The sequence below is a fragment of the Arachis duranensis genome, chromosome 5, assembly GCF_000817695.3.
Source record: "Arachis duranensis cultivar V14167 chromosome 5, aradu.V14167.gnm2.J7QH, whole genome shotgun sequence".
NCBI classification, from domain to species: Eukaryota; Viridiplantae; Streptophyta; class Magnoliopsida; order Fabales; family Fabaceae; genus Arachis; species Arachis duranensis.
Genome location: NC_029776.3, coordinates 47,583,697 through 47,637,008, shown reverse-complemented (window position 1 = coordinate 47,637,008; position 53,312 = coordinate 47,583,697). Strand labels below are relative to the sequence as shown.

Below are 53,312 nucleotides of genomic sequence, written 5' to 3'. Positions count from 1 at the left end.
TTCATCATTCATAACCATTTGAGTTTGCCTGACTAAGATTTACAAGGTGACCATAGCTTGCTTCATACCAACAATCTCTGTGGGATCGACCCTTACTCGCGTAAGGTTTATTACTTAGACGACCCAGTACACTTGCTGGTTTGTTGTGTGAAGTTGTGATAAATAGTTGAGATTACAATTGTGCGTACCATGTTGATGGCGCCATTGATGATCACAATTTCGTGCACCAAATGTCTTTCTTCAATTCCTTTTCATATGTTATGAATTTTACATTCACAATGAGCGAGTAGTTCTCTAACTTGATGGGGAGTTGATTGAAAGGAACCAATTGAGTTGAAAGGCTTAAAAGAAAGATCAAAGATTGTAATTGGGTTTATTGTTGGATTGCCCTCTAGTCACTAACACCAACCCCTTTTAATTAAGTGGGTTGCAACTTGTGAACGGACATAACATTCCAACCTGTTTGACTTTCCTTTACCTAGTAAGAGATAATTAAACAGGATAACCGTTTATTATCAATTAATCTAGAGAGTAATTCAACAACAGCGGGACTTCCAACTAATCAACTCCCAGTCAAGGCTTTTATTTACATTATTCAAATTCTCCAATTTTATTTCCTTTTTACTCAACTCAAACCTTTTTGAAAACATCTGATTAATAAAATTGCACACTTTTCTGCAACTCGTTGGGAGACGACCTGGGATTCATACTCCCAGTATTTTAGTTTTAAATTTCTGTGACACCTTTCTAAATTGATAAGTGGAATTCTGGTGAGTTACGAACTATACTTGCAACGCATATATTTTAATAATTTTTAATTCACCAATTTCCGCCCCATCAAGCCATTACTGGGACAATCAATTTTGAACAACAATTTAAGTATGAATCACAATTTCGTCCACCAGCTTCCATAGCACAATTGTCAGCACAACTGACAGGAACTATTTCCACTATTCTGGAGAGACAGCTACAGGCTGAAAGAAAGATAGATGCAAACCAAGAAGAGTTCAGATCCAACATAAAGAATCAAGGGACAGCAATTTCAAAATTGGAAGCACAAGTGTGCAACTTATCTAAACAAATACCAATGCCTACACATATATTTCCCAGCGATACCATGGCCAACCCAAGAAGGGAATGTAAGGCCATCACACTAAGAAGTGGAAGAGTTGTAGAAGAAGCATCCCCAAGCCAAAGCAACCAAGAAGAAGAAGCTACCAAGAAACCTAAAACCAAGAAAGAAGAAGATACCCCTGCATCTACCTCACCAAAGCAAATCCTAAAGCCTTATGTACCAAAAGTACCTTATCCACAAAGGTTGAGGAAGGATGAGAAGGATGGCCAGTTTTTTAGATTCTTGGAGATTTTTAAAAAGCTTCAAATTAACATACCCTTGGCTGAGGCATTAGAGAAAATGCCACTCTATGCCAAGTTCTTAAAAGAGCTCATGACAAGGAAAAGAAACTGGGGTAAAAAGGAAACTGTGGTGCTCACTAAAGAATGTAGTGCTATCATATAAAAGAAGCTACCCCAAAAGATGAAAGATCCTGGGAGCTTTCAAATTCCTTGCATCAAAGGGGATATCAACATTAAGAATGCACTATATGATTTGGGAGCCAGCATCAACCTCATGTCTTTGGCCATGATGAAAAAAATGAGAATTGAAGAGGCCAAACCAACAAAAATGGCCTTGCAATTAGCTGATAGAACATTCAAATTTCCTCATGGGGTGGTGGAAGACTTGTTGGTAAATGTAGGGGAGTTTATCTTTCCAGCTGATTTTGTTGTGCTTGATATGGAAGAGGAGGCTAACACATCAATTATCTTAGGAAGACCATTTTTAGCCACTGCTGGAGCTATAATTAATGTGCAAAAGGGAGAGTTGGTCTTAAGATTACATGAAGAAAAGATGGTGTTCAATATTTTCAAAGCAATGAACTACCCCAAGGAGTCTATTGGAGAGTGCATGATGGTAGATATAATAGAGACACTAGTCCAAGGAATTTTGGAGGAAGACAAATTTGAAGAAGCAACAGAGGAAACCAACAAGCCTTAGGTGGTGAACCACCATGAGAATTCCTAGAAGACTCAATCATGTTGAATAAAGCAAGCAAGAAAGAAGTGGAAGCACCAAAAGTAGAGTTGAAGACCCTGCCTCCAAGCTTAAAGTATGCTTACTTGGGTGATAATAAGACATACACAGTCATCATTAGTTCAAGCTTGAGTGAGGAGCAAGAAGATGAGCTTATCAAGGTGCTGAGACAACACAAGGATGCCATAGGATGGACACTTGCAGATTTAAAAGGGATTAGCCCTTCTATGTGCATGCATAAAATTCTCCTTGAGAAAGACGCCAAGCCCTCAAGACAGTCACAAATAAGATTAAATCCAACAATGAAGGAAGTGGTACAAAAAGAGGTGCTGAAATTATGGCAAGCAGGGGTAATTTACCCAATTTCAGATGGCCCTTGGGTGAGCCCAGTGCATGTAGTCCCCAAGAAAGGAGGAGTCATTGTTGCGCCCAATGAAAGAAATGAATTGATACCAACAAGAACAGTGACTTGATGGCGTATGTGCATAGATTATAGGAAACTTAACGAAGCAACCAGGAAGGATCACTTCCCCCTACCTTTCATGGACCAGTGCTAGAAAGACTTGCGAGACATGAATATTATTTCTTCTTGGATGGTTATTCTGGCTACAACCAAATAGTTGTAGACCCAAAAGATCAAGAGAAGACCTCATTTACCTGTCCTTATGGTGTTTTTGCTTATAGGAGAATGCCCTTTGGATTGTGCAATGCACCTATAACATTCCAAAGGTGCATGCTATCCATATTTTCTGACATGATTGAGAAATTTATTGAAGTGTTTATGGATGACTTCTCTATATTTGGTGACTCATATTTTAAGTGCTTGCACCACTTAGCCTTGGTGCTAAGGAGATGCCAAGAAACCAACCTTGTTTTGAACTGGGAGAAGTGTCACTTTATGGTCACAGAGGGGGTGGTTCTTGGTCACAAGATCTCTAAAAAAGGCATAGAAGTGGACAAAGCTAAGGTGGAAGTGATTGAAAAATTGCCCCCACCTTGCAATGTCAAAGCAATTAGAAGTTTCTTAGGACACGTTGGGTTCTATAGAAGGTTCATTAGAGACTTTTCAAAAATTGCTAAACCTTTAAGTAACTTACTTGTCTCTAATGTTCCTTTTATCTTTGATAAAGAATGCATGCAAGCCTTTGATGAGCTTAAAAGCAAACTTTCCTCTGCACCTATTCTAGCACCACCTAGTTGGGACTTACCTTTTGAATTGATGTGTGATGCATCAGACTTTACTATTGGTGCTATTTTAGGACAAAGGAAAGATAAGTTAGTGCATGTCATTTATTATGCTAGCAAAGTTCTTAATGAAGCTCAAAAGAACTATACCACAACAGAGAAGGAACTTCTTGCTATAGTCTTTACATTTGATAAGTTTAGATCATATCTTATTAGTTGTAAAGTCATTGTGTTTACCGACCATGCAGCTCTTAAATATTTGATGACCAAACAAGAATCCAAGCCTAGATTGATAAGATGGATCTTGTTGCTCCAAGAATTTAACATTGAAATAAAGGATAGAAGCGGGTCAGAGAACAAAGTGGCTGACCACTTGTCAAGGATCCCACATGAGGAGAATGAAGCACATAGCCCTGCAGTGAATAAGAGCTTTCCAGATGAACATTTGATGATGATCTAAGAAGCCCTCTGGTTTACAGATATAGCCAATTTCAAGGCTATTGGAGAGCTACCTTCCAATATCAACAAACACTTGAAAAGGAAGCTCATCAATGATGCCAAGCACTACATATGGGATGAGCCATACCTTTTCAAGAAGTGTGCTGATGCAATCCTAAGAAGATGCATATCCCATGAGGAAGGACAGTAGGTTCTCTGGCAGTGCCATGGATCCCCATATGGAGGCCATTTCAGTGGGGAAAGAACTGCAGCCAAGGTGCAGCAATGTGGATTCTTTTGGCCCACTATCTTTAAAGATGCAAAAGAATTAGTGAAGGATTGTAATGAATTCCAAAAAGCTGGAAATTTGCCTAAGAAAAATGAGATGCCACAGTAATTCATCCTAGAACTTGAGCTTTTTGATGTATGGGGAATTGACTTCATGGGCCCCCTTCCTACCTCATACTCAAACAAGTACATTCTAGTGGCAGTGTACTATGTATCTAAGTGGGTGGAGGCCATTGCAACCCCAACAAATGATAATAAGGTAGTCATGAACTTCCTTAGAAGGAACACTTTCAGCCGGTTTGGAGTCTCCAGAGCCCTTATCAGTGATGGAGGAAGCCATTTCTGCAACAGATCATTAGAAGCCCTCCTTCTGAGATATGGAGTAAAACATAAGATTGCCACACCTTATCACCCTCAAACAAATGGGCAGACACGCTCTTTGGGCATATAGGACAGCCTTCAAAACACCAATTGGGATATCCCCATATCAGCTGGTGTATGGGAAGGCATGTCACCTGCCATTAGAGCTGGAGCACAAAGCCTTCTGGGCCCTCAAGCTATTAAATTTTGATAGTAATGCTGCTGGGGAGAAAAGGATCTTGCAACTGCAAGAATTAGAAGAATTTAGAGTTCAAGCATATGAAAATGCCAAAATTTACAAGGAGAAGGCTAAGAAATGGCATGACCAAAAGATAGCAAGGAGAGAGTTTATAGAAGGTCAAAAGGTGCTACTATACAACTCAAGGCTCAAGTTCTTCCCAGGGAAGCTTAAGTCAAGATGATCTGGACCCTTCACCATAGTCAAAGCATCCCCTTATGGTCATGAGCTTATGGATGAGAAGACGCAGAGAACTTTCACTGTCAATGGCCACAGACTTAAGCACTATTTGGGAGACTCATTAGAGGAGCAGAGGGTGAACTACAATCTCAGCTGAAGAAGGAAGAATCGTCAAGCTAGTGACATTAAAGAAGCGCTAGTTGGGAGACACCCCAACATTCATATTCTTTCAATTTCAAGCTTTCTAGATAGTTTAAGTTTAAGTCACTTTGGTTGATTATTTTTCAATTTCAGTTGTTAAATTGTTTGCTGATAGTTCCTTTAATTTGAACTCCAAAAGTTTTCTAGTTGCTAGAAGTACAATTTTGCATGTTACATTATGTGATGATGTTAATAGAGTTGAGAAGCTGGCTGAGGAATTAAGTTTGGTGTGGCCACCAAACACTTAAATTTTGGACTTACAATAATTGGATTAAAATTTAAGAATAAGCCAAAAATTTAAGTTTGGTATGGCCACCATCATGAGCCAGAAGCAAATAACTTAAGTTCGGTGTCCCAGAGACACACAAAATGAATGCCATCTAGGAGGATAAGCTTTTGGAAGCTAAAGTACACCTCAGCACAAGAAGGAGCCTCGAGGATGTGTCATCTAGGAAGAGGATAAAGGAGCAGGAACATATGCATTAAAGCTGCACTATAATGAGCAAAGGTTATTGAGTTTCATGTTAAAAACTTACTCTCTTAATTTACTGCCTAGTGCTCCTTTTGTTTTGATATGCCTGCTGACAATTTTAGAATCATTCTATGAGTCCTTTGATTTCCAAGTTTTATTGTGAGAAAGAAAATGTCTCTGCTAAGTTTTCACTGCATTGATTGAATAGTTTGTTCCCATAAAGATTCAATGATGAGTTGTTGCAAAATAAGGACAAGGAAACTAGACCAAAGTGAGCTGGATTCAAAATAAGAAGATGAGAAATAAGTATAAAACCATGAATTGGAGTTTGGAAGTGAGTAATCCATAATGGAACAAGTAGACTCAGGGGACATTACAAATAGATGCTAAGGATGACCCTCGAAAATCAATAGAACCTAGAAGTAGTAAGCAAGACCCAAGGCTCTGAGCATCAACTACTGAGATAAAAGAAAGAAACAAATAGCTTAAAGAGCCAAGAACTTAGTAGATGCTTGTGGTGAAGATATGTCAAGAAGAGAGACTTGAGCAAGTAGATTCTTAGGGGTGTTTCAACTCCTAGTACCCTAAAACCAACTGGTTTGGGAGTGCTAATTGAAAGCTTAACCTAAAGGGTCGTCTTGAGACAAAACACTTAGAGTCGTGGTCTGGAAATAAAAGAAGAATGAAGGAAAGAAAACATTCAAAAGAAAAATAACAAAATCTTACTATTTCAAGGTGACAATCAATAGAAGGGGCTCTAAGAGCAGACACTTGAAATAATCCTCAAAGGTTGAAAGTTCATTATGAGATGGAAGATATCACAAAGTTCATACATGATTTGATGCTTAGCCTTTATCTTTAATTATGAACACAGTTTCTTAAGGGTCAAGTTTCAATGATTTAGAACAATTCATATTAATTTGCTTGGGGACAAGCAAAATTTAAGTTTGGTGTTGTGATGACTTACGTCATTTACCTCTTTCTCTTATTTAAAAGGACCATAGAATTGGTGAAATCTCATTTAAAGATGCAATTATATGAGCTATATGATTAATTTATGAACATTGCTTTGAAATGAGTTTTGGCTGAATTTCAAGTGAAAAAGAACAAAAAAGGAGAGGTGCAGGAGAACGCTACGTTCACAAGTGACGCGCACGCGTACAAGGCGCTTACGCGCAGGATGACATTCTTGGAGATCCACACGTACGCATGCATGGCGTGTACGCGTGGAAGGAGGATCAGCATTCACCAGCAATGAACGCTACGTTCACTTTGAATGAACGCCTGCGATATTTTCAGAATTAGAGTTTGAATTTGGTCGCCGACGCGTACGCGTGCATGACGCGCACGCGTTGATGTGATGATAGTGGTGATTGGCGCAAACGTGTACATGAATTTGTAAAGCAGAAATGACATTTTACTATCCACGCGCACGCGCAAAGGACGCGCACGCGTGAGGAGCGTTCATGGCGCGAACGGAGCGTTCAGTTAATGAACGCTGCCAAGGGACGCGTACGGATGGGAGACGCATACGCGTCGATGGACCAAAATGCAAGGGACGCGCAGGCGTATAGCAGGTGTACGCGTGGGTATCCGAACGCTCCGTTCTCAAAACAAACGCTACGTTCACCTGGAAGCACACTGTTCAGCCAAAATGGGTCGTACTGATTACAAATGAGAAATGCCCACATTTAGATCATGCAAGTACACCTGAAGACTCACAGAACACTTGTATAAATAGGTGGTGACTCGAATTGAGAAAGGAACTTTTGAAGACTTTGGAACTTTTACACACTTTTAGCTTCTGGAGACTTTAGAGTTTTTATTTTGTACTTAGCTTTATTTTCCAGTTTTGAACTTCCATTCTGTACTGAGCTATGAGTAGCTAACTTCCCTCTCATTTGGGGAGGGAGCTTTATTGTACTTGATAGATTAATTGATAGTGAATTTCTTCTTCTCTTCATCTTCTCTTTGATTTGCTAGAAGGAATTTCGTTTTTCATTCTTAGTGTTTAGTCATCTTGGAAAAGAGGCTGAATTCAAATTGGGTTTTATGTGAACCTTGGAAGAGGGATCATAAAACCATGCTTGAAATTCCCTCTCACATTGAGTACATCTGGGTTTTTGGGATTGGGTACAGTGACATGAAATCTGCCCAATTAAATGGATCTATGATGATGTGTGGTAAAATCAGGGACCAAGCCTATCTCTCTTCATGAGCAATTAGACCAAGGAATTGGTTGATTATCAAGATTTGAGAGATTGAATCACCAAGGAATTGGGATTCAATCAATCATGATTGCCAAGAGGTCAATGAGTTGCATCATTGAAGATGAGATGATCTGATTTTAATCCAGAGAGAACAATATCTCCCAACTCCAATGAACTTTCCCTATTCTTATCTTATCCATTCTTTACTGCTTAGTTTAATTTCTGTTATCATCCCACACCCCATTTACAATTCAGTCATTTATGTTTCTGTGTTTTAGTTTCTTGCTCTTTACGTTTCTGCACTTTATAGCTTTCTTTTAATTTTAATTTTAAGTCATTTATCATTCTGCTGTTTAGAATTCTTTACTCACAATCACTCTTGATTAGCTTGACTAATTGATCCATTAATTAAAGTTGCTCAAATCTATCAATCTCTGTGGATTTGGCCCCACTCCTAGTGGGTTATTACTTGACGATATTTTGGTGCGCTTGCCAAAGAACGAATTCATTTATTAGTGAGTGAATTTCGGTCATCATAAATCAAATGTGGTGCGGCACTATGACCTCTAAAATTAAAATTGTGTATATAATATAATTGAAAGAAATTGTAATTGGGAGCCTTGGAAGAAAGGATGAACAAAATAAGACCAAAAACGCGTTATACACGAAAAGCGATTAGGTAGAAGGCTTATACAGAAAATTAAGGAGACAAGTATATAAACAGAGTTTCAAAAGATAGATACATAATCAAGCTCTAAACTCAACCTGTGAAGCAAGGGTTGGCTAGAATATATATAATCCCAAAAGTGTTTACCAAAATATAGAATTTAAATAATATTTCTCCAAGTCAACCTATAAGAAAGACAAAATACAAATATAACAAGTGGAGAGTCTAAAAACCTGTACATATACAAAACATAAAGTATAAAATCGCAGAGGTAGATCTTCACGTTTCAAGAGTCTCCAACAAGCTCAATGTAGTGTATCACGTCCTGCATCTGAAAACAACAATATATGTATGAAATAAGAACCGACGATTCTTAACATGGTAGAAGTACCCACATAATTAATATAAAAGTAAATACTTTACTCTTTTCTTTTAAATAAAAAAGTAAATACTTAAAGACATTTGTTATATCAAAAATAATATTTTTGATAAGTTGTTATTAATATCAATAGACGTCGAAGGATAAATATATTCGGTCGAAGTAACATCTTCAACAAGTTAGTTTTCGACTTTCATCAATCAAGTTTCAAATACAAAAAAATACTGTCTTGTATTTTACATGATCAACATACCAATTGAAAGAAACCAATTCAATTTAGAAGAATTATTCTTTACATACAAGCGTTTTTTCCATACAAGTCTTTACAAGTCATTTATATTCACGCGCTTCGTGACGTTATTGCATATTCTTCTTCTTCTTCTTCTTCTTCTTCTTCTTCTTCTTCTTCTTCTTCTTCTTCTTCGTTATCGTCGTCATCAACACCACCTCTTCCTTCTCCTCCTCTTCCTCCTTCTTTTTTCATTGGAATTTCTTTTCCTCCTTGTATTGTTTTAAATCCAATCAAGTAGATGAGGTGTGGTTCAATTCAGAAGAAAAAAATGTAGCATTAAAGGAAATATTTTTCTGTATTTGTAGCAAATTCGGATGTAACACAGAAATATTTGGGTGTATTTTAAGAATTTTGGGTGTATTTTTATTCTGATAAGTTATTCATAATTTAAAACTCTTCTTCTTCCTTCTCCTCATCTTTTACTGCTTCTTTTTATTATCATCATCACCATCTCCTTCTTCTTCTTCTTTTCTTATTCATCTTTTTCTTTTTCTTTTACCTTCTCAAGTTTCTTCTTGTTTTACTCTCTTAACAAGAATAAAAACAAAAAATCAAACAAAGAAGAAGAAAAAACACATAATGTTGCAAAATTACTTGGAAGAGGATGAACTTACATTCATTTAACCAAAAGAAAGAAAGAAATAAAAAAAGAAGAAGAAGGAGAAGAAATGCAATATTAGAGGAAACATTTTTCTGTATTTGCAGCAAATTTGGGTGAAACACGAAGATATTTGGGTGTAACACGAAGATATTTGGGTGTATTTTTATTTTGATAAGTTCTGCATAATTCAAAACTATTCCTCTTCCTCCTCCTCATCTTCTACTGCTTCTTCTTTTTTTATCATCATCGCCATCTTCTTTTTCTTTTTTTCTTATTCATCTTTTTCTTTTTATTTTACCTTTTCAAGTTTTTTCTTGTTTTACTCTCTTAATAAGAATAAAAACAAAAAAATCAGACAAAGAAGAAGAAGAAACACATAATGCTGCAAAATTACTTGGAAGAGGATGAACTTACATTCATTAACTAAAAGAAAAAAAAATAAGAAAAAAAGGAAGAAAAATATAGCATTAGAGGAAACATTATTTTTCTGTATTTGCAGCAAATTTAGGTGTAACACAAAGATATTTGGGTGTATTTTTATTCTAATAAGTTCTGCATAATTCAAAACTCTTCCTCTTCTTCCTCCTCATCTTCTACTGCTTCTTTTTTTTATCATCATCACTATCTTCTTTTTCTTTTTTTTCTTATTCATCTTTTTCTCTTTCTTTTACTTTCTCAAATTTCTTCTTGTTTTACTCTATTAACAATAATAAAAACAAAAAAATCAAACAAAAAAGAAAAAGAAATATATAATGCTACACAAAGAAAGAAATAAGAAGAAAAAAGAAGAAAAAAATGCAGCATTAGAGGAAATATTTTTCTGTATTTGCAGCAAATTTGGGTGTAACACAAAAATATTTGGATGTAATATAAAGATATTTGGGTGTATTTTTATTCTGATAGATTTCACATAATTTAAAAATCTTCCTTTTTCTCCTTCTCATCTTCTACTGCTTTTTCTTCCTCATCTTGTTATTTCGTTTTCTTAGAATTCTTCTTGGGAGAAAAAAATCAAACAAAGAAGAAAAAAAGTACATAATATTGCAAAATCAATAGAAAGATGAGGAGGAGAAAAATGCAACAACAATAACAACAATAAAAAGAACCATGATGAGGATGAAAACGCAAAGAAGGAATGCGAAAAAAATGAGGAGGAACGCAAAGAAGAAGGAGAAGAAGAAGAAGGAGAAGGAGCAGGAGGAAGAACGTGGAATACAAACGTTGAAGAAAAACCGTTTCTTATTTTATGCTATTCAAACTTGAGGAAGCGCATGTTTACTGTAACATGATAGGGATGCTAGCCGAAACCCCCTACACTCACTCGTCAAAACGCGTCATGCTAGGGAGAGGTATCCACACCCTTATAAGGCATGCTTCGTATTCCTCCCCAACCGATGTAGGCCTTACAATCCACCCCCCTAAGGGAGTCCAGCGTCCTCGCTGGCACATCGATCCGGGTTCTGGCTAGCACGATATTGTCTGTTTTGGCACACAAGGCCTCACGGTTTTGTCTTTGACGATAGGGATGCTAGCCGAAGCCCCCTACACTCACTCGTCAAAATGCGTCATGCTAGGGAGAGGTATCCACATCCTTATAAGGCATGCTTCATTCACCTCCCCAACCGATGTGGGCCTTACATTTACACGCTTTTTAAATTGAGAGTTGTTTTTGTTGGATTTGAGCTGACTTGTATAGACTTATATGCCAAAAAGACTTGTATGTGTAACAAGTCTCAATTTAGAAATGGTTACTTAAGGTTTGTTTGGGTGAATTTATAAAAAAAAAAATCTTTTTTTGAGTTATTTTTTAGGTAATCTTATAAAAAAATAAAAGTAATTTTATGTTTAAATGTCTTTCACAAAAAAGATCTTTTTATTTATCAATTATGTTTAGGTATAATAATATAAAAGTATTTATTTATTTATTTATTATATAATTTGTTTATTAAAATAATTCTTTTTATATTATCAACTTAATATACAACACCTAAACAAAACTTACTCATACTAGTTATTGAAGTTACAACTTGCTCGCATATTCTGATGTTACTTTCCGTACTTATTTCATGCATGATTTACAACTGTCCAAAGCCTCAACAGGTAATTAAGTAATTATATTTAGTTATTAGAAAAAATAACCTATATTAAGACTTAATTGATATTTTTATTGGTTAAAATTATTTATATAACTCTTGGGATCAGAAAAAGGAGTTGGAATCATTTGGATGAAGTACTCAAACATGCTAATATTACACAAATACATTCGTATACATTGAGAAAAAAATCAAATATTCCTTCCATTTTTTTCTATTTTTATTTCCGTCTTTTCTTTCTTCTACTTATATTATAAATTTAACTTCAAAAATCTGAAGTTAATATATATCTATCTATATTTTAATACTGTTTATTCTTTTTTTTCTTTTATAATTTTTTTATTAATATGGACTTTAGCTTGGCAAAACATTTATAAAGTCAATTACTATCATCAACAAATTGCAAAAAAATCAATAAAACATGTTAACAAGGTGTTGATACTAAGAAAAAAAGGATAAAAATAAATTAGAAACTCTTAAATAGAACTCAAATCCATAACAAATTAGTCATTATCCGTTAAACTAAAAAAATATTGTGGATAGTAAAAAAAATTTACAAACAATAAAATTAGTAAAATAAAAAATATCAGGGACAGATATGCACGCACAAACGAAGTTATTTTATTGTGTTCACTTTTACTCATTCATGAGTCTTACCATCTTGATTTTATTGTTACCGTTATCAGTTGCTTATCTATTTGCCCGTTGTAAGAAAATTATCTCGTAACACATGAATTGTTTTGATAAAAGTACTTTATTATTAAAATAAAAAGGGGGTAAAAGAAGCTAATCCAAACAAATACGTACTCCCTTCTCATTATTCTCAATTACTCTGATGATAATTACCATCAGCACATATCTTTCGTGTTGTTCCGAATGCAAATAAAGATACTTTACATAAGAATAAAGCATAAAAAGAATGCGCTCCAGAATGCCATGTCTCCAACAAGCCATCAACATAATTGCTCAAGCGATATGTAAAGTGATAAATGAGAAGGACAGTACCTACTCAAACATTTGTGGTCTCTTTTTATGCAGTAAGCAATGCACAGAAACCAGTCTTCTCAATTGGCCATATCAAATGTAATCTTTGTTTAGAGTAATTGGCCCTCCAAAGGTGGAGAAATCAAAATTTTACGTAAAAACAACAATTTCGCTAGAGACAATGAGAAATTTGAATAAGGTAAATAATAGACTGTAAATTAGGTCGATACAAGTAAAAAATAAAAAATATTCTTTAAATTACTTCAATAAAAAAACTCACTTGGTTATTCAAAAAATTAACCATTTCAAACACTAAACTTTAACGCCCTGAAAAAAGGAAGAAGAAGAAGAGGAGGAAGAGGAGAAAGAGAACCACGGTGACGGAAGAAAGATGGCGACGGGACAAAACGAGACAGCTACAGTAGCGTATGGGAAAACCATTAACGGGCATGTGAGGGTGATGCACATATGAAAATGTGGCCATATATGCCCTGGATGTCGACGGAACTGCCACGCACGGTCTGGATGTCGACGGAACTGCCACGCACGGTGAGACTGCGACGGTGAAGGCAGGGTTGCGGTGGGGTCTGCATGGCTGGAGGCAGGGGGCAGCAGGAAGAAATATGCACGGGCTGCTGTGGAGCGATCTGACGTTGTTACAGAGCGCAAGCGGGATGAAGAGATGCTTCAGCAGCATCGGCGGGAGGTTGGGTGGCGTCGGAAATAAAAAAGTAAATTAAATACCTAAAATATAAAATCGTAATAAAATTTAAATTATAAAATCGTTAAACTGAGTACAAATTTTATAAAATTTATTAATTCATTTATAATCATAATATCAAAAGATTTTAAGAGTTAAATCGATATTTTAACAAAAGAAAAGTATAGGTAAACAATGAAAATATTAAATAATGTTAACAATAGACATATCGAATGTTCATTTCATTAGGTGTGCGGATAGTTATTCTAATATTAAGATTTATTTGGGTAATTTAGAGGTATAGTGTATTTTTTATTTGATTGGTGGTGGTTGTTCATATTGTTCAAAAAAAGTATTGATTATCTAACATATTGTAAATTCTTCGCTCTCTTTTGTAGTGAACACACTACTAAGACTCAGCGAACCAAACCAACATAGCAGGCAGCCACTTGGAATTATTAAACTCCTTCTTTTGTCTTTTTTGTTTTTTCACGATGTCCCCTTATCCGTCAGATCAAAGATTAATTTGTCACGGATCTGAGCTTTATTTAAGGGTCTGTCATTCGCTAATGGATTATTAGTCTGTATGTATAAGGTGGAATTCAAACTTCCAACACTTGTTTAAACGAATGAATTTGCTGACAACTTGACCAATCTAAGTTAGTTTATTAAACTCCTTTATTTCCATATGAAGCTTGAACGGATCACCTTCAGGATCAAAGATCTCTCCAAACGGAGAAACAACCAAGATTATGCACATGCATTACTTCTCTTTCAAGGATTCTAATATAACCTAGTTTGTCTATTATCCTACACCCCCCTCCCCCCACACACATCAGACATCAATTTAAGTGTCTAATTTTAAATATGTACATAGTACACTATGAAAACAATTTAAAAATCATCAAGTTATACAAAACGAAATAAATAAATAAAGGATAATTTACAAAAGTCTCTTTAACATTAATAATGGGAAAACATCTAAAGAAGAATTTCTAATAAGTTTGAAACAATGAATTACTTTAAATAGGGATATAATTAATACAAAGAAAAATTAATAATGCATAAACTTTTTAAAGGGTTTTACTAGGTTCACTTTTTTAATCAACAATCAACCAAGTGAACGAATAACTATTAAGAGAACAAAAGAAAATTTTATGTAGAATAAAAATCTGATAAAAGGAACTGTTGGCAACCTTTTTTAAAATGGACAATTATACTTGTAAAAGTAAAATTATAAAATTGAACACTTAATGAATTATCTTTAGTATATAATTACCATATTTTCATGTCGTACCGTATATTGTATATTGTATATCTAATACATGTACTTTGCATGAGTTCAATATAGGATCAAACAAAGAACACAGGCGTGGCCATTGAAACTCCTTCTGGAGAAGCCTCAGCGTAGTAAAAACATGTAAAGAATGTTCTAAGTCATGACTTGATTATCCGTACCCAGGTGATGAAGGTGGTGAAAGAGGTAAAAGATGGGATTTCACATAAAACATTGTATCAAGTTTGAAGTTGATTGGTAGGAGAGAAAATTTGTGGTTGGAGGAGGTGAAGAGTGTGTGTAATGCCATAGAATGCATTGTTAGACACTTTTATGATAAAAGAGTTGGAAGGGTCGAGCTTATCCTTTTTCATCCCACAGAAAGGAAACTCAAGAAGCATGTCTCTCTACTCAAATTGGACATGCTCTTCACATAAGATCAACCTACATAGACTGTGTGACATGGATTTGGAATGCATTTGCTTAAAAGCACGGGACATTGAGACACAAAATTATGTTTAGCGGACGAGACATGAATATCGACATCGTGTCGTGAGACGCTAAATTAGTATATTCTTTGACCTTGATAGGAAAGACACAGAAACACTAATAAGAGACACGACTTATTTTTTCATATTTAGTTTCCAACTAGAAAATTCAAGCGCAAAGAAAACGAAAGAAAAGCATTAAACAATGCTCAGGGGCTTCTTGATTGACTTTTTGCATAGGTCTATAGATAGGAACTTGGAGTTGTTAGAAATGAACGTGGACTAATGCGTACCTTGTTTAGTGAGTGCACAAGCCATGAATAGAAGCAAAAGGTGTGGGTGGAGAAATTGAAATTTACAGTTTAAGATTCTGAGTTCCTTAGTGTACAGAACTGACGCTATCTCAGATAGGAAGAAAAGATGTGATTGCAAATTTGGAAGGACGTGAGAAGGGAATGCCTATGGTCTCAACCAGTGTTACTGAGGGTGAAACCAACTCTGACATTGAGCAACAAGCTCAAGTAAAGAGACAGAGGTAACAAAGGCGCCATCCTCGTATCAGCATATCACGAGTCTCAAACAGCAAATCGAATAGCAACTGATGGATGGACTACAAGTACAAGAGATGGGAGAACTCGATAAAAGATCGAAGGTTTGGGTAGTGAACTGAGAGCCATTGCTTGAAAAATTCAGTTTGTTATTGATGAATATACAAGAGAACTGCACAAACCGTGGAAACCCATGTTTTCATGTGCCAGAGTCGCTTTGTTATTGAATGGAAGTTGGATAGCATTGGGAGAAAGATTCAAGATTCCTCAAGAAGGATAAAGACATGGTTTAGTGAAGTTTCAGACCGGAGCTGACTCGTTCTCCGCTGTTCAAAGTTGCAGCAAATGAAACAACTATCTCTTAACGTTAAAGACCGAAAGATCATTGGATTTGATGAGGATGTAGAAGTTCAGATGGTTCATTTACATTCAGAGAAACAAATTGTTGCATCATTTCGATAGTGGAATTCGAGATACGGGCAAAACAACACTAGCTAAATTTGTGTTTGACAATGATGCCATTAAAGATGCTTTATAGCAAGAAGAAGAAGATAGGTGGACAACACAACATATTAACCAAGCACGCAAGACTTTGTTGGGGAACAAAAGGTGTCTGTTAGGGACTTGGGTATATTATGGGATGCTCAAAGTCTCACATGGGGTAATATAGGATGCTTGATATAGAACCACTCATCAGCTAGCTTTTAAGGTGTGGTTTCCTACTTTCTTAGATACTTAACAACGGTATCGGAGCCCGTTGTTAGTGCCATGGATGTCGCCTCAAACTTCCAAGTCTTGGAATGAAATGAAAACAATAAGTGTTGAAACCTATATTATGCTGTAAATGATGCAAAATAGCAGTGTCTCCTCCACCGCACTATTTTGAAACCAAAAGAACATGATACGAAACATACTTTACGGTATAACTTCAGAAATTTGTGCTTGGTATAGATGTTGAGGAAGAGGAAGATTTAGTCCTTGATCGAAGCAATGTAGCCGGGGCAGCTCGTGCCTTTCGGTGCTACTTGTATGCTATTCCATATATATGGGGGTTTATAAATGAAGCGTTAGACACAAATGCTGTCTTGAACTCAACACTTGAAAATCCAGCTTTGGATATGCTGTTTCCTGTATCTCTTGAAAGGTGGCACCCATCTGCAAGTATCTGCTGCAGAGGATCAGTAAGTCGTTGGAAAAATTTGAGAGTTGTGCCATCTGTAAATCAAAGTTAACTAAAGTTGTTACTAAGCTATTTCGGTTTCCAAATTGAATTTGGAAGTTGTGTACACACCTTTTGCAGCCACATGTTCGACAAACACATACTTTCCACCGGGTCGCAACACCCTCTTAACTTCTGCACAGAAAGCGAAATGGCGTTGGGGGATAACCCTTAAGTAACAAGTGTGTCAAGAATCAAGAACCAAAAATTATACAAAAGCTCAACTAGTTGAGTGAAGGACCCTCAATGATCTTTATATCTAATAATCCAGTTTTTGCGCTAAAGTTCCCTCAAGCATACAACTTGGGACAAGTTCAATTGAATCAGTGACCAATTTCAATTAGTACACAATATCAGTCAGCAGAATTGACCTTTTTCTTTCTATTATGGTCTAAAGGATGATGAATTTGTGTCTTCAAATACAAGGGAATGCAAACACTAACATCTCAATCACTTTTTACATTCAAAATTTGTGTCTTCAAATGCAAGGGAATGCAAACACTAACATCTCAATCACTTTTCATATTCAAAACCTTCTAAGAGTTTCCTCTACCTTTCTTGTTTCTTTTTCTTTTCTTAACACAAAAAAAAAAAAATATCATGCAAAGCAGATAATAAATACTTTCCAAATTTTAGGTCAAACATTCAAAGTTCAAACAATCAATTGTTTTAATGAGAAAATCCAAAATGCAGCTAACGAAGTATAATAATCACACAGGTAAACTAATAAGTACAGTGATGATTGAGTAAATACTCCAAACAATAAAATCAATATATTTATTTGAGAAAAACACAGAAAGCTCTACAAGTTCCATTACCTTTTAATGCCAAATCAACATCTTTAACAGAACACAATACAAGCGTTCCAACGACTGCATCCACTGAAGCATCACTTAGTGGTATAGCCTCCCCAACCTAAGTAGACTCAACATTAAAGATAAAGTTCAATTAACAAAAGCAGAACATAAACTAACATAACTAAACAGAACAAAGCATCAACATTAAGGGTGATGATTAGTTGATTCTTGTAGAAAAATGTGGAAAATTTTCTAAATGAATGGATGAAGTAAATTTACACCTTTGATCAAATGATGAGCATATAGCATTAACATTCAGCTTTGTAACTATATAGGCCATAATTGACACAAACCTAGAAAGCATTTCCATAAATATACTGTTTTGTGCTACTTTACCACAAACCAGTGCCGTTATCTTTTAGTGTATTCCACATTTAATATTCACTGTTATGAGAACATTCCTCTTAAAGCAGTGCCTATAAGCCGATGAGAGAATGGTACATACAGCTTGAAAAAACTCGAAGTTTGAGAGCAGTAAGCCAGCCAATCTAGCTGCAGACCGAGCATATTTCTCCATCTTCGGGTTAGGATCAATGCCAACAACATGAACATCGGAATCGTTAGCATAATAACTGAGGTTAGGACCTGTTCCAATCCCAACCTCCAAGATTTTAAGAGCCTTCTTCCCCTTCAAGTTACTTAAGACTTGTGACTTGTACTTTGCAACCTTACCACAAAAAAAAAAAAAAAGAGAGAAATTCCCAAAACTTCAATCCAATTCAACAACAACAGCTTCATAATTCAATTCAATAGTAATTATTAAATGCAACATGAAGAAATATAAACCTCAGCTTCATAAGACTTAGTAGCTGAATTCATAACCCAAGCATAGAACTCTTCATACCAATCTGGCTTTGGTGGATGAAACTGGTTAAGCACATCCTACAAAAAAGTAAGTTTTTTTGGCAATCAAAACAAAAACCTCATCTTTTGACTTCTCTGTTAATTGTTGGGTCAACTGCACAAGTTAAATTGTTAATGGTTACCGCGTAATCGTAATCAGAATCTGAATTATTGGTGGCTCTGGAGGGTTTAATAGGGAAGAGTGTAGTTGCCAATGTTGCAGCTTCAACGAAGTGCCTTCTTCCACAGAAGAGGCACCGCCTTTTTGTGGTGAGTTGGGATGGCGCGGGCGAGTTGACCCGGCTGGACTCATTATTGATGTTGGAGCAGAGATAAGTTTTTGGAGTGCAGGGTACCAAAGAAGAAGAAACCGAGAGAGTATGAAAATTCATTTCTTTTGGGAATATAGAGATTAGAGAAGGCACTGGCTCAACAGTCAACAGTGACTCAGTGAGACTGTTAATAAGACTAGTTGGACTAAACAGACAACAGTTTTTTGAAATTTGATATAGGAGAGGAGATACAGGATATTCTTGCTTAAAATTTGTTGTTATGGTTTTTCTTTAATCTTTCTAGAATCGTTTTGGTTAAAGTTGTTATGTTGGTTCTACCATGGGAAAAGCGTAATGTGGTCTTTTTAACCAAATATTTTTAAAAACAAACTGACCATGAATAATACTTTCATAAAATAAAATTATTTAACTACAAAAATTTCACTAAAAATAAAATTCTACATTTACAATAACTAATTATTATTATTATTATTATTATTATTATTATTATTATTATACGTTTTTAACTATTTCAAAAAATAATTTAATTTAAATGGATTACATTCATTTATTTTTGCAACAAAAAATTTGGTTTATCAAATAAAAAAGATTTTAATATTTTTTTGCTACATAACAAGTATATAAATTATTAATTTTCTTAAAAGTTATAAAACATAGCTTATGAAAAATATAATAAAAAATGTTCTCGTACAAAATTTTTTAGTAGCATAGTTATTTTTAAATAATATATTTCAGCATCTTGGATAAAAACATATATATTGATTATTTATTATTCTTGCATTAACTCATACACTACAAGAAAAAAGAGCTATTTTAACATCTTTTTTTTGACAATTATAATTAAATGTAAAAATTAATATATATATTTAACAAATATTACAAATGTCAAATTATCATATTTATTTTGATACATAATTATTTTTTTTCTTCTTTCTCCGTAATTTTTCTCTCTCGTTATCGTAATCATTAACACTACCTCTTCCTCCTTCTTTTTTATTGAAATTTTTTCTCCTCTATTTGTTTTTTCTTTCTCCTTCATCAAAATCACCAGAAAAAATGAAGAAACATTATTCAAGGTACTATTTTACTATTTTTCTAGATTTTTTTTAGATTGTCTCTGCCATATGCCTCATCCTTAACCATCAAAACATTAAAAGATTTCAAGAAGAAATATACTGTCTCCCTCCTATATTGGGTGTATTTCTTAAATCATTTGAGTGTATTTTTTAAATCCTTTGGGTGTATTTCTGTAATCCTTTGGGTGTATTTCTGTAATTGTTTGGGTGTATTTCTGTAATTCTTTGGATGTATTTCTGTAATCGTTTGGGTGTATTTTTGTAATCGTTTGGGTGTATTTCTCAAGTTTCATCATTTTTAAAAAGATTTGAAAGCTTGATTTCAAAAACCATCAAAATCGAAAAAAACAGAAGGAGATCGAATGCAAAGAGAGAACGCACGAAGGAGATCGAACAAATTTGACAAAAAACTCGAAAAAAGAAACGAAGATGAAACACGCGAAAATGGTTCAGTGACGCGCATGTTAGATTTGGTCCAACTTATAAGACTTGTAAGCCAAAATCACTTATATGTGTAGCACTCCTCAATCCTTTACAATGCTGATGCGGTACTGAGATTGGTTTGAGGGAACCTGTGACGGGTGGTAAACTCCAATTTTTGGGGAGGTGCTGTTGAATTTTTTTTCCAAGAATTTGAAGGAGTGTTGGTTATATTTTTGAAAATGATTTTTTATCTGAGTAACTTCAACAAAAGAGATGTGTCTCGAAAGCTTTTATAGATTAGTAAAGGAAAGCGGATTCTTAAGAGTTTGTCAGCTTGTTAGTCCAAACTCATTGAATTCTAAAAACGAAAAAAGCTTTGATTGATTATAGTGATGTGGGATGATGGCTATGATTAACGAAGATGGCAATATTATTGATGACATGATTTGAGATTTAATAGGGTGTGGGTTGATAAGACGGTAAAAGTAAGGAACGAGGCTGTTGGTCAGCGTTGAACGAACGACCGAGACCCTCAGGAATAGAGAAATCAGAGCGCGGCAACGGAAGCGCGCAGAGTAAAAGGACCTTGTAACTGTTATGCGTTTGATATAAAGGCATACTATGCTCGTGTACTCGTAGGGATGAATGGAATTTTCGAGGTCGAAAATTTCTGTTAGGGGGGTAGAATGTAATACCCAATCAAACCAAAATTAATTAAATGATAAATTAAAATAGGAGTGAATATGGTTAGAAATTTTGGCAATCAGAATTTGATAATTTAAATATGATAGTTGGATTCAGTGAATTTTTCTGAGTCGGAAAACATAGTTTTTTGCGTAAAAACGCACACTGAAATTTTGACCGGTAGTACCGGCTGAGATCTGTCTGGTACTGCAGTTGAAAAAATTAATTTTAAATGAATAAGCCTAAGAAATTAGGATTTATGATTAGGATAAGTAGAAATATTTAAAATGCGATTTAAAGCTCTAATCTTGAAGGTTTTGGTCCAAAATTGGGCCAACTGACAAAAATAAGTGAACCGGGACTATGTAGGCCCAAGACCCAACATATATAAGGCCTAATTAAGGCCATTCAGCAGCCATAACTCCCCCATTTACGAGAGAGGTCCGAAAATAGAGAAGAGAGATGAGAAGAGAGAAACCCTAACTCTCTTTGATCTTCAAATCACCATAACTTGAGCTACGGAACTCCGATTGACAAGCCGTTTGTGGCCACGCGTCACTCTTCTCGCCCTCTTCGATTCTATCTAAGTATTGTACTGATTATTTCGTTCTTCTCTGTCCAGTATTAATTTTTACCTCTCAAAACGTGATTGGTTTGGATTTTGAAGAAACCTTGTGATTTTGGTTGTTTAGGAGTACTCTAGTATGAGTCATGGGTGATATTCATCATAAACTTTAGTGGGTTCAGGTAAAAAACTCTCCAACCCTTGTGATTTATCATTCTCATGAACCCTAGGTTAATGTATGTATGTGAAATTGGTTATGTAAGTGTATTTGGTGATGTATGACTCTGTATTAAGTGACATATTCATGCTTACTTTGGAGGAGTCAATGTTAATTCTCACTTCTCTCTTTGCCTGTTAAGTAATTTTTTTCATTCTAAGTTCAATTAGTTTCTCTATTAAGTAAAGATTTTAGCTGAACTATGCAATTGGATATGTATATATGGATGAAATAGGAATGGTATGTATGTGTATTATTGTTTTAAATATTGGTGGTAGTAGTTGTAGTTGTATTGTACTTGTAGTTAAAGATGAAGAATAGCTGCTAATGTTGTTCATTAAATAAAATATGTTGTTATAGTATGCATTCACTTTCGAGTGTGATTGGTTTAGGTGGAAATAGGATTATAGGACAGTAATAGTTCATGGTTGATTACGAATGAAAATTACTTGATGCTTGCTTGATAGTTGATACAGCTAAAATTGATTCTGATTTTCACTTCGCATAGCATTTCTCTGTAACTCTCCTTGATTAGGAAATATACCTCTTGCACTAAAGCTGGATTGGTTTCGTATAGCTGCAGCAGATCCTTTATATACACTCCTTTTTATTAACAAACACACGTTACTCTTTCCAGTAATAACTAGATCATACATTAGTTACCAAATTTTAATGCTAACAATTTCTTATGTACATTTGGGATATTAATTACTTGTCTATTTATTTATGGTCATATATTTTGGTCCTTTAGAAAAAATAAAAAACAAAAGAAATTAAAGACAGTGACTATAATGTTGTTCAATTAAGCCTTAGAAATTAACCGACTATATCCCCCTAAAACCAGCAAAAACCAAGGACTAAATTCATGTTACATCCGACCACTCACCATTTGATCATTTTTTTTTCTGAATTAAGAGTTGTGGCTTAATTTCATTGAAATGTTTAGAAACTCACTAGTAATTTTTAATTTTGCCAAATTTTTTTCACCATTAAGCCGTTCACTTGTATAATAGAATAGCTTTTATTTTAATATTATTTAATCCTTCATTTAATTTATAGGAGAGATCTTGATCTATTAATTTTTCTCACTGTCAAATTAATCTCTCTTTCTTTCCCTGTTAACTAGTAATATTCTATTAGCATTTTCTTTTAAAAAAAATTAGATGACTAATATATTCTCTTTTTCTCTGTTAACTAACCCTTTACTTTCTCTTTATCTATTTTCTTTTTTATATTTTTGTTCATTATATGTGCTCCTTAATTTTTTGTTTTGTATATAGTGAGCAGTGGTTGCGTTATATGTTTGCTATGGACTATGTGCCATGCATTCTTTGGATTTTATTATAGCTATATTTGTGTTTTAACTTTTTTTTTTCTATTGAGGCTTGTGATTTCTGGTGCTTATTTTTAATATTTTTTTAGGTATGTTAAGCTTGTCATATATTCAATGGACAAGGATTGGATGCAAATTAAGAATAGAGCCCTTTTACAATATAGGAGAGGTGTCAACGAGTTCTTAGATTTTGCCTTTAGTCATACAAACGATGATAAGATATATTGTCCGTGTTTTAAATGCAATAATTGCCTTAGAAAATCTCGTGAGCAAGTAGAATTTGATCTTCTAAGTCATGGCATAGTGAGAAATTATACAATTTGGTACCACCATGGAGAATCGCTACAAGATGAGTCACCCCATTCAAGTTCATTTGATAGTCACGATGATTATATGGATAAAGATGACATGGAAAACATGTTAAGGGATCATTTTGGAGTTTGGGATATAGAAGAGGATATTGAAGAACCTAATGAAGAGCATATAAAAGAGGATATAGGAGAACCTTATGAAGAGCATGTAGAAGAACCTAATGAAGATGCAGCAAAGTTTTACAAACTTTTGGATGATTCTGAGAAAGAACTATATCCAGGATGTACGTACTTTTCAAAGCTCTCGTTTTTGATGAGATTATTCCATATTAAATGTCTTGGTGGATGGAGTAATAAATCATTTTCTATGTTACTTGAGTTATTGAATGATTCTTTTCCAAAAGGGGTACAACTACCGGCGTCTTACTATGAAGCTAGGAAGATTATTCGAGATCTTGGCTTGGATTATGAGAAAATAGATGCTTGTATTAATGATTGTATGCTATTCTGGAAAGATCATGATAAGAAAGAAACTTGTGATCATTGTGGTGCTTCAAGGTGGAAGTTTGAGGAGAAAGATGGAAAGAGAAAAAAAATTCCTATAAAAGTTCTCCGTTACTTTCGAATAACTCCAAGGCTTAAAAGATTATATATGTCAACAAAGACAGCATTTGATATGAGATGGCATGATGCAAAGCGAATTGATGATGGGTATTTACGTCATCCAGCTGACTCAGAAGCATGGAAATCATTTGATGAGTTACATAAGTCCTTTTCTGATGAACCTAGAAATGTAAGGCTTGGATTAGCAAGTGATGGGTTTAACCCCTTTGGAAATATGAGTACAAAATACAGTGTTTGGCCTGTGGTACTTATACCATATAACTTGCCACCTTGGAAATGCATGAAGGATCCTTATCTAATGTTATCATTGCTTATACCGGGTTCAAAATCTCCAGGAAAGGCAATAGATACATATCTAAGGCCTTTAATTGAAGAATTAAAAGAATTATGGAATGTAGGAGTTGATACCTTTGATGCATATGAAAAAAAAAATTTTAAAATGCGTGCAGCTATATTATGGACAGTAAATGACTTTCCAGCATATGGAGATTTATCTGGATGGAATACGAGAGGGGCACTTCGTTGTCCCACTTGTAATGTTGAGACTCAATCTAAGTTTCTTACTAATGGAAAGAAATTTTGCTTCCTAGGTCATCGGCGCTTCTTGCCTATTAGACATAGATGGCGACGTGAAAAAGAATTGTTTGATGGCACAAAAGAACTTAGGCGTCTTCCCAAGCAACTCTCTGGTGATGATATTCTTCAACAAGTTTTTAACTTAGAAGGCTTAGTAGTTAGTAATCATAAAGATATTAAAAAAAGGAAGAGAAGTGCAGCAGGAAAAGAAATGGGAAGTTCCAATCCATGGTTGAAAAAAAGCATCTTCTTTGAATTGCCATATTGGAGGACTTTATTGTTGCGTCATAATTTAGATGTCATGCACATAGAGAAGAATATATGTGACAATGTTCTTGGGACATTGATGGATATTCCAGGAAAAACAAAAGACAATTTAAATTCTCGTTTGGATATGGAAGAGTTAGGCATAAAGAAAGATTTACATCCTATTAGAGAGGGAGAAAAGGTGTTGTCAGTACCTGATGCTATTTATAAATTGAATAATAAAGAAAGGAGGAGTTTGTGTGAATTTTTGCAAAATGTCAAAGTACCAGATGGATATTCTTCAAATCTTAGGAGATGTATTAACCTAAAAGAGAAAAAGATTTATGGCTTAAAGACTCATGATTGTCATGTTCTTCTAGAGTGCTTCCTTCCGCTTGTTTTACGAGGTCTTTTCTCATCACATGATGTGCGTAGTGCATTAATAGGACTTTGCAGTTTTTTCAAGGAGTTGTGCTCAAAAGTTCTAACAGTGAAAAATCTTGAGAAGATTGAAGAACAAATCATTATCACACTTTGCAAGTTGGAAATGATATTTCCGCCTTCATTTTTTGATGTCATGATCCATTTACCTATCCATTTGGCAAGTGAGGCTAAGATTGCAGGACCGGTCCATTATCGATGGATGTACCCTATTGAGAGGTAAATATTATTTTATCATGTAATTTTTTAGATAAAATATTCAATAAATTTCTTTACTTATATATTGTCCCTTTTTGAACAAAGGTATTTACGTGGCTTAAAAGCTTATGTACGTAATCGAGCTCATCCAGAAGGTTCAATTGCTGAAGGATATCTTGCAAATGAATGCTTATTATTTTGCTCAAGATACTTTAATGGTATTGAAACAAAGTATAATCGAGTTGGAAGAAATTGGGATGGTGCAATAACTCATGGTTATAAAGTTGAAACAAAGGATAAAGTATTACCGATTTTCAAGCAAAATGGAAGACCCTCAAGAAATTGTAAAGTGACAAGAAGATTGAGTCTAGAAGAAATAAAGCAAGCTCATCTTTATATTTTGAAGAACTGTGATCAAGTTACTCCTTTCATATAGTAAGCATAGTTGTATTTAGATAATATTTAGCTTTTTTTTTAGAAGTATTGCTTGAAACTTATTGGCCTTTATAAATGCAGCAAACATAAAGAAATATTAGAAGAAGAGAACCCAAGAAATGTTCAAAAACGACATGATCAAGAATTTTCAGATTGGTTTGAAAGTCATGTAAGTCCTAAATATGGATGAAATATTACATACTACTTTTTAATCAGGTTACATACTATTTAAAGTCATGTAAGAATTTTTTTAACTATATCTTTTTCTTTTTCAAATCAGGTTACATGTTTGTACAAAGAAAAAGATAAACAAGTAACCCATCAACTTTTATGTTTAGCAAGAGGTCCAGCAAGAGAAGCCACATGCTATAAAGGATACAAAGCAAACGGTTTTATCTTCCACACAAAAGATTGTGAGAATCATAGAAAAACTCAAAGTAGTGGAGTTATGGTAAAGCTAAATTGTGGAAAGGAGTATTATGGAGTCATTGAGGATATTGTGGAGTTATCATATATGAATGATAACAAAGTTGTAATGTTCAAATGCTTATGGTGGGATGTGGACAATTATGGTAGAGGAGTGAAAGTAGATGAATATGGTGTCACCCTGGTAAATAAAGGTCGCACTTTGAAGACAAGAGAAGTATTTGTTATGGCATGTCAATCTGAGCAAGTATTCTATGTTGAAGATATTTGTAACTCCAATTGGCAATGTGTTGTAAAAGTCACACCACGTGACTATTTTAGTATGCCTTTAGAAGAGGAGGAGGAGGAGGAAGTGGCTGATGATATGTTTGATGAATAAATAGAGTAATAGAAAGATTTTTTTTTTCTTGAAACCTTTTCTAATAGAAATTAATTGCAATTATGTTTTTAGGATTTTAATGTCTTTATTTAATATTTTTTAATGAAATCCTTTTGATGTGCTGTTGTTGGTTTTAATAATGAATATGATTTGTTGATTTAGCCAAAGATCTCAAAGATTGCTAATAGTGTTGCTGCTAGAAGAAAGAAAGGGATTCAGAGTCTTGTATCTAAAAGAAATTTAGCTCCATCAAGTCACTTACAACAAGCTGATTTTCTTTCTAATAATGATGGAGAGCATGGAAAAAAAGCAAGTTCATCAAGTCACCCACAAGTTAGAAGGACATTTGACTCTCTTTCTAATGATGATGGAGTGCATGGAAAAAAAGTAAGTTCATCAAGCCACTCACAAGTTAGAAGGACATTTGACTCCCTTTCTAATAATGATGGAGTGCATGGAAAAAAAGCAAGTTCATCAAGCCACTCACAAGTTAGAAGGACATTTGACTCCCTTTCTAATAATGATGGAGTGCATGGAAAATTTTTTTTAGAAGTATTGCTTGAAACTTATTGGCCTTTATAAATGCAGCAAACATAAAGAAATATTAGAAGAAGAGAACCCAAGAAATGTTCAAAAACGACATGATCAAGAATTTTCAGATTGGTTTGAAAGTCATGTAAGTCCTAAATATGGATGAAATATTACATACTACTTTTTAATCAGGTTACATACTATTTAAAGTCATGTAAGAATTTTTTTAACTATATCTTTTTCTTTTTCAAATCAGGTTACATGTTTGTACAAAGAAAAAGATAAACAAGTAACCCATCAACTTTTATGTTTAGCAAGAGGTCCAGCAAGAGAAGCCACATGCTATAAAGGATACAAAGCAAACGGTTTTATCTTCCACACAAAAGATTGTGAGAATCATAGAAAAACTCAAAGTAGTGGAGTTATGGTAAAGCTAAATTGTGGAAAGGAGTATTATGGAGTCATTGAGGATATTGTGGAGTTATCATATATGAATGATAACAAAGTTGTAATGTTCAAATGCTTATGGTGGGATGTGGACAATTATGGTAGAGGAGTGAAAGTAGATGAATATGGTGTCACCCTGGTAAATAAAGGTCGCACTTTGAAGACAAGAGAAGTATTTGTTATGGCATGTCAATCTGAGCAAGTATTCTATGTTGAAGATATTTGTAACTCCAATTGGCAATGTGTTGTAAAAGTCACACCACGTGACTATTTTAGTATGCCTTTAGAAGAGGAGGAGGAGGAGGAAGTGGCTGATGATATGTTTGATGAATAAATAGAGTAATAGAAAGATTTTTTTTTTCTTGAAACCTTTTCTAATAGAAATTAATTGCAATTATGTTTTTAGGATTTTAATGTCTTTATTTAATATTTTTTAATGAAATCCTTTTGATGTGCTGTTGTTGGTTTTAATAATGAATATGATTTGTTGATTTAGCCAAAGATCTCAAAGATTGCTAATAGTGTTGCTGCTAGAAGAAAGAAAGGGATTCAGAGTCTTGTATCTAAAAGAAATTTAGCTCCATCAAGTCACTTACAACAAGCTGATTTTCTTTCTAATAATGATGGAGAGCATGGAAAAAAAGCAAGTTCATCAAGTCACCCACAAGTTAGAAGGACATTTGACTCTCTTTCTAATGATGATGGAGTGCATGGAAAAAAAGTAAGTTCATCAAGCCACTCACAAGTTAGAAGGACATTTGACTCCCTTTCTAATAATGATGGAGTGCATGGAAAAAAAGCAAGTTCATCAAGCCACTCACAAGTTAGAAGGACATTTGACTCCCTTTCTAATAATGATGGAGTGCATGGAAAAAAAGCAAGTTCATCAAGCCACTCACAAGTTAGAAGGACATTTGACTCCCTTTCTAATAATGATGGAGTGCATGGAAAAAAAGTAAGTTCATCAAGTCACTCACAACTTAGAAGGCAATTTGACTCCCTTTCTAATGATGATGAAGTGGATGAAGAAGAATTCGAATCCGGTATATTCTTTAGCATTCTTTAATTTCATTAATCTCTTTTGGATATTTATTATGAGGTGGATTTAGTTTTCTGACACAAAAATATTAATAGCATGACTAATTTTATTTGTATATCTTCCTTTTGACATTAATACTATACCATAAACTTTGAAGCTAGTGACTGCAATCCAAAAAATATTAGTGTTATACCATATAGATTTAAAGGGTGATGGGGTGTGAGAAAAAAAGAGAAGAGAAGAGAAGAGAAGGGCAGTGATTAAAAATTGAAGGAGGGGCCAGGGGCATGGGTCAGGGGTGGGTGCGTGCAGTGCAGTGCAAGGTGTGACAAAGACAAGCTCTTTCTTATTCTCCCCCCCCCCCACTAAATTAAAATTTACTGTTTTCTTTGTATTTTCTCCACTTGTTGTCTAAATAAATTCCTTGTATTGAACAATGCATAGAATAGAATTTAACATGTGCCAACTTGAACTTAATGTCTGATTTATCAAAGGCTAATATATGTCTGAAAAAATAACATCTTGCTCCTATTATTTCACTGATTTAAACAGATTTTGTTGCACCGAAAAAAAAAGTGAGAGGACCTACGCGCAATCTTGAGTTAGCAAAGTTACCAGCTGGAAAAAGACTTGACATAAACTGGAGAATGAATAGGCCAGTTGGTCCAAATGCAAAGCTGTTCAAATCAAGATGCACTGTTCTAGTTCGTGATGTGAAGAATGCACCACTAAAGGTTAAAGAATGGGCTGATATCAAAATAGAGAACAAAATAAAGATGTTTGACCTAGTTTTGGTAATATTCATGTTCTCCTTGTTATGTTTTCACTTGCTTTTTTTATTTTTATGTCTATAAAACTCACACTAATAGTATATGTTATGTTCTTTTAAGACATACTTTAAAGTTGAAGGTCGAAAGCATTTAGTATGGGCTCAAATGAATTCTTCTTATCGGAGTTATCGACATCTATTAAAGAAAAGGTATTTTGAACCTTATGATAACCCTGAAATTGCTCGAGCCAATATACCATTGGAAATGGAAAAAGAGGATTGGGATTACCTTGTGAATCTTTGGATTGATGAAGGCTGGCAGGTTTGTACTTCATATGACATAATAATTGTTAATTGACTTAGATTTAACTAGCCTCTTTTATCACATGTTATGACCTATTTTGTTAATTATTAGAAAATAAGTCAACAAAATAAGATGAGTCGAGCTGCAAATAGCATTATTCATACCACTGGTAATATTTATAAGATATGTTATTTGTACATACAGTTTGAGCAAACAGGACAAGAAATTGACCGTCTTCGCCTTTGGGAGCTTACGCATACCCGTGTTAATGGACAAGCTTGCAATGAAGAAACTCAAGAAAAACTTGTAAGATATGTTATCACATATTGTGAGTTTTGTTTATTACTTTGATAACTTCTCAAAATTATTTCTTCCTTCTTTGATAACTTGTGTAATTCTTTAAATAAGTTCTACAAAAGATAGAATCATTAAAAAATTAGTTGTGCTTTGTCGGAAGTATTAGTATATTAGAAGTTGTTTCTGCTTCAGATTTTATTGTGAAAGTCCTGAAATTTTGTGTTTGTTGAATTATGATTAGACAAGAAGAAAAATAGAGCAGAAAGCTTTGCATTGTAACTAAATGACCTCACTTTATATATCATTTAGTAAATCTGTTCTATCTGTAAGCATACATTCTACTTTTATTTATATTACATGCTGTGGTGCAAACTCAGCAAAACTGGCTGCTGACTCTAACATCCTAACACTCAATATAAGAAAAGAGTCCTAACTAACCTTATTATCTTTATAAATTTTTTTCTTATTCTGCAAGATACCCTTAACATGTTGATTGTGCAATGTAGCTACTTTATAAATTTAAGAGGATTGTGCAATGTTGATATTTATGAGATCCAACGTTTAGGAAAAAAGTGTTTAAATGGACTATGAAAGTCTTGAAAAATTCTGTTATGCAATGAAAAAATTGGATTAATTAGGCATTAATTTTTACAGTAAGCATTTATATTCATGTTTACATATATTTTTATTGATTTTATTAGGTTGATTTGATCCATTTTAGGATTTACTTAAGGAATTATCATCTCAAGTAAATGAGGGAATATTAGAGATGAATGAACATGAGGTGATGGTAGAAGTATTTGGACCTGAACGACATGGACGAGTTCGTGGTTATGGAGCTGGCGTGACACCTACACAGTTATGGGGTCCTAGATCATTCATATTTTCTGATCTCCAAATAAAGCTTCAATGTGCAGAAAAAAAATATGAAGACTCTAAAATAGAGGTGGAAGATTTGAAGAAAAAAGTAGATCATATGGCAGGAATACTTGAGCAACTATTGGATGGAAGGTTGCCTATAGTTCAAAGTGATAACAATCCTACTTGATTAATGCTCAAGACTTTGATGAGTTTATGTATAATTCATATAGCACTATACAAAAAAAGAACATTAATATGATATTATGATATTGAGTATTGATTTTGGTACTTGGTGTTAATTGTTCTTGATATACTTATCAAATGCTAAATAAAGAATGCTATTTGTACTAGTTTTGAATCATGATCAATGATCAAAATTGCAAAGCTTTTGTTTGATTTTATACAATGATTATGTATGATAAAGTAAAAGCATATTCATGTCACAGTGGTAGAATTTTATTTTGTCTATTATTATAGTCATTTTTATTTAAAAAATAAATAATAGGTGAAACCTTAACTTTTATAATAATGAATGTCAAAAAAAATATGATTGAGTTTTTTTTATGGTAAAAAATTGTCAAAAAATATCCATGATATAGTATATTTCACGGTTAATAATTGTAAAAAATTATTGTTGAGAATTTTTTATGGTCAATAAGTGTCAAAATAAATAGTATTTTTGACGGTTAATAAGTATCACAAAAAATACATTCTCAAATTTTTTAACATTATTTTTGACGGCCAATAATTATCAAAATAAGATTAAACTTTTTTCACAATTACTTATATGTTAAAAATACTATTTTTGACACAACTTTTATTAACATATTTTCATAGTTAAAATAGTGTCAAAAATTGTTTTTTTGACGAATTTTAATTCTTTTTTGACACATATAACCCTCAAAAATAATCTATATTGTTGTAGTGTCAATCTTACAAAAATATAAAAAGGAATTTTTTTAAACTTTAAATCCTAAATTCTAAATTCTAAAATTTAAACGCTAAATCCTAGAATCTAAAATCTAGACCCCTAAACTTTAAATTATAAACATAAACTATTATTTTTAATACTCTAAATTCTAAATCTTAAATCCTAAACTCCAAACTCTAAACCCTAAACAATCATTTCTAATTTTTTAACTCTTGCACCATAAATCCTAAACTCTAAATCCCAAACTCTAAAACTATAAGACATAAAATCTCAAACTCTAATCCCTAAACGTGATACTTAACCATAAATCCTAAACTATTAGCTATAAACCTTAAATCTTAAATATTAATTATAATATAAATGTATTTACTCTATGTTACAAAAATATAAAAGAAAAAAATTGTTCGAATTGATCAACATAAAATGTATATTCGTATAAATCTTTTTTAAATACATAAATCATAAACGTTTAAATTTTGAATTATAAATCCTAAAATCTTAAACTATCATTTCTAATACTCTAAATCCTAGACTCTAAATTTTAAATCATGAATTCAAAATTCTACACCATAAATTTTATATTCTTAATCCTAAATTATAACTCCTCAACCATAATCTCTAATCCCTTACCTCTAAATCTTTTAAAATGATAGATACATATTAAATCATGGATTTGTCTATGTCAAAAAAAGTAATATAATATAATAGGAGGTAAAAATAAATTACAACAAATAATTTTAAGGTGTACAAAAATGTGGGATCTATTTTTAACATGGTAATAGAGTAGATGGATTTAAATTTTAAAATCTTGAATTTAATAAATAAAATAAAATATGGAATTGTTTGTGATAAACATGAATTTAGTAAAATCAATTTATAAAAAATATTATACATATCAAATTTAAGTAAACAATAATTTTTTATGCCTTTATCTTTTTATAGATTTTATTTTTGATGTATTAATAGTATAAAATATTTTATACATTAGTCTAATTATATTCGTTGTTTGTTTCAAAAGATCATTCACGTAGTCAAAGTAAAATTAAGTTATTTTTGTTGATATGACGTTATATATCTAAATGTATGTATAAAACCGCTTTTGTACTGACAGTAAATAAAAATTAAATTATTTTTATGTTGACAAAATAAAGTAAATTAGTAATTATTTACTTTGCTTTATTTTATTAGGAAAAAAATATATAATTAATTTAAATCTTTTGACAAAATTATTAACAAAAGTAAATATCAAATTTAAAATCTTTATTTATAAACAGTGTAGTTTATATATATTGATAAGTCACAAGTAGATGAACACATAAATTTTAGTAACTACATATGTCATGAGTAATATAAACAATAAAAATATAGTTCATACAATTCTAATAATTAAGTAAATATAGTCTAGCATTTAAATGTTTAATATATTCAAAAATAAAAAATTAAACCTTTTTTTATTTTATAAAAAATATCACGTGAATAAATTATTTTTGTAATAAAGTTTAATTAAGTTTCTTTTTCTTCTTATGCTTTTTGTTTTTCACTTTTTTCTTCTTCAACTAATTTTTTTTATCAATTTTTAAGATTGCGTTTTTCTACAGGCACATCACACTGAGACAGGGACACAAAGACACAAAATTGTATTTGGCAGATAAGATATGGATAGAAACATTGTGTCTAGAGATACTAAATTAGTATATTTTGTGTCTATTCTAACAGGAAGACACAAAGACACTAACAAGAGAAACAACTTATTTTTTATTTTTTTATTATTTTTGTTAATTTTTTATAATTATATTTTTTATTATATTTTTCTTCCCAAATTTTTTACATAAAAAAATGAGAATAATTTAGACTTTTATAAATTGTCCTAGTTTATCATTAAATAAAATATAATAATATTAATTTTTTTGTCTCTATCTTTTGTGTCTTCTTCTCAATATCTTATCTTTTCCTATTTTTAAAATTAAACGTAGCTAACCTATTAAACCAATTTAATTAAACTTAATTACCGAAATGCCTTTGCTATATAATATCACCATTAGATTAATATAGTAATTAAAGACAAATGAACATATAGTAATTGAAAAAAAATGAACTTATATATTATTCACAATCTAATTTTAGTCATTTTAAAATTTTAAAAAAGTAATATATTAATCTTTTTAAAATTACATTCAAATTTGTCTATAATATAAATAAATATAATGAATCCTAAAATATTTGGGGAGTTTTTTTTATACTTTATTTTGTGAGTTTTAATTTATGAACTATTAACGTAATAATTTTTTTTACTAGTGTCCAATATTAGGGCAAAAAACAGAAATAAGCCAAGGGAGCAAAAAAATTACATGAATCAGCTATACTGAAAATGGCTTCACGAATCAGTCAAAGCACATTACTATGTAATTCGAACTAGTTTGGTTCGAACTACAAAAACATATAATTCGATCCTATTTGGTTTGAACTACAACTAGTATAATTCGAACTAGGTTGGTTTAAATTACACATGTGATCCACTCCCCTAGTAATTCGAACCGAGTTGGTTCGAATTACTCTCAAATTGCATCAAATAGTAATTCGAACCATGCTGCTTCGAATTACTAAGTTTTCGGCTATATAAGGAGTTTGAATCACCCTCATTCGAACAACTTCTCCATTTCCATACCCCAACCAAATCTCAGAGAAAACGACACAGATTCCATCCGACAAAGACTCGAACAGAAAACTCTGCCGCTGGGGGACGATCCGGCAAGGCTGTATCGGTTGGACGGAGTCGCTCATATAGCCGGGGAGATCAACGACGAGGTTAGTGGATAGAACACTTCTTTGCGATCAGTTTATCTGAGTTAGTGGTTTTGCATGTGGTTTTAGTGACGGTTTATGTTAGTGGTTTATCGTAGTGGTATTGCAAGTGGTTTATTTTAGAGGTTTTGTATGTGGTTTTAGTTAGTGGTTTATATTAGTGATTTTTTTATAGTTGTTTTATTGATGTTTATGTTGGCGGATTACTTTAGGTGGTATTGGAAGAGGTTTATCATGTGGTTTTATGTGCAGTTTATGATAGTGGATTTGCTTGTGGTTTTCGTAAGTGGATTAGCTTTCGGTTTATGTTAGCGGTTTAAGCATGTAGTTTTGTTGACGGTTCAGTTTAGTAGTTTTTATTAGTGGTTTACTATGTGCCTTTGTAAGTGGTTTGTTATATTGGTTTCATATGTATATTGTGTTATTGGTTTCGATAAGTGGTTTCTGTTATTACTTATTTTTGTTACCGGTTTTCTATGTCGATCTACTAATGCGGTCCATGTAATGCCCAGCCACAGAGATGCATCAGGAGCATGTGGCAACAGGGCATGCGACTCGATGAGCGGTATGTGCCATACTTGCAGATGGCGGGGTTATACCATCTAGCGAGGCTAAACGATAGATGGTTTCGAATAGATGAGCCCCTTGTCAGTGCCTTCGTGGAGCGGTGGCGTCCTGAGACGCACACTTTCCATATGCCCTTCGGAGAATGCATGATCACGCTTCAGGACGTGGCGTACCAGTTTGGGTTGGCAGTGGATGGGCGTTATGTCAGTGGATGGGCGTTATGTCAGTGGTTGCCTTACGGATTTCCATATATATATATATCGAGGGTGGACGTCCTGCTTGGGTGTGGTTTGAGGAGTTGCTTGGAGTGATTCCTCGTCCGAGCCAGGTTCAGAAGTTCGCAGTAAACTGCAGCTGGTTCCAGGAGACATTTGGAGAGTGCTCCGAGGGAGCCGATGAGGACACCATGCGGCGCTTTTCTTGTTGATGCAGTATTTTGTAACCCATACTACTAACCGGCAAGTGCACCGGGTCGTACCAAGTAATACCTTACGTGAGTAAGGGTCGATCCCACGAGGATTGATGGATCAAGCAACAATAGCGTTTGATAGGATTAGTTAGGCAAGCAAAAAATGGTTTTGAGATATTCAAAGAGCATTAAATAGTACTTTAAAAATTTCAGAAAGCAAGCAGCAATGAGTTGGGAATAAAATATTTGAGAAAGCAGTTAAGGTTTCAGAGTTATCTAATTTCCAAATTAACTTTTATTACTAATTAATTTAATCATGCAAGATTTAATTTCATGCCAAACTATATGTGACTAGACCCTAATTCCTTAGACCTTCCTAGTCTCCTCTAAAATTCATTAATTGCCAATTCCTTGGTCAATTAATTCCAATTAGAGGGTGATGATCAACTTCTAGTTTATATGCCAAAAGAATCCTAATTATCCACAAATAAGGAGATTATATGTCATGTGTCCCGTTAAATACAAACAATTAGAAATTCAGTATAATATATTTTCAAGCTGTTGTTCAAGTAAAGAGCTTTTCCAAGTTTTACAAGAACTCAATTAGAACATGGATCATACTTCCGTTCCATCCATATTCATAAAATAAAGAACGAAAACAATTATTGAAATATAAATCAAGACATGAATTAAATAAAAAAGATCAAACGAATCAATCCATGAAAATAGACAGAGCTCCTAACCTCAACAATGAAGGATTAGTTGCTCATGATTCAGAGAGGAAAAATAAGAGTTCTGGTAATAATCTCTCCGTCCCCATGTACAGAGTTCCTATTTATAAATAATCCTAATAAATTTTTAAAATCTAATTCTCTAAAATTAAAAATAATATCTTTTCCTAAAAATTAAGATTTGAATTTAAATTTGAATTAATTAACAAGTCTTCAGCTGATGGGTGGGGACCACTTGATTTGTCCATTCTGCAGCTTCTAATCTATGTTTTCTGGACTGGAAACTGGGTCAAAATGTGGCCCAAAATCCACGCCAGCAATTTCTGTAAATTCTACAGATCTCGCACGTCACGCGTACGCGTCAGTCACGCAGATGCGTCGCTGGTCTTCTTCGCAAGTCACGCGGATGCGTCGGTCACCCGAACGCGTCGTTGAGCAAATCTTCAATTCACGCGTACGCGTCGCCATGGATGCTTCCAGATCACATGCACGCACGCACGTTGCTCCTCGCAGCCATCTCCTTTGATTCTTGTGCTGCAGAAACTCTGTCAAATTCCGCCAAATGCTACCTGAAAATAGATAAAATTGCCTAAGACTCAAAATAGCATCCATAGTGGCTAAAATATAATTAATTCTTAATTAAACTCAACAAATTAAGTGCAAATTCCTCAGAAAAAGATAGACGGGATGCTCACGCATCACTCGTGCTTATATCATGATGTTGTTGGGCACTCAGCTGTTTGCCGACTAGTCCGGCAACCGCATTCACATCAGATGGCTTCCCTACGTAGCTAGTCTTGAGGAGATGGGTTCCTACAGTTGGGGGTCTGTAGCATTGGCATGGTTGTACTGGTGCATGTGCCGAGTGGCGAACCGACATGTGGTGAAGTTAGCGGGCCCACTTCAGCTACTTCAGTCTTGGATCTTCTGACGCTTTCCTAGGTTTAGGCCTGCTGGGTATGATACGTGTAGCTGGCCTTTGGCATCGAGGTAATCTACTGTTCTATTTCAAGGTAAATTAGCTAATGTTGATGTACGCTTGTGCTGTTTTACGAATCTGTCATACTTTTAATTAAAAATAATACCCATGTCCGATGCAGGTGGTCAGGTTACAACCCTTCCGTTAGCGAGAAGGGTCCTAGAGTGCAGATGTGGAGACTGTAGATAGACATGTTACAGCCCAGGGATGTGAGTATACTTTCGGTTACTTTTATTTAAATAACTAGACTTTAAGATTTTGTATAAGAAGTTTGCATGACAATGTTGTAACTTTTGTGCAATTCATCTGGATGCCGTATAGCTCCCCCGAGGTACTGCAGGTTGTGCATCTGGAGGCGTTGGAGCCTCGACACACGGCTCTGTCGCGATCTGTGACGTCACTGATATACTTTGTTGTTATAGAGTGGCATCAGATAGATAGGGTTCTACCACAGTTTGGCGGTGTCCAGCCCCGACCGCATCCCGCCCTGGACATCGACTTTCTGATGTCGAAGGACGAAAGAGGCGGTGATCATTGGTTCCCTTCCACTTTGCAGCATTGTAATCTTTATTGGGAGAGTCGTGCGGACAACGTCCTCCGGTTCGATGTTGTTGCGGACCCTGGACCGTCGCACACATACCTAGATTGGTAGAGTCAGCGTAGAAAGAGGTTCTTGTCACTAGAGATGTATTTGGGGGATCCGAGGGGCGTTCCTATTCCTGTGGAGGTGTCACAGAGTGGTCCTGGGCTAGTTCCTGACATGGATCGAGTTGACGACGTCCCTGACAGGCGTCGGATAGAGACGAGAGCTTGAGTCGGGACACGATGGAGCCAGCGTGAGTGGAGGTGACTAGACCAAGCTATGCAGGAGGCTGATGAAGCTGGTCGGGGTCGTGGTCGAGGACGAAGGCGTAGAGGCAGACGGAAGGCGCCCGTTGCGGGGCACGGCGATGATGATCTTGGTGACGTGGCCGGTGTGGGAGGAGCTGCAGTCGGGGATCCCTCTGCCCATGGTGAGGCTGGACTTGGGGAGGGGCCACTCCAAGATTACTTCGTTGGTGTTTCCGGTGACGACCAGACACTTCAGGAGAGTACGCCATGGGTGAGTCCGGGCAGCATGTTCTCAGACTTCCTTGCCGGTGTTGGTCTTGATGCAGATTTTGGTGGACCACACTTCCTCGATGCAATCAGTGCCATCATGCAGGAGGATGAAGTTGCCCGTGGGCGGAGTCAGACGACGGGGACACAGGGACCGTTAGATGTCGATCTGAATGAGCCTCCTTCCGTACCTCCTCCTGACTATTTCGCTTTGGGTGGTACCCCAGCTTCGGCACATACTGCTGGGTCACATTCAGTTGTCGGGCCATCTTCATCCCGACCGTTAGATGTCCATCATAGGACGCCTGCACAGGGGACGAGGAGGATGACATCGAGGATGAGGAGCCCTTATCTGGAGAGGTCAGAGGACACGAGTACCACGTCGTTGCTTCACGGGGTCGCACCTATTTAGATGATTTGTGTGCCATGTTGTATGTTACCTATCTTCGTCTATGTATTTATTAGTTGATGTATGTTTGTATTACTTATTGCTTTATCGTCCATCATTTACTATGAAAACATCTATACTTTGCGTTTTGATATTATTTAATTTCCGCATCATGTATTAATTTAAATTGTAGATTTATTTATTGTTGTGTGCATTCAACAGAAATTTCGTTTAAAAATCTGGGAATAAAACAGTTTTATTAGTAACGATCCCATTCTTAGTAATTCGAACCATCCTAGTTCGAATTACTATTTGATGCAATTTAAGAGTAATTCGAACCAACTCGGTTCGAATTACTAGGGGAGTGGATCACATGTGTAATTCGAACCAACCTAGTTCGAATTATACTAGTTGTAGTTCGAACCAAATAGGTTCGAATTATATGTTATTATAGTTCGAACCAAGCTAGTTCGAATTACATAGTTATGTGCTTTGGCTGATTCGTGAAGCAATTTTCAGTTTGCTGATTCAGGTAATTTTTTTGCTCCCTTGGCTTATTTCTGTTTTTTGCCCTTAGTTTTATATATAGCTAAAATTTTTAGTTCTTTATACGGATGTCCGTGAAAGGCCCAAGTTGCAAAAAGTCCAAAAACCTAATTCCTTCTTAATTGTATCAAAATAAAAATCCTTTCATTAAGATTCAGTCCTCTTTGTAATTATTATAAATTTTGGGTGAAAATATAAACTTACAAACTAATTTGTACGATTGAATTACAACCACATATTTGGAATCATTTTAAAAAGTCCGTTAAGGACCACTTTATATTTTCCCCACCATAACCAAAATCATGTTGTATGAAACTTACTATTTTCTTTTAGGTGATTGTTATGGTGATTTAGTGTGTGTTTGAATTACGATTTTGATAAAAAATAAATTTGGTTGCTTGAGGACAAGCAATAGTTCAAGTTTGGTGTTGTGATATGATGAGCGGATAATTTATACGCTTTTGGGCATTATTTTTATATAGTTTTTAGTATGATTTAGTTAGTTTTTAGTATATTTTTATTAGTTTTTAAGCAAAATTCACATTTCTGAACTTTACTATGAGTTTGTGTATTTTTCTGTGATTTCAGGTATTTTCTGGCTGAAATTGAGGGACTGAGCAAAAATCTTATTCAGAGGCTGACAAAGGACTGCAGATGCTGTTGGATTCTGACCTCTCTGCACTCGAAGTGGATTTTCTGGAGCTGCAAAACTCCAAAGAGCACGTTCTCAATTGCGTTGGAAGGTAGACATCCAGAACTTTCCAGAAATATATAATAGTTTACACTTTGTGCGAGTTTTGACGATGTAAAATGGCGTCAAAACGCCAGCTCTCTATCCTTTTCTAGCGTCAAAACGCCAAAACTGGCATAAAAGTTGGAGTTAAACGCCCAAACTGGTACCAAAGCTGGTGTTTGACTCCAAGAAAGACCTCTACATGTGTAAAGCTCAATGCTCAGTCTAAGCACACACCAAGTGGACCCGGAAGTGAATTTCTGCATCATTTACCTATTTCTGTAAATCCTAGTAGCTAGTTTCATTTTAAATAGGACCTTTTACTATTGTATTTTCATCTTGGAACCTTGATATCTTTGGATTACCTTTTGATCCTTTGATCATGTTTTGGAGGCTGGCCTCTTAGCCATGTCTAGACCTTGTTCTTATGTATTTTCAACGGTGGAGTTTCTACACACCATAGATTAAGGTGTGGAGCTCTGCTGTTCCTCGAGTATTAATGCAAAGTACTATTGTCTTCTTATTCAATTCAAGCTTATTCCTATTCTAAGATATTCGCTTGCACTTCAACCTGATGAATGTGATGATCCGTGACACTTATCACTATTCTCAACCTATGAATGCGTGCCTGACAACCACCTCCATTCTACCTTAGATCGAGCGTATATCTCTTAGCCTCCATTCCGAAAGATCAGAATCTTCGTGGTGTAAGCTAGAATTATTGGCGGCCATTCCTGAGATCCGGAAAGTCTAAACCTTGTCTGTGGTATTCCAAATAGGATCTGGGAAGGGATGACTATGACGAGCTTCAAACTCGTGAGTGTTGGGCGTAGTGACAGACGCAAAAGGATCACTGGATTCTATTCCAACATGATCGAGAACCGACAAATGATTAGTCGTGCGGTGACAGCACATTTGGACCATTTTCACTGAGAGGACGGGAAGTAGCCATTGACAACGGTGACACCGAACATACAGCTTGTCATGGAAAGGAGTATGAAGGATTGGATGAAGGCAGTAGAAAAGCAGAGACTTAAGAGGGATGAAGCATCTCCATACGCTTATCTGAAATTCTCACCAATGAATTACATAAGTATCTCTATCTTTATTTTCTGTTTATTTATCTTTTTAATTATTAAAACTCAATAACCCATTTTAACCCGCCTAACTGAGATTTACAAGGTGACCATAGCTTGCTTCAAGCCGACAATCTCTGTGGGATCGACCCTTACTCACGTAAGGTTTATTACTTGGACGACCCAGTGCATATGCTGGTTAGTTATGCGAAGTTGTTGGTGCCATTGTGTATCACAATTTCGTACACCATGATGCGTGAGCATCTTTCCTATCTTTTCCTAGTGAATTTGCACTTAAATCGTTGAGTTTAATAAAGAATTAATTATCTTTTAGCCAATATGGATGCTATTTTGAGTTTTGTGCAATACTGTTTATTTTAAGTAGCATTAGGCTAGATTTGATGGAGTTTCTACATCACAAGAATCAAAGAAGATGGCTGCGAGGAGCGACGCGCACGCGTGCTTGACGCGTGCACGTGAATTGGAGGTATCAATGGCGACGTGTGCGCATGACTGACGCGTACGTATGAATTGAAGATTTGCTCAACGACACAGCCGCGTGACCGACGCGTCCACGTGACTTGCAAAAAAGACCATCGACGCGTACGCGTGACTGACACGTACGCGTGACATGCGCCACGTGCAGAAAAACGCAGAAAAATGCTGGGGGCGATTTCTGGGCTGTTTTTACCCAGTTTCCAGCCCAGAAAACACAGATTAGAAGCTACAGAACGCACAAAGCAAGTGGTCCCCACCCATCAGCTGAAGACTTGTTATTTAAATTCGAATTTAAATTCAAATCTTATTTTTAGGAAAAGATATTATTTTTAATTTTAGATAATTAGATTTTAAATTTATTAGGATTAGTTATAAATAGGAATTTAGATGCCATCAGATTGGAACGCTGTACATTTTACCAGAATCCTAGTTTTCTTCTCTAAACCATGAGCAACTAATCCTTCATTGTTAAGGTTAGGAGCTCTATCTATTTGTATGGATTGATTTTATTACTTTTTCTATTTTAATTTATGCATGGATTTATAATTTAAGAATTGTTTTCGCTCTTTTTCTTATGAATTTGGGTGGAAGGGAAGTATGACCTTTTTTTCTATTTGAGTTCTTGTATAACTTGGAAAAGCTCTATACTTGAACAACAGCTTGAAAACAAATTCTCCTAAATTTTAATTATCTGAATTTAACAGGATACGTGACATATAATCCTTTTATTTCTTGGGTAATTAGATTTTTTGTGGCATATAAACTAGAAATTGATTATCACCCTCTAATTGGAATTAATTGACCAAGGAATTGGTAGTTAATGAATTTTAGAGTAGACTAGGAAGGTCTAAGGAATTAGGGTCTAGTCACATACAGTTTGCCATAAATTAAATCCTGCATAATTAAATTAGTTAGTAAGAAAAGTTAATCTGGAAAAATAGATAATTTTGAAACCTTAACTGTTTTCTCAATATTTTATTTCCAACTTATTTATCTGCCTGTCTTTAATATTCTGAATTTACTCTTAATGCTTTTGAACTTCCAAACACTATTTTCTGTTTGCCTGACTAAGCCTATCACTCAATAATTGTTGCTTGATCCATCAATCCTCGTGGGATCGACCTTTACTCATGTAAGGTATCACTTGGTACGACTCGGTGCACTTGCCAGTTAGTTTGTAGGTTGTAAAATACCGCACCAGTCCCCTGATTCTACTCTACTCCCAGTCTCTAATATGTGTTTTTTTGGGTTAAAACTGGGCCAGAAACAGCCCAGAAATTGCCCCCAGTGATTTCTGATACGCACAGCACGTGGCTCATGCACGCGTACGCGTAGCGCACGCGTACGGGTACGCGTCGCTTGTCTGCGCACTATCCATGCGTACGCGTGCTTTGCGCATTCACGTTGCCGAACAGTAAGGAAACTTTGGCAAATTGTATATCATTTCGAAGCCCCGGATGTTAGCTTTCTAACGCAACTGGAACCACTTCATTTGGACCTCTGTAGCTCAAGTTATGATCGATTGAGTGCGAAGAGGTCATGGTTGACAGCTTAGCAATTCCTTTAGCTTCTTGTATTCCTTCCACTTTTGCATGCTTCTTTTTCATCCTCTAAGTCATTCCTGCCCTGTAATCTCTGAAAACACTGAACGCACATATCACGGAATCAAATGGTAATAAGAGAGGATTAAAATGAGCTAAATTAAGACCAAAGAAACATGTTTTCAATCATAGCACAAAATCAAGAAGAAAAATGTAAAACATGCGATTTCTATGAATAAGTATGAGAATAGTGGATAAAATCCACTCAATTAAGCACAAGATGTACCATGAAATAGTGGTGCATCAAACCTCGCCACACTTAAACATTAGCATGTCCTCATGCTAAGCTCAAGAGAATTATAAGAGTGAAGAGGAATGGTAAAAAGTATGAAATGCAACCTATTTATATGAATGCAACTACATGCAAATTGTTTCTTCCTACTTGGTAAAAAGTAAATAAACCTTTCAAGAACAAATATGAACTGGATTTCACTAATTCAAATAATAAAATAAGGTACAAGTAAACTTGCAAAAGAAGATAGCTCATGAATGCCGGGAACAAGAATCGAGCATCGAACCTTCACTGGAAGTATATACACTCTAATTACTCAAGTGTTTAAGGTTCGATTCTCTCAATTCTCTACTAACCTTGCTTTCTAAGACTTGCTCTTCTTCTACCAATCAACAGAAATTTAATGCACAAATACACAAATCAAGAGGTGTTTTAAGGGTTGTAATGGGGTCAAGTTCAATGTAGGATTGTATTTGGTCAAGTGGACTAAAACCTGAATCCTTAATTAACCTAAACTTCTCACCTAACTTAGGACAATCCATGTAATTAAAATGCAAAATCTAACTACCCATTAACAATGTTTACTAGATATTCATGCATCCCAAATTTGAGTACAGTACAAATGCATTGTTACCAACATTTATTTTGGGGCATTTCGTCCCCTTTTTTATTATTTGCTTTTTTTTTTCTTTTTCTCATCATTTTTTTCTTTTCTTTTGTTTTTCTCAATGCATATGATTAAGGTGTTGAATGCATGAGCATATTCTTAACATTCTTTCACATTTTCACAAGAATATACAACACCCAATTCTCAAACCAAATGTTTCCAAACCCAGTTTCCCCACACTTAATTCATGAGCACTTTCACTAGTCTAAGCTAACTAAGGATTCAAATTAAGGACATTATTATTTTTTGCTTAGAGTTAATGATGTGATAAAATAAAAAACAATTGGGGTAAAATAGGCTCAACTTTAGTTTGCAAAGGATAATGAAAATGTTAAGGCCATATGGGTATGTGAGCTCAGTGAAACAAGGCCTCAATCATGTAAGTGTATGCATACATCAAATAATGGAGATATAGAATTAAGTAAGACAAAGATCACAATTATAGAGAGAACAACACACACCAAAACAAAATATTGGTTGATAAAATGCAACCAATCAATTAGGTCCAAAATCTCACGGGTTTTGTGTGTTCGAGCTCTAAACCATGTTCCAAAATAAAATTTCTTCCAGTAAGTTTAACAAAATTTTAATTCGATTTAGTGAAATGCTATAAAAAATTTCTTGAAAAAGAAAATATTACTTCAACCAAGCAGTGATAGAATATGCACGAAATCAAACAAACATGCAATCAAACATGCAAAAGCAACAACTAATTTAACAAAGAAAACTAAACATTGGTGTTAGGACAGGAAGTAGTTACCCGCGAAAGTTGGTATCGACCTCCCCACACTTAAAGATTGCACCGTCCTCGGTGCATGCTGAGATGTGCAAGTGGACGGGCTGCTACAACTTATGCTTTTCACCAAAGGTTGTGTAGATGGACTTGTCCGTTGCCCCATTAAGAAACATTTCCTTTTCCTTCTCGGTGGCCATCCTGAAAGAAGAGAAAAAATGAAGAAAAGTAACCCAAAAACAAAGATAAGGAAACAAATAGAATATGGGTGAGTTGATGCCAAATAATGAGGATCTCAACTACATGGTATCTACAACATGCAAGTGAGAAAACAGTAGAAGCAAATGGCATATGAATAGTGCAAAAATTGCAATAATAAGGGAGAGAGTGTGGGTAATAAAAGACAATATAAGTGCATATCAATGCAAATGGAATACAAGTGTGATAAAAGATTAGCATTGATCGATAAATAATATCACCCAACAATATAAACAAGTCACTAAGCACCAAAATAATACAAGAAAAGATGCAACAGTTGAATAAGAACATTTAACACCAACGGAAAATAATAAACTTAGAAAAGAAAATAAAAACATGAATAAAATTAAAATGTAAAGAAGAAAAGTATGCAAATGCAGTAAGTAAAAGAAATGAGAGAGAATAAGGATGAGAAGGGAGGAGAAGAAAGAATTAGGATTGAGAGAGAATTAGGATTTGGGAGGAGGGAATAAGTGAAACTGGGCGGCAGACTAGTTAATTGAGGTGGCGCAAGCGACGCACATGGATGCACAAGAGAGAAGGGACGCGTAAGCGTCAAGCGCACGTACGCGTGCCTTTGGTTGTGCTAATCACGTGAGTCCAACCCCGCATAGCACAACTCATTAGTCAAACTGGGTAGGGGGCCGAAATTGCACGCGATGCATGTGCGTCAGGCACGCGCACGCGTGGATGGCCATAAGTTAAAAGGGACGCGCACGCGTCAGGGACGCGTACGCGTGGGTGAATTTGTGCCTCTAGCACAATTCTTGCCCAGCTCTCGTGGAACTCTCTGTCTATTTTCTCTTTGTTGCGCAGTCGCACACGACGCGTGCGCGTCACAGACGCTTGCGCGTTGATTCCTTTTTTTAAATGCAAAATAAAAGTAAATATGCAAAACTGGAAATTAAAACCGACAGAAATAAATTAAAACTAATAAAAAGAAGGATCATATCATGGTGGGTTGTCTCCTACCTAGCACTTTTAGTTATTGTCCTTAAGTTGGACATGTGATGAACTCCTTGTCATGGTGGCTTGTGCTTGAACTCAACTTGAAACTTCCACCAATGCTTGGACTTCCAATAAACTTCATTATTCTCAAGTGAACTTGCCAAGCCTTGAGGGATTTTTTCACAAGCTTTGAGCTCCCAAAGGCGATCCTCTTGTATGCTAGGATCCCAAATCCTGTTTCTACACCCGTCTGTAAGTAGATCATCATTTTTCCAAATGGATAACAAGCAATCTGAATTCTCAAATAAGTACCAAACTGTCCTCTTAGATCTAACCAAATTATCACCGGTCGAGCCTTTGCATCTAGCTCTTGAAATATCAACCTTAATGAGCCTTGATTTGCAACTCCAACCACTAAACATACTTCTCTTATGTTTAATGCAACAAAACTCCCTAAGTTGGCCGTCCATTTCAAGAATACCATACTCAAGTGGTATAGGAGGGTGAATAGAGATAAGTTTTACCCACTCAAATGATGTAGTAGACGGCAACCTAGGTAGAGAAGTCTCCAACGTTTTTGACAACACGTACTCAACTCCCGTCCAACCTTTGTGAAGGACTTCCACTTCCACATCATTCTCAGACTCAATTAGAGAAAGTTCTTCACATCCAAGGAGTTCATTTGTGGATGTAGATTCAGCACTAGGAAGACTTGCTTCATGGTCATCATTACCAAGGGAATTTGCTTCTTGATATATTCCATCCAATTCTTCATAAGGAATATGCCAAGGAGGTTGTGCACTAGCCTCCTTGACGTCAATGTCAAGCTTCTTGAAGGAATACTCTACAATTCTAGATTCCCATGGAAGTTCAGCGTCTCCTAAGTCTTCAACCACCTCCTCCTCTTCAACTATTACGGCTTCCTCCACTTGTTCCAATACAAAGTCATGCTTGTCACTGTCCACCGGAGTTTCTAGTGTCTCTTTCATGTTGCATTCTTCATTAGATTCTCCACATGAAGCCATGGGGTTCATTGAGTGTCCAAATATTGGAAGCTAATTGATTTACTACCTCGGTCAAGGCAACCATGAATTCTAGTACTTCCCTTTGCATCTCTCTTTGCCCTTGAAGAAGAACATCACGTGTGTCATGCATTGAAGATTGGGGTGGATATGAAGGTTCATTGATTGGGAGGAAAGGCTCATGAAAAAAGGGTGGTTCATCATAATAAGGATGTGGCGGTTCAACACTCTCCATCTTTTCCACTTGTTGCGCAACACACTTCAATTCCTTGTTCTCAAGTTGAGATTCTTTAGCCATGAGATCTTTGTGTGCCTTTCGGCTTACCACTCGCTCCAATTGATGAAGGGTTGCATGAAAATGATCCAGTGTTTCCTTGAGACGATCCCTTGACTCTTGTTCCACTTGGATAACATAATTAGGATCATATGGCTCTTGGATTGATGGATGTGGACAAGGTGTATATGGAGGTGGTGGTTCTTGGGAGTAATTAGGTTGGAATTGGGGTGGTTCCATATATGATTCATATGGTTCATAAGGTGGTTGGTTTGGTGGATATGGGTTAAGATCATTTGAGGGTGTTTGGTAGTAGGAGGCTTGTGAGTATCGTGGTTCAAAGCTATGCTGAGAAGGGGGTTTATAGGCATATGGTGGGGCTTGTTGGTAACTACAAGGGGGTCCACCATATTCATTGAATTGATATGCACCTTGGACTGGTTCTTGCTCATAGTGCATTGGAGGAGGTTATTGCCAAGAGGGTTGATCAAATCCTTGTGGCTCCTCCCATCTTTGATTATTCCAACCTTGATGCATGTTCTCATTATAGCTTCCATTCCCTATAACATAATTTGAACCAAACTCATAGCCAAAGGGGTGAGAATTCATAGTAACAAAAGAAAGTAGAAACAAAAACTAATAAAAGAATAATAAAAATAAACACCTAAAACTAAAAACAACTAACAAAGAAACGAAAAAGCAAAAGTTATTCATAATATTCACAATAAACAATAATAAGGCACACGTTTGCAATTCCCTGGTAACGGCGCCATTTTGATGAACGGACTTTTGACGGTTTAGAATTTCACAATAAATTTTCGTTGCAAGTATAGTTTCTAAACCAACAATAATCCTTTCATACAAAAGTTTGGTTGTCACAAGTAACAAAGCCCTAGAAATAATAACCGAAGTATTCAAACCTCGGGTCGTCTCTCAAGGAATTGCAGGGAAGTGTTCTTATAATTGGTTATGCAAAGGTATATTTTGGGGTTTTTGAAATTAAAAAAAAAAGAAATGTAAATGGTAATGAAAATCAAATGATAAAGGGGTCTTGGCAAGGTTTGGTGGTCAAGGATTTCTATCCTTATCACTAACCACAACATGAGAATTGGTAAAGATCAATCCCATTAAGTCATCCTCTAACTAGTAGTAAAGGAAAGTCAAATGAGCTATATCAATCCAAATCCATAAGTCCTTGCTCTCCACTAATTCAATTAGCGAGAACTAGAGTTAATGGCTCCAATCATCAATTACTTGGACATTAGCAACTCAAGAGTTCCTAAGTTACCATCCCAGGCCAAGAACATAAAAGTCTAATTTAAAATCCTCCCAAGCATTTTATCAAACACTTGATAGGCACAAAATAAGAACATAGAAGATTAATAAGAGAATATTAAATCTAAACAACCAATTGCAACATCAGTGAAAACAAATGAAGGAAAGAGCATTAAACATAAAGTACCTCAAAGTGCATTAAATAGGAAATCAAATCTAACATGAGAATTCATAAACTAAAGTGGATAAATAGATAAATCACCAAGAGAAGAGAAACTAAAGTGCTAGAATAAATAAGAGTCGAAGAGAAACTAAATTAAAGTAGAGTAGAAATCTGAATTTGAAAATAGCTAAACCTAAGAATCCTAAAATCTAGAGAGAGGAGAGAGCCTCTCTCTCTCTTTTTTTTCTCTCTCTCTCTCTCTCTCTCTCTCTCTCTCTCTCTAAAAACTACATCTAAAACCTAAAATTATGTGAATGAGAAGTGTCCCCTGATTCTGCTCCATTCCTAGCCTCTAATCTGTGTTTTTCGGGCTTGAAACTAGGCCAAAAACAGCCCAGAAATCGCCCCCAGCGATTTCTGATACGTACAGCACGTGGCTCATGCGCGCGTACACATCATGCACGCTTACGCATCGCTTGTCTGCACACTATCCACACATACGTGTGCTTTGCGCATGCGCGTCACCTAATAGCAAGGCAACTATGGCAAATTGTATATCATTTCGAAGCTCCGAATGTTATCTTTCTAACGCAACTAAAACCGGCTCATTTGGATCTCTGTAGCTCATGTTATGATCAATTGAGTGCGAAGAGGTCAGGGCTGACAGCTTAGCAATTCCTTCAGCTTCTTGTATTCCTTCCACTTTTACATGCTTCCTTTCTATTCTCTAAGCCATTCTTGCCCTGTAATCTCTGAAAACACTGAACGCACATATCATGGCATCGAATGGTAATAAGAGAGGATTAAAATGAGCTAAATTAAGACCAAAGAAACATGTTTTCAATCATAGCACAAAATCAGGAAAGAAAATGTAAAACATGCGATTTCTATGAATAAGTGTGAGAATAGTGGATAAAATCCACTCAATTAAGCACAAGATGTACCACGAAATAGTGGTGCATCATCCTTCTCAATGGGGATGTCTCCTTCTATGTCAATTCGAGTTGAATTGCATAAGTGACAGATAAGATGTGGGAACGCCAACCTCGCTTGGGTGGAGGGCTTTTCAGCCACCTTTTACAGCTCTTAAAGTATCACCTCATGTACCTCCAGCTTATTTTCAAGCATAATGCAGTGAATCATGATAGCTCGGTCAATAGTCACTTCGGACTGATTACTAGTAGGGATGATAGAGCGTTGGATGAACCATCCTCTAGCTACGGGCTTGAGATCAAGCCTTCTTAGTTGGATAGGCTTGCCTTGAGCATCCCTCTTCCACTAAGCTCCTTCCACACAAATGTCTAAAAGAACTTGGTCCAACCTCTTATCGAAATTGACTCTTCTTGTGTAAGGGTCTGGGTCTCCTTGCATTAATGGTAGTTGGAGCGCCAACCTTATACTTTCTGGGCTGAAATCCAAAAGATGCTCTCGAACCATGGTGCACCAATTTTCGGGATGTGGGTTTACACTAGTGTCTTGCTTTTTTATGACCCAAGCATTGGCATAAAACTCTTGCACCATTAAGATCCCAACTTCTGGGATAGGATTGGTCAGAACTTTCCAACCTCTTCTCCGGATTTCTTGTTGGATCTCCGGGTACTCGTTCTTTTTTAGCCTAAAAGGGACTTCGAGAATTACCCTTTTCTTCGCCACTACTTCATAGAAGTGGTCTTGTCGAGCCTTGGCAATGAATCTCTCCTTTTCCCAAGATTCAAAAGCAGAGGCAATGGCCTTTCCTTTCCTCTTTCTTGAGGTTTCACCAAACTTTGGTGCCATACTTAGGGATGGTATAAGTTAAAAACCAAAGCTTTTGCAACACCAAACATAAGAACTTTGCTCGTCCTCGAACAAATATGAGCAAAAGGGAAGAAAAGAGTAGAAGAAGAAAAGAATAGTAGAGATAGAGAGAGCGAGAGGTTCGGCCAAGTGGAGGCTAGTGTGTATGAGGTGTGTGGTGGAAGGGTTGTAGGAAGGGTTATTTATACGGATATGAGAGGGTTGAATTTCGATCATAAGGGGGTGTATGGGTGGGAAAGATTTGAATTTGAAATGGGTGGGGGAATTGATGGATGGGAGTGATGAAGGGTTTTGGAAAGAGAAAAAGGTAATGTGGATGTGATTGGTTGAGGGTGTATGGGGAAGAGTGTGTGTGAAAAAAGGGGAAAGTAGGAGAGATAAAAAGGTGGGGTAGGTGGGGATTCTGTGGGACCCACTGATCTTGAGAGGCTAGGGAATTCAAATTTCCCGCCCCTTGTGGGAGTTGAACTCCTATCCTCTGCTCCATGGCTGGAGTTCAACGCTAGCTTCTTACTCCATGTAGAGTGTTGGACGCCCATTAGGGTCTCCCTTCCTGGCATTCAGTGCCAGGTCTCTGCTCCTTCTTGGGCGTTGAACGCCCACACTTTTGCTTGTATGGCGTTTAACGCCAGCATTCAGTGCCAGGTCTTTGCTCTTTCTTGGGCGTTGAACGCCCACACTTCTGCTTGTATGGCATTTAACGCCAGCTTTCCTACCTATATGGGACGTTGAACGCCCCTCCTGCTGGTGCACGGATTTTGTGATCATCAACAATGGATCCAATAATTTTTTAGCTCTCACACGTGAATTACACTTAGTCACAACTCCGTACAACTAACCAGCAAGTGCACTGGGTCGTCCAAGCAATACCTTACGTGAGTAAGGGTCGATCCCACGGAGATTGTTGGTATGAAGCAATCTATGGTCATCTTGTAGATCTCAGTCAGGCTTATTCAAATGTGATTGGATTAGATAATTAAAAGATAAATAAAATAGGATAGAAATACCTATGTAAATTAATGGTGGGAATTTCAGATAAGCGTATGGAGATGCTTGTCCTTGTTGAAATAGAATCCTGTGATTCTTTTGCGTCTGTCACTAACGCCCAGCCTTCAGGAGTTTGAAGCTCGTCACAATCATTCAATCCCGGAATCCTACTCAGAATACCACAGACAAGGTTAGACGTTCCGGATTCCCATGAATGCCGCCATCAATTCTAGCTTATACCACGAAGATTCTGATTAAGGAATCCAAGAGATATGCGCCCGGTCTAAGGTAGAACGGAAGTGGTTGTCAGTCACGCGCGTTCATAGGTGAGAATGATGATGAGTATCACGGATCATCACATTCATTAAGTTGAAGTGCAACGAATATCTTAAAACAGGAATAAATCGAATTGGATAGAAAATAGTAGTAATTGCATTAAAACTTGAGGTACAGCAGAGCTCCACACCCTTAATCTATGGTGTGTAGAAACTCCACCGTTGAAAATACATAAGTGATAAGTCCAGGCATGGCCGAATGGCCAGCCCCCAAGTGGTCACAAGATCGAATGATCAAAGACTAAACAGTCAAAAGATGACTAATACACTAGTAAAAAGTTCTATTTATACTAAACTAGCTACTAGGATTTACAGGAGTAAGTAATTGATGCATAAATTCACTTCCAGGGACCACTGGTGTATGTTTGGGTTGAGCTTGATCCATCCACGAGCTGAGGCTTTTCTTGGATTTGAACGCCAAGTTGTAACGTGTTTTGGGCGTTCAACTCTGGTTCGTGACGTGTTTCTGGCGTTTGACTCCAGAATACAGCATGGAACTGGCGTTGAGCACCAGTTTACGTCATCAATTTCCGAATAAAGTATGGACTATTATATATTTCTGGGAAGCTTTGGATGTCTACTTTCCAACGCCATTGATAGCGCGCCATTTGAAGTTCTGTAGCTCTAGAAAATTCATTTCGAGTTCAGGGAGGTCAGATTCCAACAGCATCAACAGTCCTTTGTAAGCTTCATTCTCAGAGTTTTGCTCAGGTCCCTCAATTTCAGCCAGAAAATACCTGAAATCACAGAAAAACAAACAAACTCATAGTAAAGTCTAGAAATGTGAATTTAGCATAAAAACTAATGAAAACATCCCTAAAAGTAACTAGATCATACTAAAAACTAGCTAAAAACAATGCCAAAAAGCGTATAAATTATCCGCTCATCACAACAGCAAACTTAAATTGTTGCTTGTCCCCAATCAACTAAAAATCAATTAGGATAAAAAGAAGAGAATATACTATAAATCTCAAAATATCAATGAATCTTAATTCTAATTGATGAGCGGGACTTGTAGCTTTTTGCTTCTGAACAGTTTTGGCATCTCACTTTTTCCTTTGAAGTTTAGAATGATTGGCTTCTCTAGGAACTTAGAATTTCAGATAGTGTTATTGATTTTCCTAGTTAAGTATGTTGATTCTTGAACACAACTACTTTTATGAGTCTTGGCCGTGG

At 35.5% G+C, this 53,312-nt stretch overlaps 5 protein-coding genes and 1 long non-coding RNA gene across 15 annotated transcripts; 5 read left to right on the top strand and 1 right to left on the bottom strand.

The window, feature by feature from the left end:
• Window positions 1-1,537: 1,537 nt before the first annotated feature.
• Window positions 1,538-2,056, top strand: LOC107489327 (uncharacterized). The gene has a single exon (XM_016110082.1). It carries the CDS (start codon window positions 1,538-1,540, stop codon window positions 2,054-2,056), a length of 519 nt encoding a protein of 172 aa, XP_015965568.1.
• Window positions 2,057-4,425: 2,369 nt separating this feature from the next.
• LOC107489328 (uncharacterized) lies at window positions 4,426-4,785 on the top strand. Its single transcript, XM_016110083.1, has one exon. The coding sequence runs from the start codon at window positions 4,426-4,428 to the stop codon at window positions 4,783-4,785; it is 360 nt and encodes a 119-aa protein (XP_015965569.1).
• An 11,708-nt stretch (window positions 4,786-16,493) lies between these two features.
• LOC107489343 (uncharacterized) lies at window positions 16,494-19,106 on the bottom strand. 4 transcript variants are annotated; one of them, XM_021142694.2, is made up of 6 exons: window positions 18,755-19,106; window positions 18,555-18,650; window positions 18,214-18,435; window positions 17,730-17,826; window positions 16,984-17,043; window positions 16,494-16,907 (listed from the first exon to the last, which is right to left on the bottom strand). In XM_021142694.2, exons 1-6 carry the CDS (start codon window positions 19,001-19,003, stop codon window positions 16,714-16,716), a joined length of 918 nt encoding a protein of 305 aa, XP_020998353.1. In that variant the 5' UTR covers window positions 19,004-19,106; the 3' UTR covers window positions 16,494-16,713. The 4 variants fall into 4 exon arrangements, with proteins under 4 accessions (XP_020998353.1, XP_020998355.1, XP_015965585.1 ...); XM_021142696.2 differs by having other exon boundaries at window positions 16,494-16,857; XM_016110099.3 differs by having other exon boundaries at window positions 16,494-16,857; window positions 16,984-17,046; window positions 18,755-19,105.
• Window positions 19,107-22,387: 3,281 nt separating this feature from the next.
• On the top strand, window positions 22,388-30,099 carry LOC107489344 (uncharacterized). Of its 7 annotated transcripts, none has more exons than XR_008009299.1 (8): window positions 22,388-25,619; window positions 25,704-26,033; window positions 26,115-26,202; window positions 27,626-28,537; window positions 28,617-28,859; window positions 29,408-29,649; window positions 29,746-29,946; window positions 30,040-30,099. XR_008009299.1 is itself a non-coding variant. In XM_052261376.1 (4 exons), exons 1-4 carry the CDS (start codon window positions 23,317-23,319, stop codon window positions 26,836-26,838), a joined length of 3,246 nt encoding a protein of 1,081 aa, XP_052117336.1. In that variant the 5' UTR covers window positions 22,388-23,316; the 3' UTR covers window positions 26,839-27,136. The 7 variants fall into 7 exon arrangements, 2 of the variants coding, with proteins under 2 accessions (XP_052117336.1, XP_052117337.1); XR_008009300.1 differs by lacking the exon at window positions 27,626-28,537 and adding an exon at window positions 27,001-27,225 and having other exon boundaries at window positions 28,539-28,859; XR_008009298.1 differs by lacking the exon at window positions 26,115-26,202 and adding an exon at window positions 27,427-27,514 and having other exon boundaries at window positions 27,626-28,859.
• Window positions 30,100-30,109: 10 nt separating this feature from the next.
• Window positions 30,110-31,529, top strand: LOC127747464 (uncharacterized). The gene is made up of 2 exons (XR_008009296.1): window positions 30,110-30,234; window positions 30,947-31,529. It is a non-coding gene; the product is annotated as an uncharacterized LOC127747464 (long non-coding RNA).
• Window positions 31,530-35,352: 3,823 nt separating this feature from the next.
• On the top strand, window positions 35,353-38,157 carry LOC107489329 (serine/threonine-protein phosphatase 7 long form homolog). Its single transcript, XM_016110084.1, has 4 exons — window positions 35,353-35,589; window positions 37,278-37,414; window positions 37,627-37,686; window positions 37,827-38,157. Exons 1-4 carry the CDS (start codon window positions 35,353-35,355, stop codon window positions 38,155-38,157), a joined length of 765 nt encoding a protein of 254 aa, XP_015965570.1.
• The last annotated feature ends 15,155 nt before the right edge of the window (window positions 38,158-53,312 follow it).

Bases quoted from the DNA above. Each gene is read 5' to 3' on its own strand.
- LOC107489327 (XM_016110082.1), top strand. From the start codon at position 1,538: ATGAAAGATCCTGGGAGCTTTCAAATTCCTTGCATCAAAGGGGATATC.
- LOC107489328 (XM_016110083.1), top strand. From the start codon at position 4,426: ATGGGCAGACACGCTCTTTGGGCATATAGGACAGCCTTCAAAACACCA.
- LOC107489343 (XM_016110097.3), bottom strand. From the start codon at position 19,003: ATGAATTTTCATACTCTCTCGGTTTCTTCTTCTTTGGTACCCTGCACT. The intron at 18,651-18,754 runs GTAACCATTAAC...ACTTTTTTGTAG, and splicing joins ATTCTGATTACGATTACGCG to GATGTGCTTAACCAGTTTCA. The intron at 17,827-18,213 runs GTATGTACCATT...GAGTCTACTTAG, and splicing joins ACTTCGAGTTTTTTCAAGCT to GTTGGGGAGGCTATACCACT.
- LOC107489344 (XM_052261376.1), top strand. From the start codon at position 23,317: ATGGACAAGGATTGGATGCAAATTAAGAATAGAGCCCTTTTACAATAT. The intron at 26,034-26,114 runs GTAAGCATAGTT...TTATAAATGCAG, and splicing joins CAAGTTACTCCTTTCATATA to CAAACATAAAGAAATATTAG. The intron at 26,203-26,313 runs GTAAGTCCTAAA...TTTTCAAATCAG, and splicing joins CAGATTGGTTTGAAAGTCAT to GTTACATGTTTGTACAAAGA.
- LOC107489329 (XM_016110084.1), top strand. From the start codon at position 35,353: ATGTGGCAACAGGGCATGCGACTCGATGAGCGGTATGTGCCATACTTG. The intron at 35,590-37,277 runs GTCAGTGGATGG...TTTGCCGACTAG, and splicing joins TGGCAGTGGATGGGCGTTAT to TCCGGCAACCGCATTCACAT. The intron at 37,415-37,626 runs GTTAGCGGGCCC...TGTCCGATGCAG, and splicing joins GCGAACCGACATGTGGTGAA to GTGGTCAGGTTACAACCCTT.